We start from the raw sequence: 72,089 nt of genomic DNA, 5'->3' as shown, positions 1-72,089 counted from the left end.
AGATTAGGTATCGGATAGAGAAACCTTTTGATCGTCAAGCTAATGACTTTAAACGAGCGCTTCGTGGGAGGCAACCCACGCATTTAGCTGCTTTTGTTTTGTTTGTTTTTCTTTGTTTTAAGTTGTTTTGTAGGTAATTGTCAAAGTATGATTCAAGAAAAACTGAAAATTTTGAAGCCCCCTGACCAGAAGGTTAGCACGGCCGTGCCAGTGTTTTTGAAGCAAAATTGGCCAAAACCCACAGAAAGTTGGCACGGCCCGTGCCAAGGGTGGCACGGCCGTGCCCGACCTCTAGCCTTCTATAAACCCAATTTTTCTCTTCTTCTCCATTCATCCTCTAACACAAACCTCTTTCATCTCCTAAATCTCTCTCTAAACCTCCATAACCTTCAAACCTCAAACCTTCATATCTCCATCAAATCTTCACCAATCCACTCAATTATTTCACCAAACAATTCTAAACTTCATCCTAAACCAAACCCTCCCATCAAGAACAACTTTCATCCACCCAAACCTATAATTCACCAAAACCTTATTCTCCATTAAACCTAATTTCCATAACCAAACCCATCAACCTTACTAAAACATAAACTCCAACCCTAAACCAATCCTTTCCACCAAATATCTTCCCAAACCCTAAACCTTCAAAACCAATCCACACCAAAGGTCATATGGCTTCTAGAAGAAGTGGTAAGAAACCAGCAAGCTCTTTCGGAGGTCCTCCCTCAAAGAAGCAAGCACAAGCAAAGAATCATGGAATCCAATTTCGAGATAACAAGCAACGGGACAGGTATCAAATTCTAATCTCTAAACCCTTGCATCCTTCTCGATATCTCGATTCTCATACTTTGAATATGCTAGAGCTTAGTGCTGATGTTTATAGGCTTATAGGAAGGCTAGGTTGGACTGATTTTGTTGAAACCTATGCGGGTTTATGAAAATTTCACTTATGAATTTCTCAACTCAATTATTTTTACTAAAAATAAGTTGAATTTTGATAACCCTAAGCATAGAGTTTCTTTCTGGTTAATAAATGTTAATTATGATATGTCTCTACAGCACTTTTGTGATACCTTAGGTTTTGCAAACGAGGGGTATATTCATGATTCTTGGGACCCTAGCCTAAAACCGGATAACTACCAACCAGCTGCCTTTTGGGAACACTAGAACCGATGAGCAGTTCATGTAATGGGCAATGCTCTACAACCACCCGGTCAACACTTGCTTTTATCTGATTAATTACCTAGACTTTGTCGGTACTAGACAGACCGGTAAAGGAGATATAGTAGTGGGTGGCATCATTCCATACATAGCTAGGCATTTTTGCATTGTTGAGGATGAGGGGATCAAAACAAATTGAGGGAAACAATAGACTTCACATGGACACCCTCATTGCTATAAATTTCATCAAACCTCATCCACCACTCCATCACCAACTCAAAGCTTAATGTGCCTATTATGTTTTTACTTCCTAACCCATCTCGGACTACCACCGAGGTGGAAGCAAATTTGTTGTATGTTGATGATGTGCAGGTTCTTAGTGAGCAAGATGATGATGAAGGAGACGATGCTAACTTGCACTATGATGTGGGAGAAGGTGCTAACTTGCACCAAGAGGAAGAATATCATGGCCATGAAGCCGGTGAGTTTAATGAAAACAAAAGATGGGCATGGATGCATAATAAAGAGGTAGGAATGATGAGGATTAATGAGCTGTTGTGGGCTATGCTTTATAACCATCATATAACATTTGCTATTATTTGCTTGATTAACTTGTTTCAATTGTTAAAAAGAAACTGGATGATAAGAGTGATATAATGGTAGGTGGAATCATCACTTTTCTTGCTAGGAAGTTTGGGGTGAGTGTGAATCAAGGGATCAAGAGGATAGAGGGAAACTTTGGTCTAGACTTATATACTATCAATACTTTGTCCTCAGAACCCATGAACCTACTCACAATTACCAATATGAATGGAGAATTATTAGAGCTTATTGTTTGATTATTCTACCTAATCCGGACATAACTAATCCGGAGGTGGAGGAAAATTTGCTTTATGTTGGTACTAACCCACAGGTACATAATGATCGTGATGATGATGGTAATGAAGAAGAGGTAGGTGCTAACTTGCACCATGAACAAGAAGCCGGTGGAAGCTATAATGATGAACGGCGGGCATGGATGCAAACCAAAGTTCAAAGAATAAAGCACCGAGCAACAAAGACAAGGTGTTGAAAGAACCAATGTCCAAAGGAGCAATCGAATAAATGAAGAAAACAATCAAATGCTCTGAAACATGATACAACACCTTCACCTCCAAAGGTCTACTTTATGAACTTCAATAAAATTGTGAGCTTTCCTCTTCCTTTACTCTTTCTTCTTCCTCCTCTTCTTCTACTTCTACTCCTTCTTCTTCTTCTTTTTCTTCTCCTTCCTCTTCTTCTTATTCTTTTATTTTTTCTTTTGAATCATTGAGGACAATGCTTCTCCTAACTGTGGGGGGGGCCTAATAAAGTGTCTAGAGTCGTAGTGTTCCTAAACTCCCTTGAACTTTATTCTTTTGTTTTGTTTTTATAGCAAGAGGCATGACTAGTAGCTTGTTTTTAATGAAAAAATGGCATGAAATTTTTTTTTTTTTGTCTCTTTCTTAAAGGTTGCCTCTTGTACATGAAAGTAGTTTCTTGTGTTTCTTATGTTCTTGCTATACCCATGTCATGTTTTATTGTGAAAATCTCCAATGAGAAAAGCACCCGGTTGCAATCCTTGAGTAAATGTATGAATAGGTATTTTAAGGAACACGTTCTATCTTTAGTGTTAACTTAGACCCTTTAAAGTCTTAAGAGTAAAAGTAGTATAAGTTTGTGTGGGAAAATTAATCAAATTGTTCTTAATTGTTATATTCTTATTAATTTGTTAATGTTAAATGGGGCGGGAGAATGGCACCAACATATGGGGGAAAGGACAATTACATCCTAACTTCCTAATTGTGGTGGTGACTCCTTAATTTGAACTTAAAGTGAAACAAATTCATCAATGCTAGGGGGAAAGGACAATTACATCCAAAAAGGCTTCCTACGCGAAGATGAAACAAATAAATAATTTTGCAGCACTGCTTAGGGTGATTTTGAATCTAGGGGGAAAGGACAATTACATCCGAGAAGACTTCCTACGAGGATAGATAGCCCCTAAGCATCTGCAGCCCCTTGTGCTTAATTGTTAAATTAATTCAATCTTAACTTAAATTCCCATCACTCTTATATGAAATGAAGAAAGGACTTTTCTCGGTTACTTTAGCATTAAGGATAGAACCTACTCCTCATAATATCTGTCTTATACAGGAGCAAGAAAAGGGTTTGACTGCACACACACACTCACTTGAGACTTGATGTTGGGTAGAATAGGTTCATGAGAAGTGTTTGAAGTTGTAATTAGTGTACTTGAAGCAAAGCCTTTCTTTTGAGACATTTGTTCTTAATATTGCCATAATCAAATCTTTTGTTGCTGCTATGTCTGTTGCCTTTTGCTTGAGGACAAGCAAAGATTCAAGTGTGGGGGAGTTTGATGAGTCATAGATAGTCTATTTTATTGCTTTATTTAGTTTAGTTTTATTTAAGATTTGATTTGATTTTATTGCATTTTATTTCCTTTTAGAATATTTTACTTTAAATTGTCTTTTATTATATTTTAGGAACGAATATATGGTGGAAGGTGTCTTGGAGCAAAAGAAAGAGGACTGGAGCAAATACCGTACAAGAATACGAAGATACGAGACAAAAATATGTCTCTACCAAGTCAGAAGCTTGGCACGGACCGTGCCAACATGTGGCACGGCCGTGCCACCCTCCAGGACCACTTTTGCTGCTTTTCTTCAAGCCCAAGTTACTCCGTTGCAGCTTTACTGTTTTGCCCTTATAGTAGCTTAGTTTCTAAGTCAATTGTAAAGCTATAAATAGAGTAGCACTCCATCATAAACATTCATCTTTTGTTCTTGGAATAAAAGTTCACTTTTATATTATTGTTGTTTTACTTTATTGCTTTCTCTCTTCTTCCCCCATGTCTACAATGAACGTTAGTGAGTAGACACTTCTTTGTATTGGGATTGTTGGTAAGTCTAATGACATGATCCTAAACAAACCAAGCTTAAACCCTAATTTCTATGTAACCCTAATTTCTAATCTAGTTTCACCGTCTTAACGTGGATTAACAATTATCAAACTGTGGAAGCGAAAGCGGAGGGTTTGATAATCGTTAATCCATCATCCCAAACATCAATTCATAAAGCGAGAGCGGAGCTTTGATGTTGGAACAAGTGAATCTAGACAAGAATTGCAAAACAGTGAAATATTCTTTGCAATTATTGAGACAAAGAGTAGTTTCAATCCTCTATGCATCTTCTAGTAATCATGTCAGTGAAATAGGCTTGGTTACTAGAAGAAAACTCTCACCGGACTTTCATCGGAAAGGTGAGGGGCTAAGGGAAACCGGTCTTTAGAAATTAAGGTGTAAACCGTGAAATTAGATGTTTGAGTCTTGTCTAGTGAAGGGTTTGTTATTGTGATAAACCAATAATCCCAAGGCTCTTTTATTATTATTGTTATTTATCTTCAGCAATTAACCCCCTATTTCATAATCTTTCTTCTCTTCTAATCATTCTCTAAAAGCTAATTGAATTCACAACTCCCTAGCGGAACGATACTCTTCTTACTACTATTACTTCGATAGGCCGTGCACTTGCGGTTTGGTCCTATCAGTGATTCTGTGTGGGAGGCGAGTACCTGCTCGCAGTTGCGAGTAGGAGGCAAGTGGACACCCCCATTCGGCCTTCAAGCTTGCCTCGCAAGCTCTTTGCTCGCCGTGGCGAGCTATGACAGCCCAGAACTGTCAAAATTGGTATTTTTCACTCAAAATTCTCAATTCCAAGCATTCCAAGGCATATCATGGCACTAGAGATCATATACAACTTATAAAACAGTCATTGAGCAAGTATTCACATGTGCAATGTTGCATGACATGAAAGGGTAACTTTTCTATGTGTAAACCCTAGAAAATATATAGTTATCTTACAAGAGAAAAACACATAAACCAAGGGAGGTAATCTATCTAAGGAACTCACCTAATCAAGTCTCTCATGGCAGCTCCAAGTTCCATGCTCAAACAAACAAAACCCTAGCTTTCAATCCACGTGCTTTCTTCTCATTTTCTTGTATTCCAAGACATCTTACTCCTTGCTTAATCATGAAGAGACCACACTTGAATCAACAATGAAACCATAGCATAAACAAACCCTAGCCTCATGAAATTCTTTCTTTAAGGAGGAGTGGTAGAATCATCTCAAACCAAACTTCATATTACTTCCTTGTTCTTGTTTAACCCATATCATGTACAAACTCAAGCTTCCATCATAATCTTCACTCAACACCCAAAGACCCTAACTCTGAATCCATCTCTTGAGAGGAAGAAAAGAGAAATCAAACAAAACCCAAACTTCTTTAAGCTTAATAGATCATGGGGATTCAAGTTCAAAAAGCTTTCCATGAAAGGGAGAAGCTTTGGAAAGATTTGTAGAAGGAAAGAGAGAAGGATGGCGTGAGATGGAAGAGAGAAGGGAGAGAGAATTGCTTTCCAAACTTAGAGAGAGAAAAGGATAAGAATTGTGAGATATTTTGGTGCCTTTCCAAATAAATATCTCCTTTGTTGCGCAATTACCAAATTGCCCTTGCCTTAAGCGTATTAAATCCGACACTGATACTTTTCCCGTGTTATGCTGACATGCCATAAAATATTAACTACTAACCCACTTTCCATGAATTATTTCCTCTGGCACGATTAACGGGTAATATACCGATATCGACAGGCGGGATGTTACATTCTACCCCCCTTAAATAAATTTCGTCCTCGAAATTTAGAAACCCGCTACCAATCATCGCAATTAAAACCTGCCTTCTTTAATTTCAGCTACTTAAAGTCTGATTATACCCACTTCAAAAGTTCAAAGTATAATTTGCTCATCAAACATGTAACTCATTCTTCTTTCTAAATTCGCATAAAACGAATATGATCTCTTATATGGCTTCACGTGACTCAGTTGTCTTGGGTCCACATCTTAACTACTTAACTCAACCATCAAATAAGTAACTTATCATGCATACATCTTACTATGCATACATAATCTTTCTTACCGCATCTTACGATTTATTCTTCTTTCTTAAGCTACTTATTTTGATGGTTCCAAACATCTCTTCGCAATCTTCTCACACTCGAAGTCATGGTTAACTTGTTTATCTTGACATGAAGAAGCGTAATCCATTACATCGATTCTCTTGACAATCTAATAACCAAATCTATGGTTTGCTCACCTTAACACTTTCTACCAAGTCCCTTTGCACTTGAAAATAAATACTCTTAGCGAAAATCCGCGCATTCCATACGATTTTAAAATCACACAAACATTGCCATCTCCTCTTGAAACTTTATCCTCATAATACTTACATACTTCCAAATACCACTTCTTGTTAGTTAATAACGATACCCAGTCTAGTACTTTACTTCAAGAAATTTCTAAACCTTGGTACATAGGTTCTTGGAATGAACATTTAGTTGAATAAAGAAAAACTCATTTTGAAACCAAGTTCGTAATGGTACTTCAGAACCACATGACGAGTCTCTAAATTTTATTAAAAAGGTTTAATATCTCGCCCCTAACTTATCCATATCAAGTTGGTCCTGAAGTCTGTACGTCTTAAGTGAGCTTGCTCACTTACGGCGCACTCATCGGTTTCATCAACGTTTAATATCATACTTTTAAAACAGTTTCGTTCCCAAGTTCCTTAATACCAATCTTAACTTTATGAAAATTACAATCATAGCTTGTCTCTATTCTAGAAAGTATCGTTATCATTCAACAAGTTTGGTATAGGAGGGTATGTACTTTTCGTGTATAATTCATGAACTTTACTCCAATATAATAGCATATGCTCTTCTACATATTCGGCAACATCAATTAAACAACCCGACTACATCATCCGTGGTAACTCTAGTCTTCTTTGTCTTACTTAGGTGAGGATATTTTTCTTATTCTTTTACCTTAATCATCACTACTTGCTTGCTACATCGAGAATTCCTTGTCCGTCTCATAGTACTTCTTATTAAAACTTATATTACTTTCCCAGACATTCTTCACGAAGATCCTTACTACAACATTCCATGTTCCATGGTCACCGTCCACAACTTTACCGGTTAATTTCCGCGGCGCTACTCTGATTCCCACCGGATGGCTTTAACCAATACTCTAGTCCGTTGAAATGGGTGAACTTCACTCTCCTTCTATCTTTTCAGTAATATCTTCTTGAACTCTTCTCAAAACTTTCTATGTTGTAACCAACACTGCAACCTTGTTCTAGCCTTTGCTCATATGATTGAATCTCCAGATAAACTTTTCTCTTTACATATAAATGTCCTACTTACACTTGTTCTCGAGTAATCTCTACTCATAGTATACTTCTTTGCTACTACTACTTACTATTTCCATGATTCGTCCTTCCTGACTTCTCATGATAAACTCATCTTGAATTCGAACATGACTTCTTATGCATCTAATCTTGTACCTTCGTATTCTCGCATGCTATGTTTTGCTCGATCATACTATTACTTGCTCGTTAATTTTTCTTTTAAAGTAAACTTTGTAAATTAGCACATGGGTTATTGACGTTGATGGTTTTCCTCTATACACATTTATAAAATATACTGAACCTATGCCCGAGTTGTTACTCTAAATTCACAGGACGAGTTGACAACACATACGTGCCATCAAATCTTAGTCCTAGTGAGTTTAGTATACTCTACGCGAGTCGTAACAACCGGTACCTGCAAAAAATTTCTTTTGAATTCCAGAAATGTCAACTTCAATCACCCATACGCATATATCTTTCTAAAATCTCGTAAACTTTATGATTCAATATCCTAACGAGCTTTAGCAAGTTAATTAAGCAAAACATAGATTCGAGGGATACATCATATTTTCACAAAATCCAAGAACCTTCTAATTTCTTATAGCTCCGCACCACTTTAATTCTTACTCATGTCTTCACTTCCGCGACATCCATTATCAATACCAAAACCTCTAAACTCTTGGTATGAACTCTTTCTCACCCCTTGACACATTAACTCTCAAAGCTACCTTAACCGTATCAATTTTCGTTAATAGTTGCTCATGCCTTTTCCCTTGAAAACCTTAGGATGTGATATGCATTCATCACTTGATGTCATAAAAAGGTTTTTGTTACATAAAAGATTGTGAAGATAACTCCCCATTAGCTATTATAGATCCTAGGAACAAATTGACAATTTTCGAAAAACTGAAATTTTGTTCCAGATTCGCTATTGGCGAGTTCCTTCAGCTCAATTTCCTTAAAATATACTTTGCATGAAAATTCTTATTTCTCAAGTAATCCAATGCATATCATTCATTCCCATCATCGTAAAATATTCTACTATATATGCACGACAACCATCAACTTACTTCGATACAGTTCTCAGCACGTTGGAAATCAATGCCTTAGTCCTGACAACATAAACTTTCGCTTAAACCCTTAACTTCTTCTGCTACGAGTAACTTGCCTCGCTACCTTGCGACTTAATGCACTTTTAGAACACTAGAACTTTGTCCACTCTGAACTTACAAATCCATAACCTGATTCCCATAACGATATCCCTGAGAGCTTTCTAATTCAGTCGACACGTTGACTTCTTTCTAACTTGCAGTCTTGCGCTTACGTTCCGGAATACAATTCCTTCCTGCACAATAAATCTGTTCAAACCACAGCTCCTACTGAATCTTCTGATCATACTTAGTCATTTGCAAACATTAACTTACGGGTATACGAGTACCTTCCACATCTTTCCCAACATAGTCGGAACGTTCCTTCTTGACTTTACCTTCCCGGAGAATCTATACTTCCACTTCTTAGTTCACCGGCCACTTTCTGGCACGACAAACTCTTACTAATACTCATCCCGAGTTCTTACTTTTCGATGCCACTTCATCTCTTACTTCATTCCTCCTGGGTCCTATTCAGCTCTCAGGCATCCGTTCTAATCGTCGAATGTTAAATTGAGTTGATCAGGCTCAACTAACATCAACAACTAGAACATTTACCCGGAACCCAATTGTCCCACTACCTTTGTTGTAACTTAATGACTCAAGGCACGGTCTGAATCGACCTGCTCTGATACCAATTGTAACACCCATACTAGACGTATCTAGAAAGTCTAGCATGTGCATTAGTTTAGTACTGGATACATTAAAATTTTACAACAATAAAAACTTCGAATGAATGCCAAATACAACAAATGTGTTCGTACAATGAGTTTACAACTCAACTTTTCTAAAATGGTAAAAGTACATCCGTGTATATCCTCATCATCTTGCATTGGGTACGAACAAACATTTGTCGCAACGTCCATCCGGCTACTAGCTTGCTATCCATCCTGATATCTGAAACAAATAAGGATTGGGATGAGACATAATGTCTCAGTGAGTTCCACCTAACCCTAGGCTATAGGCAACCACGGGGGAAACCTACGGTCACCACGTGTCTACAATACAACCTGCCGGTTGATTATACGTGTGTGAGGACTTGCTTTCTTAGACGGTCGTGCATACTAGGGCCGTCATAATATTCTTAACTTGTTATAGGCTTCTCTTCTATACGTGTCATGGCGGTTAGGGGAAATCTAAAACCGCAATGCCAAGATACGCTTTGTGCATCATGGCTCTCATATATTATTATCTTGACACGAATCTAAACCGGACGATTAGGGGAAACCTAAGATCGTCATCGGCATATCTTTATATACTTGCGCTACTTGCTTAATATGTTGTATCAACAACATATCATCTCTTAACACAAAAGTTACTCTTGCTAACTTGCTACTTCTTGACGATCTACGCCAAGTCTCTACTTGTTCTTGACAATCTATGTCAAGGCTCTATGACCTAACATATACATGTATAATAAATATGCAAAGTCAGCTTCATTTATTATGTTAGCGTGTAACAAACAACTTATCTGAGTTCATTTTACGGATTAGTCCCGAGTGGAGTAACCCCGGAAGTTAATCCCTTACTACCGGTGAAAATGCTTTGCAATAGCGCACCGGACTCCCTTAGTGAACGTGCGGGTCCCTTACGGCTTGCCCCATTCCCCTAGAGGAATCTTTTATATCCAACCTTGGAAGGTATATAAAAGACACGACACTTTAACTTAGTGAAATGCGGCTCCCTTGCGGCTTAACCATTCCCCTTGGGGAACCCCTTGAATCCAATTTGGATAACAAGAGACATGACACTCTTTCTTACTTAAAAGTCTTAAACTTATGCATGTATGAAGATTAAATCTATACATACTATCTCTTATACCTCGGATCCTTAAACGATCCCACTAGAGGTAAACTTATATGCTTGCTTCACTTAACTTGTGAATGGATATATAATCGATTCACGTCTCGCCATACTCGTATGGCACATGCTTCTATGCGAAGATAATACTCACATTACCTCGCGTCTTATCAAGCATATTACTAATGCATAGCATTCTATTCTTTCTAACTATTTTAGTTCTCGATAACTATACCGAGGCTCTAGTTCTTCCCTTTCCTTAAAGTTTATCTTGCTACCCGCTCGTAAAGTCATTACTTCGCTCATATGCCATGCTACACTACACAAAGAAAATACTTGCTTTATCTTCAAGAAAACCTTTTTACAACCTATGCCTTGGAATCATGATTGAGGGATTATAGTTAAAAAAAAGATTGCTTGAAAAGAACCGTTCGCGAAACGCCAGAACCACCCGGAAGCGAACAAACAATGAGCTGTCCCACTGTTTGCTCGCCATGGCGAGTGATTCCGTGTGGGAGGCGAGTACCTGCTCGCAGTTGCGAGTAGGAGGCGAGTGGACACCCCCATTCGGCCTTCAAGCTCGCCTCGCAAGCTCTTTGCTCGCCGTGGCGAGCTATGACAGCCCATAACTGTCAAAATTGGTATTTTTCACTCAAAATTCTCAATTCCAAGCATTCCAAGGCATGGCACTAGAGATCATATACAACTTATAAAACAGTCATTGAGCAAGTATTCACATGTGCAATGTTGCATGACATGAAAGGGTAACTTTTCTATGTGTAAACCCTAGAAAATATATAGTTATCTTACAAGAGAAAAACACATAAACCAAGGGAGGTAATCTATCTAAGGAACTCACCAAATCAAGTCTCTCATGGCAGCTCCAAGTTCCATGCTCAAACAAACAAAACCCTAGCTTTCAATCCACGTGTTTTCTTCTCATTTTCTTGTATTCCAAGACATCTTACTCCTTGCTTAATCATGAAGAGACCACACTTGAATCAACAATGAAACCATAGCATAAACAAACCCTAGCCTCATGAAATTCTTTCTTTAAGGAGGAGTGGTAGAATCATCTCAAACCAAACTTCATATTACTTCCTTGTTCTTGTTTAACCCATATCATGTACAAACTCAAGCTTCCATCATAATCTTCACTCAACACCCAAAGACCCTAACTTTGAATCCATCTCTTGAGATGAAGAAAAGAAAAATCAAACAAAACCCAAACTTCTTTAAGCTTAATAGATCATGGGGATTCAAGTTCAAAAAGCTTTCCACGAAAGGGAGAAGCTTTGGAAAGATTTGTAGAAGGAAAGAGAGAAGGATGGCGTGAGATGGAAGAGAGAAGGGAGAGAGAATTGCTTTCCAAACTTAGAGAGAGAAAAGGATAAGAATTGTGAGATATTTTAGTGCCTTTCCAAATAAATATCTCCTTTGTTGCGCAATTACCAAATTGCCCTTGCCTTAAGCGTATTAAATCCGACACTGATACTTTTCCCGTGTTATGCTGACATGCCATAAAATATTAACTACTAACCCACTTTCCATGAATTATTTCCTCTGTCACGATTAACGGGTAATATACCGATATCGACAGGCAGGATGTTACAGTAGCTACATGACATTCATATTTTTTTTTTTTTGAACAAGACATGACATTCATATTAAATTACTTTTTGACACATTTTTGATGAATCTGATATCTCCAACTAAATATATTATATGGTATATATAAAATGTAGCAAGCAAAGCTGTCGGTCTTTTCTTCAATAACCTATTCTTCACTATATGCGGAATATCTTGATTACTTGCACCATCAAAGGTGATAGTGTTTTCTTGACAAATGCTTTCGAAGAGGCTTCCAACCAGAAAAAAAAAATTGTCTAAAAAGGAAGTGTTTGGGAGTGGATCGGATTCAGAGTGTGGGTGGTGGTGGCTAGGTGTGACGGTGATTCTTCCTGGAAGTCCTCAAACTTTGCTTCAATTTTTGATTTTTATTTTGTGTTTGGTAAGGAAGGGAAAAGGGTCTAAGTGTGTATTGTTGATATGACATTTTTTTTTGGTAGTCGGGGTTTGAACCTTGGACCTTGCATATATTATGCATTGTCCCTACCAACTGAACTAAGCTCACGAAGACTGTTGATATGATATATACGGTTTTGTGGTTAATTTGAAGGCAAAAAATGGTTGAATTTATCACTAAAAATCGGCTTCTATGGGAGAGGTTATTGACGCGATTAAAAGTCTATCTTCTTAGAGTTGATTTTTGGATAAAAAAAAAAAAAAAATTTCCCGTTACCTTTTTTATCGATGGTTTATACTACCATTAGATTGTATTCTTAGATAGATTGGGGGTTGAGTACCTCTTTTACTTCATTACATTTTGTGGGTTTAATACATGTAGTTATTTCCATCTTATATATTAATAAAATTTCTTCGTTGTTCAAAAATAAAATCTCTTGTTCAATTGTCTCTTCTGGTCTCTCCTGGAACATGGGCATACTCCATATGGTTAGCAATCAAAGAATACAACAATGTAATTAAGAACCATAATATATATTTTTTTTATATTTCTATTGGAATTTAAGAAAAGACTAGCGTGGACAAGAAAATTAAGCATTTGGTCTATACGTGACATATTTTATTAACCTTTAGATCAGACAAATCCTCACAAGTAACTAAATAATTTAAAAATCCTCACAATCATAACATATGAACCCTCTCCATTGTACATTATATTAAAATTTAAAATTAAAATTCAATGAGTATAATAGATATTCTACTTATGTTCTTTTAATCAACAAAATTTATTAAACATAGTCTACGCAAAAAGTACACGGTTAGAGATAAAGATAAACATACAATTATGGGCGCCGTATATAGGAGGAATACTTCGGGATCCCAACTCCACTCATAGAATAAGTTTGGGCAGGCCTTCAATTTACTCAAACTCCACTTCCAAGACAACACATTTATCTCATCAACCATCAATCTCCTTTATACAATTTTTAAAAATCCTCTCATTTTTATAATTCGAAATGATCCAAATTGTTGCATGTCAAATTTTTGCCAAAACCCTTTCTTCAATTCTAGTTAGACGCTTCCTAACGCCAACTTCCTAACTGAACAAATAAATCTTGAGGAGTAATAAAAATGACACCAATCCAACTCAAGACCTTCGTCCACACCTTAGAGGTCCTCGGCATTGGAGAAATAGATGAGTCGAAATTTTTTCCTTTACCGCTTCAATAAACATATTTTTTTTTTTGAGAGAAGAGAGAAAACATATTTAAATATTGATAAAAGACACAATATTATAATGATAAATATTCCCTAAAAAAATATGATAAATATTAGTAATAACTTATTATATTTTGCCACATATATTTTCCACATTTATTTTCTTAAAAAATTGATTTATAAGCAGACAATAAAAATAAAAATTATAAGAAAATTTGAAGATATTGCTTTACTTTGTGAGGGCTTGAGCTCTCAATACTCATATGCATCATCCGCAGCTACCTGCTACTCGTTCAATATTCTACTTGCAGTACCAGCATGATTTTACAATACCTTCCCCCTTGAGCAATCCAGTAGTTTTGTTCTATACTTTCTTGATAAGAGGAAAACCAGTTAATTGCTCAAGAATGGAGGCATTATAAATACATGTTGCTACTATTTGTGTGCCTATTTTGTATGAAATTAGTTTATTGGGGTTTTGTTTGGTACGTAGGAAAATAAATGTTGAAGCTCATGGATTGTATATGATGATGGAAACGAAAGCAAGGTTCTAAAGCAATGCTATAATCTCTATATTTTTTTTTCTCAACTCTTGTATCATTTTATAGAGAATGATTTTGTATTGATTGTTAGTATTATTTAATTTGTGCCCTTGTGAAAGATGCCAAAAGATGTGTCATGGTTGCAGTTTTGAAGCAGTGGAGTGGTTAAATCTTTGTTTCTTAACCTATAATAGGAAAAAACAAGATAGTAACAAGAGAATTGTTGGATATGATTGAGATTTAGTAAAAAGATAGTTGTGAAGGGATATAGTGTGTTGTTTCGTCGGGTGAAAAGGCCCGAAAGGAAACACTTCCGTCGCGTGGAGACGTCTTTCGACGGGAAGAAACTTAAAGAAAAATGCAAAAACTAAAAGCAGAAAGCACCTAAAAGAAAAGTAAATTGACATTATTATTATAGTGGTTAGTTATAATTTTTTGTTGCTATTGAGAGGTGGCTAGTTATAATTATGTGGTGAAGTTGTTGTTTTTGATACTATACTAGTTAAATAAATTCAAAGGTAAGAGAAACATTTTTTTTAAAGGAAAAATAAAGTGCAAAAGCATTGATTAAATGACAAACATGACATTCCTATTACTACCTCCGTCCCTAATTATAAGACCCTTTTGAGAATATTTTTTGTCCCTTTTTATAAGACCCCTTTGCTATTTCCAACTACATTAATTATTTCTTTACATACATGCCCCTATTTATTATACATCTTTTTCTTCAATCAACAAGAAATAACATGTTGAAAACATAAACCAACTCTCTCTCTTTAAGGATAAAATTGTAAAAACAATATTAATTACAAACATATTTAATACAAATATCCACTATCTTAATTCCCGTTATTTTTTCAAAAGGGCCCTATAATTAGGGACGGAGGTAGTATAACCAGATTTAATTGATTCTTTTAATTAAATATTTAAATAATAGTATACAAATATAATATTGGAAATAGAAAAGTTTAAATGAAGGATATAATTTCAAGACAAATATCCATCTCAAAATAATGTATCACTTGTGTGTAGATGATTATAAGTTTTTTATAATATACCATAATCGAATAAATATTAACTTATATTGTTTTTGTTGTAGTGAAATTCTTTTTATTATAATGAGATTTATTTGATTTTTTAATCAAATATTTAAGTAATAGTATACAATGTATAAAATTGTTATTAGAATAGTTTAACTGAAAGATATAATTTTAAAATAAATATCCAACGCATAATAATATATATCTTTATAGGTATAGGTAAACTATAAATGATAATTACAAAATTCGGGAGACTAGACCAGCATTCAAGAAAAAAGGACCAAAGACTTTCAACATCTGCCTCATTAAAAACCTTCTTATAAAATAGCCCAATGACATAAAATGCGAGTTTGGTAAAAAAATAAAAGTGTATAGCAACTAAACAACACAAAGACAAGATAAACAACATAAATCAAAGTCCAAGGAAAATTATTAATATACTGATTTTATGACATACATATAATTTATAATTTTATAAGTAAATTAAAATATAGCAATACATTATTTATCTCGCGAAAGAAATTTAATGCTTAAAGAAGCATAAACCAAAGTGCGAGGGAAATTATTAAAGTAAAGTGGTTATAGTTACACACATTTACATCTATTATTCTTGCACTTTGTTCTTTTAGGGCCACACATTTGTCTTGGACAATGGCCGGTATGTTTGCAACCATATTTCACTGTCAAGTCAAATAACAATAAAGGAATGTTGTTAAAGGAATATAAAATATTGTTGTCTAACATAAAGAAAATGAGAAAAGAATGTCAAGAATTACTTACTTCCACTGGTTACCATGAGAAATAGAGAAAGAAACATTATCAAAGCATAAACATAGTTGAAAATTTGAGCCATATTTTTCTTAATGTATATCTTTTTTTGGTTACACTCTGAATGTATATCTAAAATATGAAGTTTTGTTTAAACATTTTATAAGTAAAATTTTATTCTTTGGTAACATCAATTAAATAATCTTCCCTCAATAAAAATCAATTAAATAGTTTGTTTATCTTTAAGAATTGTAAGAAAGCATTTACTAAATTGAAGTTATTGTTAAATGTCTCTAATGTAGATCAATGTGACATATTTGTCCCTTAGCTCACTAAATTGATCAGTTAAACATAATAAAGATCTCAAATAAACCTTTTGATGCTCGTCAAAGATTCTTTGTTTTCTTAAGGGACAAAATCCCAAAATTAAAGAGAAATAATAGTGATGAACGATAATTGTTTTTTAGCTTTGATAATTATGCATTGAAGAGGTGAGAAAACATTTATTTATAGATTAAAATTACAATATGATAAGTTTTTTGGTTTAGAAAATGATACGATCGTAAATTAATACATAGGCTTATTTGATCCAATGGTCCCCTAATTAATTTCAAGTTTTCATTTTGGTCCCACAATTAATAAAACGTACGTTTTGGTCCCTCACTTTTTATTCCGTTTGCCAAATAAATCCTTTCCGTCAAAACAATTAAAATTATGTTAGTGACGGTCCTTCACTTTTATAATTTAGACCGTTTGATCTTTTTTATTAAAGAAGGATCGTTAGATTATGCATGTCTACTGTATCTTCCGTGAGTCAACAACACTCAATTTTTTCACATTTCTTTATCTTCTTCCCCCCAACTTCTTCTTCATCGTCATCAACATTCATAAAAAAAAATCCAGAAAATAAAGGAGAAAAAAAAACATAATCAATTATATCACAATCACCCTAACATTTAAACAACTTATGTACCTTTAATCTACACACACACACACACACACTATAGATGTAGTAATTATAAAAAATATATCTTTTATATTTTAAACATTTTATTTATTTATTATGTTAATTCATAATAAATTCAAAGTTTTGTACAATATTTTGCCAAACAACTTTTAACTTAAATATAGCTTTAAAACTAAAAAAAATTAATGTAACCAAACAAATTTAACTTTAAAACACTTTGAATGTATATCTAAAATATAAAGTTTTGTTTAAACATTTTATAAGTAAAATTTTATTCTCTGGTAACATCAATTAAATAATCTTCCCTCAATTAAAATCAATTAAATAGTTTGTTTATCATTTAAGAATTGTAAGAAAGCATTTACTAAATTGAAGTTATTGTTAAATGTCTCTAATGTAGAACAATGTGACATATTTGTCCTATAGCTCACTAAATTGATCAGTTAAACATAATAAAGATCTCAAATAAACCTTTTGATGTTTGTCAAAGATTCTTTGTTTTTTAAGGGACAAAATCCCAAAATTAAAGAGAAATAATAGTGATGAACGATAATTGTTTTTTAGCTTTGATAATTATGCATTGAAGAGGTGAGAAAACATTTATTTATTTATTTATAGATTAAAATTACAATATGATGATTTTTTTGGTTTAGAAAATGATACGATCGTAAATTAATACATATCTAATGTGAAAATTATATGATTTGTTTTGTTGTTGATGTCAACCCTCCGATTCCTCAGAGAAAAAGGCCCAAGTCATTGAGAGTTTGGTCGGGAGTTAAATAAAGTATGTTTAAGAATTGTTTCCATCAGGAATCGAACCTGATGGCCAAAATTACATCTTTTGTTGCTATGTCGGGTATGCACTTCAATGGTAATTGTCTTCCTTTTGATGTTCCTGTTTTATATAATTTCTTGATCCACCCTCTTTTCCGGCAATTTTTTCCATGGTTTGGAAGCCTCCCACCATTACCTGGGTGAAGGCAAATACAGATGGTTCGGTTGTTAATCTTAATGCTTCTTGCGGAGGAATTTTTCGTGATTTTCGAGGGACCTTTTTGGGTTGCTTTGCTAGTAATGTTGGTAGTTGGTCTGTTTTTGAAGCGGAGCTAATGGGTTTGATTTTAGCTATGGAATTTGCTGCCCGTAATCATTGGAACCGCTTGTGGCTTGAATGGGACTCTTCTAGTGATGTGCATGCATTTAAAAACTTTTCTATCATTCCTATCCGTCTAAGGACTCGTTGGCATAATTGTTTGAGCACGTTATGACGGTAATTTTCTCTCATGTATTCCGAGAAGGAAATTGTTGCGCAGATAAGCATGCTACTCTTGGTCATGAAGTGACGGATACTATTTGATACACCACCATGCCTTTTGTAATGCCCAAATTAAAAGTGTCTAGAATTTTCAACAAGAGCGTTTTAAACTGATATTGGATACATTAATTAAACAATACGAACGACATAAGTCGGAAATTCGATTACAAAAGCTAACTAGAGTCTTATGTTACATTATTTATACATAAACCGTCTAATGAAACTAGTACTACATAGGTTCATTACACACAAGCAAGCTTATAATATAACATAATATCAAGCTATGAGACACAAGAGCTAGATCCACGATAGCACGATCAATCCGTAGCTTTCTCCTTACCTTTGCCACGGGAAACCTGTGAACTTGAACAAAGAAGGAAAGGGATGAGACATAATGCCTCAGTGAGTTCTACCTAACCCTAGGCTATTGATGACCTTGGGGAAACCTACGATCACCACGTGTCTACAGTACAACCTGACGGTTGATTATACGTGTGTGGTCATGCTTACCTATACGGAGGTGCATGCTAAAGCCGTCATAGGTTCGTCTTAACTTATCATAAGCTTTACTTACATCTTACGTGTCATGGCGGATACATGGGATTCTAAGTCCGTTATGCCAAGATATGTTAAACACATCAAGGCCTAAGCTTAACATGTTCATGACACGTTCCTAAACCGGACGATTAAAGAAAACCTAAGATCATCACCGGTACAATTTCATATCTAACTACGTATCATATCATTTCTTACATAAATCATATACATTCTTTATGTTAGGAGTTAGCGTTGAACAACAACATTATCTAAGTTCATTTTACGGAAAGTCCCGGGTGGAGTAGTCCGAATCCCATACATAACCGATAAAAACCTATCTAAGGAAAATATCGGGCTCCCTCAGCAATGTGCAGGCCCCTCTTGTGAAGCTTGTCCCGTTTCCCTAACGGGAAACCCCTTGAGATCCCAACCTAGCGTGGATCGCAAGAGACACGACACCTACGTTTTACATATTCATTCTTAGTGAAAAGATTAAACTAATCGTCTCACGTCTTAACATACATATAATTCATGATTAACGTTCTAATTCTCGACAACTATATCGAGGCTCTAGTTTCATTCCCTTTCATAAAGTATTGTTTACTACCCGATCAAAAACCTATTATATCTCTCGCATGCCATGATTTACTAAATTTGTTAAATACTTGATTCACATTCAAGGTAAACTTTTAAAAGATTATTCATTAGGGTCTTGGCTTGAGGGGTTTATATTTGTAAAAAAGACCGCACCGAGAAAACCCGTCCCGCGAAAAGCCAAAACTGCCTGAAACGAGCAAACAGTGCATTTTTACACTGTTTACTCGCTTAGGCGAGTTGGAGGCAAGCATGACAGTGGTTCTGTGCTTTCTACTCGCCATGGCAAGTAATAGCTCGCCCCGGCGAGTTATGACAGTTCAGAATGTGTAAAAATGGTATTTTTAGCCCAAAAACCTCAAAACCAAGTATCTCCAAGTATAATATGACTCTAAGGATTGTTTTATCTTGGTTTTCGGGTGTCAAACATTGATTATGTTTGAACCTTTTTAACCGTTGATATCTCATTTTTTCTTGGGAAGGGAAAAAATAAGCAAAACCCTTGAGAATCGAGGTCCGGGAGTTGTTTTCGCTACGGGAAGGTGTTAGGCACCCATAACGACTATAGTATCCTATAGGAACCGTCTTTACTTTCTACGCGTGCGCTTTATTTTTAAATGCTATTTGAAAAGTGATATTTACACCTAAGAGTTTACTAAGTCAAGAATTGGAGGGAGGAGAAAGTGTTTGAATTTTTTTTTTTATTTGAATTGAAGGAATATTGTTTCCTTGCCTACGTACCCTTTTAAGGGATCAAATCCACCGTAGTTCTCTTCCAAAAATGTTTTTGCTTTTGTTGATTGATTTTAAGTTTAAAAAATGGGGATTTTGAAGAATGGAGATTGAGAGGCCTTAAAGGCATGAGACTTTAAGAAAAAGTGAGGTTTGATTAGTTATTTTGAAAAAAGGTCAAGTATGATTAATTTTCATTGAAATTTGATTAAGAAAATAAAGAGAAAATGCAAAGGAGTTTTGACTCCTATATTTTTTGGAAAAAAAGGTTTTCAAGTGATATTGTTCAAGTTTTCTGGAAAATTGACTTTTCCTAAGTGTAAATCCTAAGCATTCATCTAAACATTCAATCCTAAACATACATCTAAACATGCATATCCTAGCCATACATCTAAAGTAACCAAGTGAGGTGTGTGCTAGTGTCGGTGTGAGTGTCGGTGTACATCATTAGAGTCCATTGTCCTTTACATCATGCCCTAGTTTACATTCTATGGTCTTGCAAGAATTTAAAGTTTGCATGAAGAAAAGTACAAAAATTCCTAGGTGTTACATTCTAATTTTTGCATGAATTTTAAAGTGTGGGAAAGATAAAGACTAAGAATATAAGCTGGAGGATGGGATGCCTTATGGAATGCATGAAACATGAAGTAGAGTGGTTAGTAATAATAGGCATAGAATGAAAATTATAAGCAAGAGAATCACTAAAAAACTTGACAAAAGTCAACAAAATTATTAACATAAAAGTAACAAAATATATCTAAAATCTATCATAATATCCAAGGAAAGCATATGACCTATGACTCTCATATCATTGACAATTTTCAAAAGGGTTTACTTTAACCATATCATGAGAATCATAAAGAGACGTCTAGCCAAGAATCATGACATATTCATAGACATATCTTCCACTTCATTTTCACAAGCAAAATTCACATAACTTGTAACACAAGAAACTAACAAATTTTATTTACAAACAGTAAGAAAGAGACACAAATCAGAGGCAAACATATCACAAAGTCCATGCACCAAGATTCAACATCATATATTCAAGTCTTAACATCAAGAACATGATAAAATTTCACAAAAAAACTTAACAAAACAAGTGAAAATATTGACAAGACACATCACTTACATTTTTTAACCATTTTTATTATGTAAAAACACCACAAAACATCACAAAGTGGATAAGACACATGTATAACATTTTCTAGAACTTTTTAAAGGATTTTTTAGACTCAAAAATATACAAACTTCACAAATTTTAACAAGAATAGTAAACAAATTAGCAAGAAATGCTATATATATTTTCCTCGGGTTTTAACACATGAAAATATCACAAAAAGGTCAAGAAAAATATCAAGAACATATGAAAAATTTTATGGAATTTTTGTAAGAGTTTTAGGCAAGGCAGGGGGTGTAACTAGCAAGCAATTAACAAGAACACACAGGAAAGGGGGGTGTGAGTAGCAGGATACCTACAGATATGGAAATTGGGCCTAAAAAATGCAGGAAATGGATCGGGTGGGGACCTGGAGCGGGTTGAACCGGTTCACAGGCCTATATAAGGCCTTGAACCGGTTTCCTCTCACTTTCCACACTCCTTTCTCTCTCTAAGCTTCTCTCTCTCTCTAAGATCCTCTGAGCTCTGCAACTTGCAGGTCGGAGAAGACGACCGGAGTTTCTTCCGGTGCGGTGGCTGCCGTTAGCGCCGCCGCACCGGAGTTGAATTTTCGTTGTTTTTGAATTATGTTTACACTTTTGGACTGTCTTCTTCGTCCTGAGTTCAAATATGCTACTCGTTTTCCTCAAAACCTAATAGATCGGTGTAGATCTACATCTAAACTTATGTGGTTACGACGTTTTCTTGAATCTGTTCGAATCTAACCGCTTACTCTTTGATCTACACCGTTCTATTGTTCTAATCGTGATATGCAACTGGATACTGAAAACGAAGGAGGAATACGAGTTTACCTGTGTTTAATTGGAAATTTGAGGGAGATTCTTCGGAAAACTTCGTAATCTTCCTCGTTTCTTCTCGTAAGTGTTGCGATGTTGTTGGAAGATGAACCGGTGAAGTTCTTCTTCTTCTTCTCTAGCCTAATCCCTTTCCTTTAGTTCCTCTTCTTCTCTTTCTCACTGTGATCGTACGATCTGTGCTTGAATTGCAGTGGCTGGGATTCGATGATGATGATGATGATTCAGTTGAATCTCTGAGAACCACACTCAAATTTGTCGCAATTGATTGTTGCTTCTTGATTCTGGAAATTAGGGTTTTGGTTTATGGATTTTTACGGAAGATTGAATGGATTAGGGTTTGTTACAATTCGTAACTAACTCAGATTGTGTTTGTTTCTCTGGAATTTTTGGATTATGGCTCGGTGATGACGAATGTTGATGATGAATATTGGTGAATTCTGGAAATTTGTGTTGTTTTTTGGGAAGAATTTGAGTTTGTTAGGGTTTGAGATTCATATGTTCTTGATGAAATTCATCGAGTTCATATGAATCTTGATGATTTGATTTGTTTTTTGGTGGAGAGAGAATCTGTAAGGTGTTTCTGATGAGTTGTCACTGAATGAATGGTGATCTCTTCTGTTCTGGGCTTAGGTGGCCTTTTATAGGCTGCCAAGTGGCCTCTGGACCAATAGCTTGCTGACATGTGGCGCAGATTGCTGATTTGGACAAAAGGGACCTTTCTGCAATTCTTTGAAATTAAAGGACCAATCTGCAATTGAGACAAATGGACTAAAACAAAAACTTGACACTAATAGGGACCATTCTGCAATAAAAAAAAGACCAAAAAACAAATTTAAGACCAAAAGGACTTAAATGCAATTTCTGAAAATAAAAGGACCAAAAATGAAAAAAAAATAATAATAAAATTGGAATAAAATTGGTAAAATGAACAAAACGTAAAGTGAAACGATTAAAAATAACAAAACGGACCAAAACGAACCAACTACTTAAATGAGGTACTTCAAAGTAACCTCTCTCTGTCGAAATTTTGTGTGAAATGACCAAAATGCCCCCTAGGGACTAAAACGACTCAAAATGAGTCCGATGCAATTTTAAAATGGTTTGTTAACAGGGAAATAAAGCAAGAGTTTATACAAGCAAATTAAAAGACTTAGAGATAACTTTTCAGAGATTAAATAGAGTTTTGACACTAGAAATGACTAAAATGCCCTTAGGGGCTAAACTGACTCAAAATGACTTCAAATGTGATTTTTTTTTTGAAATGCATTTTAACATGAGATTGAAACAAGGACTTATACAAATCAAATGAAAAGACACAAACAATTTTCAAGGACTAAAATGAGTTTGAATGCAGGAAATGACTAAAATACCCTTTTTCATGAATTTTGCAAATAACATTGATATAAGATGCAGAGGAAGGTGCAATTGATCAAGGACAAATTCAAATGACTTGAAATGCAAGAAAAGAAGAATTGGGTTAGTATTTTTAGGTCCAAAATTAGGGTATAACAAGGATCATAGAAAACCTGTAAAACATTAACATAGCAAGTGTTCATAAGATAAGCAAGCATGGCAAGAAGAGGGGTAACATTTCTCTATGTATAAACCCTAAAAGTTCATGATTTCTTACAAGAGCAATCACGTAATCCCATGGGTGAAATCTATCTGAGAACTCACCTTGATTAAACTGAAGATAAGCTCAAAATCCCTAGTAAGAAAAATATTTCCAAATAACAGGATCCAAGTTGGAGAAGTTGCTTCAAGAATTTCGTAGCCAAACACCCTTAGTTCTTCTCGTCTCTTGGTTGATTCTAGCTAGAAGAAGGATTAAGTAAAGATTGAGTGAGGAGAGGGAGGGAGAGAACCGATTTCTAGAGAGAAGGAAGATCAAAAACTTATGCCAAACCCTAGAGAGAGAAAGAAGGGAAAATTATGAAGAATTTTGGACTTAAAGTCCTTATATACTCCCTCAGCGTGCAATTCCAAAAATACCCTTAGCCTTAACCACGCGCATTTTTAACGTTACCAGGTAAACATCGTATCTTTAATAAGCGGGATATTAGATCCTACCCACCTTAAAAAAAATTCGTCCTCGAAATTTAGAATATACCTGAGAACAAATGCGGGTACTGGTTCAACATCTTCGAGTCAAGTTCCCACGTAGCTTCACCATCTGGCGAACCTTTCCATACCACCTTCACTATGGGGATCTCTTTGCTCCTGAGGGATGTAACACCCATACTAAACGTACCTAAGAAGTTTAGCATGCGCGTTATTGATAGGCCAAACCGCAAGTGCACGGTCTATCGAAGTAATAGTAGGAAAAGAGAGTATCGTTCCGACAGGGAGTTATGAATTCAATTAACTTTAGATAACGATTAGATGAAGGTTTTGAGAATAAAGTTTGGATTTTTAATTATAAGAAAATAACAATAAGAAAGTAAAGGTGCCTTGGGATTATTGGTTCATCCTAATGACAAATCCTTCACTAGCCAAAACCTTAACTTCTAGTCTCATGTTTTACACCTTAATTTCTAAAGACCGGTTTCCCTTTAGCCCCTCACCTTTCCGGTAAAAGTCTGGTGAGAGTTTACCCCTAGTAACCAAGCCTATTTCGCTGACTTGATTACTAGAAGAAGCTTATAAGGATTGAAACTACACATGTCTCAATAATTGCAAAGACTATTTCGCTGCCTTTGCAATTATTGTCTAGGTTCACTTGTTCCAATATCAAAGCTCCGCTTTCGCTTTATGAATTGATATTTGGGATGATGGATTAACAATTATCAAACCCTCCACTTTCGCTTCTACAGTTTGATAATGGTAAATCCATGTTAAAACGGTGAATCTAAATTAGAAATTACAGCTACATGAAATTAGGGTTAAAGCTTGGTTCGATTAGGATTATGTCATTAGACTTTTCCAACAATCCCAAGACAAGAGAAGTCTACTCACTAACGTTCATCGTAGACATGGGGGAGAAGAGAGAAGGCATAAAATAAATAACAAGAAAATAAAGAAATAAAAGGTGAACTTTATTTAGAAAACAATTGTCACTATTGATTCCAAGAATAAAGAGATATTTGTGATGGAGAGCTACTCTATTTATAGCTTTACAATCGACTTAAAATCTAAGCTATTACAAGGGCTTTTCGGTAAAACCAAAACAGAGTAACTTAGGCTTGAAGAAAAGCAGTAAAAGTAGTCCTGGGAGGTGGCACGGTCGTGCCACATGTTGGCACGGGCCGTGCCAAGCTTCTGACTTGGGGGACTTATATTTTGTTCCCAAATCTTTCGTATGTTTGTTCTGTATCAGCTCCAGACTCCTTTCTTTTGCTCCAAGACACCTTCCATCGTATATTCGTTCCTGAAATATAAAATATGCAATTGTAGTAATCAAGCTCAAAAAGGAAACAATATTTAAATAAAATAAAACTAAATCTAATTAAAACGAAACTAAATAATGAATAAAAATAGACTAAATATTGACTCATATGTTATCTTTAGTACTGGATATATAAAATTTACAACATAAAATACATACGAATGAATATTTATACAACAAATTGCGTTCGTACATACAACAACATAAACATCTCATCCATACATATAAAATTGCATCCTTAATATCTATGGCATCCTGCAGCGGTACGAACGCGCACTTGTTGAAACATCCATTCGGCTTCAAGCTTGCATATCAACCTGCTTATCTGAAACAAATAAGGATTGGGATGAGACATAATGTCTCAGTGAGTTCCACCTAATCCTAGGCTATAGGCAACCACGGGGGAAACCTACGGTCACCACGTGTCTACAATACAACCTGGCGATTGATTATACGTGTGTGGGGACTTGCTTTCCTAGACGGTAGTGCATGCTAAACCCTCCATAGGTTCATCTTACTTGTCATAGGTCTTTCTATCATCATACGTGTCATGGCGGTTAAGGGATCCTAGAATCGCAATCTTAAGATACTATATACGCATCAAGACTTACATACATATTCATGACACGATCCTAATCCGGATGATTAGGGAAACCTAAGATTGTCATCTGTATAACATTCATACATACTCTAATGCACGACTTGTTCGTGGCTAACATCATATCATAACATATTCATATCATACATAATCATAAACATTCATACATTCATTATGATAACGTTGAACAAACATTCATTGTCTTGATTCAATTTACGGAGAACCCCGGGGTGGAGTAGCCCCAAGTACAATCCCATACCTCCCTCAGTGACGTGCGGGTCCCTTACGGCTTAACCATTCCCCTTGGAGAACCTCTTGCATCCATCCTTGGAGGGAATACAAAAGACACGATGTTTTATCTTGGTTTTTCGGGTGTCAAACATTGATTAAGTTTGAACCTTTTTAACCTTTGATATCTCATTTTTTCTTGGGAAGGGAAAAATAAGAAAAAAACCCTTGAGAATCGAGGTTCGGGAGTTGTTTTCGTTATGGGAAGGTGTTAGGCACCCATAATGACTATAGTATCCTATAGGAACCGTCTTTACTTTCTACACCTAACGCTTTACTTTTTAAATGCTATTTATTGAAAATGTTATTTACACCTAAGGGTTTGCTAGGTTAAGAATTGGAGGGAGAAGAATGTGTTTGAATTTTTGTTTTATTGGACTTGGAGAAGTTTTGACTTCTTGCCTACATACCCTTTTAAGGGATCAAACTCCATGTAGTTCTCTTCCAAAAAAGATGTTTTTGTTGGTTGATTTTAAGTTTGAAAATGGAATTTTGAAGAATTGAGATGAGAGGCCTCAAGGGCATGAGATTTAGAAAAACGTGAGGTTGAATTAGTGATTTTGAAAAAAAATGTCTAAGTATGATTAAAATTCATTAATGGTTTTTGTTTAAGAAAATAAAGGAAAAAGGAGGAGTTTTGACTCCTATTTTTTGGAAAAAAAAAGTTTTCAAGTGAGATTGTTCATGTTTATTTGGAAAATAGATTTTTTGCCTAAGTGTCAAAACCTAAACATACATCTAAACATACATTACCTAAACATACATCTAGAGCATACACACCCTAAACATACATCTAAAGTATCCATGTGAGGTGTGTGCTTGTGTCGGTGAGTGTCGGTCTACATGTTTATAGTCCATTGTCCTTTTACATCATTGGCCTAGATACACACTACTATCCTTGCGAGAACTTAATCTCGCACAACAAAATAAACCATAATAAAATGCAAGAAATAAAAGTAAAGAAGTGAGATGAAGTATGAGATGCTCATGAGGTATATGAAACAATGAAATAGAGGGTCAGTAGCACAAGATATAATGGCAAGAAATAAAGAAAGAAAGTATTAAACAAAAATAGTAAAATCAACAAGAATAAAGTGTCAAAATGCACTAAAAATTAACCATAATATCTCACTATGCATATGACCTATAATCCTCTCATCATAGCAATTTTCAAAAGGTTTTATTACAGCAATAATGTGAGAATTATAAGAACATATTCAAACCAAGAGTTATGATTTATTTCTAGACACATTTAGCACTTTATTTTCACAAACAAATATTTACATGACTTGTAAAACAAGTAACTAAACACAACACATTAACATTCAGTAAAAACACATCAAATACAGAGGTAAACTCATCACAAACTCACACATCACAAATCAAAAGCATGTGTCAAGAATTAGGATCAAGATCATGCAATTTTTCACAGAATTTTAACATAAAACTTCACAAATAAGAGAGGAAATCATCACATTATTTTTTACCAATTTTTAATATGTAAAATCATCACAAAACTATCACAAAATTAACAAGAAACATGTATGAATTTTTTTAGAATTTTCCAAAAGATTTTAAACCTATCAGAGGTGTAAAAACCAAAAGCAGTATAAAAAATAGCAAAAAAACAGTAAAAAACGAAATTAGCATCAAAGATAGGCCCAAGCCCAAGGTACAAATTGGATCTGGACTATCCATCAGCTAGACAGCCATTGGATTGATCCAGATCCAAGTATGACTTAGATCTAACGATCCAGAACACACAGGGCATGGTACGGCAAGACAGTTACATATGAAGGATAGATCTACACCGTACACGTCACTGGAAAGCAGATCAAACAGTCAGAAGGGAAGAAAAGACGGTTTGGGAGCGAACCAGACTGGTTCAGGTGAACCGGTCCGGTTCACTCCCTATAAAAGGTTGTGAGCCGGTCTTTTCTTCATTTCAAACTGGTTTTTCTCTTTCTTCCTCTCACATCTCTCTCGTCCTCTCTTCATCTCCGATTAACCTAAAGCGGCGCCGGTGACATGAAGAAACGGCGATGAACACGCCGTAAACCTCAAAGAAGGACGGAATCTTCGTCTTCTCCGGTGAGAAAGACGGATTCCGTCCGTTCATCTTCTATCTTTTGCTAAAACGGAGGTTTAGCGGTGTGTTTTCACTGTTCTTCGTTTTGTAACCTTAGATCTATGTGATACGAAGCAATAAACGCAAAACAACTGTTTGGAAACAAGATTCGAAGGTTTAGGGTTTACCGGAAGTTCAATCGGAGAAAAGAGAGGAGGAATACGCCGGAAAACTTCGTGTTATCCTCTTCGCACCTTCTGGTAAGAACTTTCACCGAAAATAAATCGGTTATCTCTTTCTTCTTCTTCACCGGTCCCGTTTTTGCTTCAATCCTTCTTCTTCCTTCTCTCGGAACTCTCCTTGTGATCTCGTTGAGCTCGTCGCAGTTGTTGACGGATTTACGCTTGATTTGCAAGGAAAAATGGTTCGGTGATGAAGATTCTCACAAAGAATCACTGAGAACCATTGCAAATTGAATGGATTTGGTGAAGAAATGTTGAATTTGGATCGGTTTGTGTTGTGAATTCAGGTGAATTTCTGGAAATTTGTGGCGGTTTGAGAGGTTGAAGATGAAGGTTGTTGAAGTTCTTTGATGAACTTCTTCAAGCTTCTGAGCTTCAATTCGGTTAGAAGAGAGAGAATGTGAAGTTTTTGTTTGTGGTGATGTGGCTCTCAATGATTGATCCTTCTGAAATTCTGCAGAAACTGCTCCTTTTATAGCTTGACACTTGGACTTGTGAACCAATGAAATGGTGACACCTGGATTGGACTAAGAAAGGCGGTTTTGTGAGTTCTTGGACTTGAGGGCCTTTGTGCAATTTTTGAAAAATAAAGGACTGACCTGCAATTTGATTAAGGGACTAAACTGCAATTTAAAAAAACTCAGAGGACTAAAATGCAAAAAGACTAAAAAGAAAAAATAAAATGAAAGGAAGGACTAAATTGAAAATAATAATAAAATTTGGTTTAAAATTGGTAAATTGAAAATAACGTAAAGTGAAACAATTAAAAAACACAAAAAGGACTAAAATGAACTAACTACAAAATGAGGTACTTTAAAGTAACCTCTCTGCCAAAATTTTAAGTGAAATGACCAAAATGCCCCTAGGGACTAAATTGACCCAAAATGACTCAGATGCAATTTTTGAAAAGTACCTTGATATCTAAAACAAGAATTTATACAGACTAATTGGAAAGACTCAGAGACAATTTACAGGGACTAAAATGAGTTTGAATGCAGGAAATGACTAGAATACCCTTTTTCATGAATTTTTGTAAATAACATTGAAATAAAGTGCAGTTAATCAAAGATATTTCCAAATGACTTGGAATGCAAGAAAAACCTTTTGGATGGCTTGAAATGCAAGAAAACCACAGACAAAATCACAATTAAACATTTTCAAGTAACAACAGTAAATTTCAGATAAAGTAGAGTAAAATATCAGAGTAAAACAACAGTCAATTACAATCTCTCAAGAGTCAAAGACCCATCTCAGAGAAGAGGAAAATTATTTTGAGCCAGTATTTTTAGGTCCAAAATTAGGGTATGACAGCTGCCCCTATTTAAGTTTCTTTGTCCGAAGGGTCAAGAGACGAAGTCTTTGATTTGACGGGACGAAGATACTTAAATATTAACATTTGCACTATTTTTGGACATAAAAATACGCTCTCACTTTTTCAAAAACATGAATGCCATGCAACATTTTGATTATGAATGCAAGATAAACAAAACTGGAGTCCACAAGATATGTCATATCATTGGGGATCTAGGTAGACATTAACAGGGTAGACAAACCAGGGGACAAAAGGTAGGTACAAGCTGTTCTTTGGAGCGAACTAGCCACTTGACCAAGTAATACAAACAAAAGATGGGTACAAGCTGTTCTTCGAATCGAACTTGCTACTTGACCGGAAACGAAAGACAGGTACAAGCTGTTCTTTGGATCGAACTCGTCACTTGACCGGAAACACGGATACATAGGCAGATACAAGTTGTTCTTTGGATCGAACTGGTCGCTTGATCAATAACACAACATGCAGGCAGGTGCAAACTGTTCTTTGGATCGAACTTGCTGTTTGACCAATAACAAAACATAAGCCGGGTACAAACTGTTCTTTGGATCGAACTTGTCGTTTGACCGGAAACACAGGCATATAAGCAGGTACAAGCTGTTCTTTGGATCGAACTTGCTACTTGATTGAAAACACAAACAGATAGGCAGGTACAAGCTGTTCTTTGGATCGAACTTGCTACTTGACCGAAAACACAGACACATAGGCAGATACAAGCTGTTCTTTGGATCGAACTTGCTACTTGATTGAAAACACAAACAGATAGGCAGGTACAAGCTGTTCTTTGGATCGAACTGGTCGCTTGACCGTTTGGAAGTTTGATTTAACGAGATGCGAGTTGAAAGTAGACTGAAGTAGACTGATATTGACTTGATATGACCATTATTGTTGGCCGAAAAGACTTTCACAGAGATTTTGACACAGACATCAACCTTGCAGGTAGTACCATGGCCAAATAACGTTGACTCACATAAACTTTCACAAGGAGTTTTACATAGATATAGACAGAGACTTTAACAGAAACATTAACAGAGGCATTGAATTGAAAATTGAGATTGAAAGAGACATAGGCATTGAATTGAATTGAAAGTTGAGATAGAAAATGAAATATGTATGTATGGTATAACAATTTTACAAATGCATGAGCACATAGAATGCATGATTATGCATGTATGAATGCTTGGAAATGCATGATTGGTTTAGAATTTGGCAGAGAAGTTTCACAGAGACAGACAGAACATTGGAAGATTGGGCACGTAGTGGCTCGTGCCATAACATATACACTTGGAAATCCTCTTTGGAGAGATGGACGTATCGAAACCATGGCTGAGGGCAATATGTCACATCATGTATGCAAAAGCTTGTAGAAGAGGGAACTTTCGAAGATACTTTGATACTAGTCGCCATTGCCAGGCGTGTCAGTGCTGGGTAAACATTGGATGTTCGCATCTGTGGTCAATGCTTTTAATATCATTTTTCATTCTTTCATTTTTCATTCTTTCATTTTTCAATCTCATTTTTGCCTGAACCGCCCTTTCGGGTTTTCGATCCACCAGGAATACATTCTTTTCATTGCCCCATTTTTGCCTGAATTGCCTTCATAGGTTGTCAATCAGCGGGATGCTCATTTTTGCCTAAGCCGCCCTTTCAGGTTTTCGACTTAGCGAGCTTTTCATTTGCATTTTTCCATTTTTCATTTTTCATTGTGTTTTTTCATTCTTGCCATTGACCACAGATCATCCTAGGGAACAACCTGCTTGTAACATGTATTGAAATAGACATTGACACACATTTATTCATGCATGTTTCACTTGAATGTACCCTGTTGCTCAGGTTTGCTTTCAAAATAGACAAAAAAAAGGTTTTTTAATTTTCAAAAATGTTTGTTTCAGACATTGGCATTATCAAATGGAAAGAAAATATTTTGTATATAGCATTGAAAATAGAAGGAAAGTAGAATTTCAAACAAAAGCACAGGCTCAAATTGATGTAGAGGAGTGAAAGTCAGCCCAAGGCATAACTCCACGGATTTACAAAGCTTGGAAAATGGTAATTTTATTGGTTGGTGATACATTGAGCACGATGACCACTACATTTCATAGAAATTTTGAATTTGCAAGTACAGAAGCTTCTGATGAAGACAGTCATTGACAGTTGCAGATGCCCCAAGGGGTGATGGTGATTTGCCGGATATAGTTACTTGTTTTTCATATCAATCTCATTTTTGCATGAACCGCCCTTTCGGGTTTTCGGCTCATCGAGACACTCATTTTTGCCTGAGTTGCGTACAATCTCAGCGAGCTTTTTCATTTTCATTGTTTTCAGCGAGCTTTTTCTCATTTTTGTCCCACCGGGAAGCGCATTTTTGCGTAGGCCGCCCTTTCGGGTTTTCGACCTACCACGCTGTTCTTTTCATTTTTCGACAAAGTATTTCTTGACTATATTGGCATTTACAGGGTTCGGAAGTTCGACACCATCCATGTGTGTAAGAATCAAAGCACCACCAGAGAAAGCCTTCTTGACAACATAAGGACCTTCATAGTTAGGTGTCCACTTGCCCCTTGGGTCGGGTTGCTGGCTCATCCTTCTTTTCAAAACAAGTTCGCCTTCCTTGAATTCACGAGGTCGGACTTTCTTGTCAAAAGCATTCTTCATTCGCACTTGATACAACTGTCCGTGAGCCATGTTTTATCTTGGTTTTCGGGTGTCAAACATTGATTACGTTTGAACCTTTTTAACCTTTGATATCTCATTTTTTCTTGGGAAGGGAAAAAATAAGCAAAACCCTTGAGAATCGAGGTCCGGGAGTTGTTTTCGCTACGAGAAGGTGTTAGGCACCCATAACGACTATAGTATCCTATAGGAACCGTCTTTACTTTCTACGCGCGCGCTTTATTTTTAAATGCTATTTGAAAAATGATATTTACACCTAATGTTTGCTAAGTGAAGAATTGGAGGGAGAAGAAAGTGTTTGGATTTTTATTTTATTTGAATTGAAGGAATTTTGATTCCTTGCCTATGTACCCGTTTAAGGGATCAAATCCACCGTAGTTCTCTTCCAAAAATGTTTTTTTGTTTTTGTTGGTTGATTTTAAGTTTGAAAAATTGGAATTTGAAGAATAGAAAGAGAGAGGCCTCAAGGGCATAAGATTGTGAAATTGTGAAGTTGAATTAGTTATTTTGCAAAAGAAAGTCAAAGTATGATTAAAATTCATTAAAATTTTGTTTAAGAAAATAAAAGGAAAATCAATGGGATTTTGATCCCAAAGTTTATTTAGAAAATGATTTGAGTGATATTGTTCATATTTTTTTGGAAAAAAGATTTTTGGCTAAGTTTTAAAGCTCCTAGACATACATCTAAACATACATTCCCTAAACATACATCTAAGGCATCCATGTGATGTGTGTGCATGTGTCGGTGCTTGTGTCGGTGTACATCATTAGAGTCCATTGTCCTTTACATCATGCCCTAGATACATGCTATGGTCTTGCAAGAATTTAAAATTGCATAAAAGTAAAATACAAAATTCCTAAGTCTTTACATTCTAAGTATTGCATGAATTTTAAAGTGCAAGAAATAAGAGATGAAAATATGATGTGAAATGCTATGGAAAGGAGACATGAAACAAGAAAGGTTAGTAGCATGAGTGAAATAGAAACAACATACTAAAGGCATAGCAAAGTAAATGTAACTTAAAAGTGAAGTAACAAGCAAAATTAACCAAAAGTGATAAAAGAAACTTGACATTTTAACACAATTCTAAAGCAAGGTTAAAGGCCTAAATCCTCATGATATTAGAGAAGTTTTGAGTGACTTAGTTCAAGGAAAAAAAGCATGAGAATTAAGGTCATTAACTATACCAAAGATCATAAAGGTTGCAAGTTCTTTATACACCTTATTTCACAAGATAGCTTCACATTATTTACTAACATAAAATTCACAAAAAACTATACCAAGACAGCAAGCACACACCACATTTAATAGGTAAACTCACTCCAAAGATTACATAGTCAAGGCCACATTTATGCACCAAATCTCAAGAATAAAATCACATCACAACTTTCACAAGAAACATGACAAAAAGTACACAAATTAACAAAACACGAACACATATATTTTGAAGCAAGTTTCCATATGTGAAAACAAGTATCCAATGCCAATAATTGATCTCAACAACTTCACAAGAAAGCTTTAGAAACTTTATCAAGATTTGAACAAGAATTGACACATGGAATTAACAAAGGATCAAAATATTTTTCACATGTTGTGATCAAGATTTGGCATGCAAGATACATCAAAAATCATCAAAAAAGCATAAAAAAACTACTAGAATCTTTGTGAAATTTTTAAAGAATTTTTTTGAGTGAACAGGGGTGTAAAAAGCATTAGGCAGGGGTTTAGACTGAAAAAAAAATGACAGCAAGTGAAACAATGGGCTTAAGGCTGGATCCACTAGACCCATGGGTTGGAGAAAGCTGGAGCGGGTCAGAATCATGGGTCATGGTATAAAAGGGTTTGAACTTGGTTTCTTCTTCATAAAACACAAACAATTCTCTCCCTCAAGTCATAAAACCAGCAGATCGGAAAAGAAGAATAAGAGGCGGTCAGAATTCTTCCGGTGCGGTGGTTGGCCGGCCAAAGTGGCGGCGCCACCGCGCCGGAAGTTTACACTTCCCTTTTTTGAAATTTTTTTATAGATTCCGAATCCTCCTCTTCTCCTCTACTCAAAGATCGACTCGTTTTTTAACACAAAATGTCCAAAACTTCTAGATCTAAGGTTTTCATTTCGAAAATTTTGAGCAAAAGAAATGAACAAACGAACACTCCAACATGCAATGGCGAGAAAGAAAGGACGAAATACCTCTGTTTCGCGAAGCTTCCCCTTCGTTTGCTCCGATTCCGATTTAGTTGCTGCCGTCCCTCTTCCTTGAGCTTTTCGCGATCCTCCTCTGTTTCAGTTGAGTGCTTCCTTCTTTTCTTCTTCTGGATTCGGAACTGTGCTTTGCTCCTACCGGCTTTACATTCCCGACGCCGTTGGTCTTGCTTCGCGAATCTGAACTCGGTTTCGTTCTTCACGGCTCGATATCGTTCCAGATTGCTCACGTTGGATACAGTCCTTGAAGCTTCGGACAGTTCAGTGTTTGTTCGGATTCATCCTTCCATGTTTTGAACGCGATTGTTTTGATCTGACCGAAAGAGTTGTTGTTGTTGCGACGTTGAAGCTTCTTCCTCTTCTTTGATTTCAATTCGACCTTGTTGTCTTGTTTGATCTGAAAACGTTTATTTATGATGCGATGAATTTCGAGAATGATCGGGGAAGTTGTGATTCGGCTTTGTATGAACTGAGTTGGGTTGGTTATGGATGTTGAATTGTTATTTTCCGTGAATGATTGTGGTGAAAGGTTGTTGGAGAGAGGTTGAAGATGAATATGGATTGGAGCTTTTGGTTATGGAGGTTTTTGGTGGTGAATGTGGCGGTTAGGGATGAAGATTGAAGGTGGTTATGGAGGTTTGTGATGAAATTTGATAGTGGTTGAAGATTGTTGTGGTGGTTGAAGGTGGAGGAAGTTAGTTAGGGTGGTGGAAAGTTAGTTAGAAGAGAGGGAAAATTGAGAGAAAATAATTATGAAGCTTGTGATTTTTTTGTGGAGTTTTTGTGAAAATGATTAGTTAATTGACCTTGACCATGACTCATCTATTTATCGGTGATGAATGGGATTGATGGACCAATGAAACAATGCCATGTGTACTTGAACCTAACAAACCTTGACTTTGACTCTAACAAACTTGAAAAAGGATTTAAAATGCAAATAACAAAAGTACAAGGACCAAAATGAAAATTAAAACTAAAATTGAATTGAAAAAGTAAATTGAAAATTAACGTAAAGCGAGACGATTAAAAACAACAAAGCAAATTAGAAATTTTATATGAAATGACCAAAATGCCCCTAGGGACTAAAATGACTCAAAACAACTCAGATTCAATTTTAAAATGGTTTCTAACATGGAATTAAGGCAAGAGTTTATTCAAACAAATTGAAAAGGCTTAGAGGCAATTTTTAGGGGTTAAACAGAGTTCTAACACTGGAAATGACTAAAATGCCCCTAGGGGCTAAACTGACTCAAAGTGGCCTCAAATGCAATTTTAAAATGGATTCTAACATGGAATTAAACAAGAATTTATTCAAACCAATTGAAGGGACTCAAGGACAATTTTCAAAGATTAAAAGGAATCTTAACATATGGAATGACTAAAATGCCCCTAGGGGCTAAACTGACTCAAAAATGACTCAAATGATATTTTTGGAATGGATTTTGACATGAGATTGAAACAAAGACTTATACAAACCAATTAAAAAAAACAATTTTCAAGAATTAGAATGAGTTTGAATGCAGGAAATGACTAAAATACCCTTTTTCATGGATTTTGCAGATAGTATTGGAATAAAATGCAGAGAAAGATGCAATTGATCAGAGACAAATTCAAATGACTTGGAATGCAAAAAAAACATGTACAAAGCCATAGTTGAAAAGGTTTTTTAAAGCTAAATTGAGAGATAAAGCAGAGTAAAATGTCACTGTGAATCAATAGCAAATTGACAATTCTTCAAAAGTAATAGACATATATCAAAGATGAAAGAGAGTTTTGAACAAGTATTTTTAGGTCCAAAATTAGGGTATAACAGCTGCCCCTATTTAAGTTTCTTTGTCCGGAGAGTCAAGAGACAAAGTCTTTGATTTGACGGGACGAAGATACTTAAATATTAACATTTGCACTGTTTTTGGACATAAAAATACGCTTCTCATATTTTCAAAAACATGAATGCCATGCAACATTTTGATTATGAATGCAAGACAAACAACTGGGGTCTACAGAGCATGCCATATCACTGGGGATTTAGGTAGACATTGACAAGGTAGACAAACCAGGGACAAAAGAGAGGTACAAGCTGCTCTTTGGATCGAACTTGCCACTTGACCAAGAGATACAAACAAGAGATGGATACAAGCTGTTCTTTGGATCGAACTTGCTACTTGACCAAGAGATACAAGCAAGAGATGGGTACAAGCTGTTCTTTGGATCGAACTTGCCACTTGACCAAGAGATACAAACAAGAAATGGGTACAAGCTGTTCTTTAGATCGAACTTGCCACTTGACCAAGAGATACAAACAAGAGATGGATACAAGCTGTTGTTTGGATCGAACTTGCCACTTGACCAAGAGATACAAACAAGAGATGGATACAAGCTGTTCTTTGGATCGAACCTGCTACTTGACCAAGAGATACAAACAAGAGATGGGTGCAAGCTGTTCTTTGGATCGAACTTGCCACTTGACCAAGAAATACAAACAAAAGATGGGTACAAGCTGTTCTTTGGATCGAACCTGCTACTTGACCAAGAGATACAAACAAGAGATGGGTACATGCTGTTCTTTGGATCGAACTTGCCACTTGATTGAAAACATAGCCATATAGGCAGATACAAGCTGTTCTTTGGATCGAACTTGCCACTTGATCGGAGATATAGACAAAGGGTAGATACAAGCTGTTCTTTGGATCGAACTTGCCGCTTGATCAATATCACAACATGTAGGTTGGTGCAAACTGTTCTTTGGATCGAACTTGCCGTTTGACCGATAACAAAACATAAGCAAGGGTACAAACTGTTCTTTGGATCGAACTTGCCGTTTGACCGGAAATATAGGCATATAAGCAGGTACAAGCTGTTCTTTGGATCGAACTAGCCACTTGACCAATAACAAGATACAAATTGGAAGTTGGATTTAGAAAGATTCAAATTGAGAGTAAGTTGACATTGACTTGATTTGAAGACAGACATGACCATTTTGTTGGCCCAAGAGTAAATTGAGAGTTGGTTAATATTGACTTGAATTGAATTGAAAGTTGACATTGGAAGAGATATTGGAAATTGAGAATAACCAGAGACATAGACATAGACATTGGAATTGAGAGTTTTAAATTGAGATTGAATTGAATTGGAAATTGAAATTGGATTGAATTAGAGATTGGAATTGGATTGAATTGGAAACTGAGACTGAGTTAAATTGATATTGAGATTGGATTGAAAGTTTGAGATTGAATTGAATTTGACAGTGAAGATTGGAAATGCAACATGTATGTATAGTATAACAAGATTATTAAATGTATGAGCACATAAAATGCATGATTATGCATGTATGAATGCTTGGAAATGCATGATTGGGGTTTGTAATTTGGCAGAGAAGTTTCGCAGAGACAGACAAAGCATTGGAAGATTGGGCACGTAGTGGCTCGTGCTACAACATGTACACATGGAAATCCTCTTTGGAGAGACCGTCATTGAGAGACGTATCGAAAACATGGCTGAGGGCAATAAAAACTTGTAGAGGAGGGACCCTTGGAAGATTCTTTGATACAGGTCGCCGTTGTTAGGCGTGTCAGTGCTGGGTAAACATTGGATGTTCGCATCTGTGGTCAATGCTTTTATATCATCTTTCATTTTTTCATTCTTCAATCCCATTTTTGTCTGAACCGCCCTTTCGGGTTTTCGATTCATCGGGAATAAATTCTTTTCATTGCCCCATTTTTTCCTGAATTGCCTTCATAGGTTGTCAATCAGCGGGGTGCTCATTTTTGCCTAAGCCGCCCTTCCGGGTTTTCGACTTAGCGAGCCTTTCATTTTCATTTTTCATTTCCATTCTGTTTTTTCATTCTTTCCATTGACCACAGATCGTCCTGGGGAGTAACCTGCTTATAACACGTATTGATATGGACATTGACACTCATTTATTCATGCATGTTTCATTGAAATGTACCCTATTGCTCAGGTTTGCTTTCAAAAATAGACAGGAAAAGTTTTTCAATTTTCAAAAATGTTTGTTTAAGACATTGACATTATCAAATAGAAAGGAAATATTTTGTATATAGCATTGAAAATAGAAAGAAAAATAGAGTTTCAAACAATAGCACAGGCTCAAATTGATGTAGAAGAGTGAGAGCTCGCCAAAGGCATGACTCCACGGATTTACAAAGCTTGGAAAATGGTAATTTTATTGGTTGGTGGTACATTGAACACGATGACCGCTACATTTCATAGAAATTTTGAATTCACAAGTACAAAAGCTTCTGATGAAGACGATCATTGACAGTTGCAGATGCCCCAAGGGGTGATGGTGATTTGCCAGATATAGTTACTTGTCCTTTATTATCAACCTCATTTTTGCATGAACCGCCCTTTCGGGTTTTCGGCTCATCGAGGCGCTCATTCTTGCCTGAGTTGCGTACAATCTCAGCGAGCTTTTTCATATTCTTCTTTTTTGTCCCTAACTTTTGCCTGGATCGCCCTTTCGGGTTTTCGATCCACCGGGAAGCACATTTTTGCCTAGGCCGCCCTTTCGGGTTTTCGACCTACCACGCTGTTCTTTTCTTTTTAGACAAAGTATTTCTTGACTATATCGGCATTAACAGGATTTGGGAGTTCAACACCATCCATGTGTGTAAGAATCAAAGCACCGCCAGAGAAAGCCTTCTTGACAACATAAGGACCTTCATAGTTAGGTGTCCACTTGTCCCTTGGGTCGGGTTGCTGGCTTATCCTTCTTTTCAATACAAGTTTGCCTTCCTTGAATTCTCGAGGTCGGACTTTCTTGTCAAAAGCATTCTTCATTCGTACTTGATACAACTGTCCATGAGCCATAACATCCATACGTTTCTCTTTAATCAAATTCAACTGGTCATACCGACTTTGACACCATTCAGCCTCAGTTAATTTTGCTTCCATGATTACTCGAAGAGATGGAATCTCCACTTCCAGAGGGAGAACTGCTTCCATGCCATATACCAAAGAGAATGGAGTTGCCCCGGTTGAACTGCGCACTGTAGTACGGTAGCCATGCAAGGCAAATGGTAGCATCTCATGCCAGTCTTTGTAAGTAGTGACCATCTTCTGAACAATCTTCTTGATGTTCTTGTTAGCGGCCTCAACTGTACCATTCATCTGAGGTCTATAAGGAGAAGAGTTATGATGTTCGATTTTGAATTCTTCACATAAAGCTTGCATCATGCTATTGTTCAGATTGGAACCATTGTCAGTGATGATCTTGTTGGGAACACCATATCGACAGATGATGTTATTCTTGATAAACTTGACAACCACTTGCTTGGTCACATTTGCATAGGAAGCAGCTTCAACCCACTTGGTGAAATAGTCAATTGCCACTAGAATGAAACGATGTCCATTGGAAGCTTTTGGTTCAATTCTTCCTATCATGTCAATGCCCCACATAGAGAAAGGCCATGGGGAAGAGATACCATTGAGGGCATGTGGAGGCACATGAATCTTATCAGCATAAATTTGACACTTGTGGCATCTCTTAGGATGTTTGTGGCAGTCACGTTCCATAGTTATCCAGTAATAGCCGGCTCTTAACAGTTTTCTTGACATAGTGTGGCCCGAAGCATGGGTCCCAAAAGTACCGTCATGTACGTCATGCATCAGTTTCTCAGCTTCTTGTTTGTCAACACATCTCAACAAGACCATGTCATAGTTCCTCTTGTATAGGATTTCTCCGTCCAGAAGGAATTTACTAGCCCATCGTCTCAAGGTCTTTTTATCCCGGTTGGAAGCACCGGGTGGATATTCATGATTCTGCAAGAATTGTTTGATGTTGTAATACCAAGGCTTTCTATCATTCACACCTTCATCGACTTGATCTGGCGTATTTTCAATAGTAAACACATGAGCGGGTCTATCAAGACGCTGCACTTTGATTACGGGCACGTCATTCCAATGGTTCACACGAAACATGGAAGACAAAGTAGCAAGAGCGTCAGCCATCTGGTTTTCATCCGGAGGGATGTGGTGCAGCTCAACCTTGGTAAAGTATGTCAACAGACATCTTGCATAGTCACGGTAAGGGATCAGCTTCTCATGATGAGTCTCCCATTCACCCTTTATCTGATTAATAACAAGTGCATAATCTCCATAGATGTCAAGGTGCTTAATTCTCAGGTCAATGGCTTCTTCAATGCCCAAGATGCATGCTTCATATTCAACTATGTTGTTCGTGCATTCAAAAGTTATTCGAGCAGTGAAAGGAATGTGGTGCCCCTGCGGAGTTACAATAATGGCCCCAATTCCTTTACCATAAGCATTAACAGCACCATCAAACACCAATCCCCATTTGCTATTGGGATCTGGTCCTTCATTGATCAGTGGCTCTTCACAGTCTTTTGCTTTTAGATACATAATCTCTTCATCAGGGAAATCAAACTTAATCTGCTGGTAATCATCAAGAGGTTGACAAGCAAGATGCTCAGCAAGGATGCTTCCTTTGATTGCTTTTTGAGCTTTGTACACAATATCATATTCAGACAACAACATTTGCCAACGTGCAATCTTTCCAGTAACAGCAGGCTTCTCAAAGATGTACTTGATTGGATCCATTCGGGATATCAACCAAGTTGTATGATTCACCATATAATGACGCAAGCGTTTGGCAGCCCAGGCTAGAGCACAGCAAGTCTTTTCAAGCATTGTATACCGAGTCTCACAGTCGGTGAATTTCTTGCTCAGATAGTAGATAACATGTTCTTTCTTTCCAGTCTCGTTTTGTTGACCGAGGACACAGCCCACAGAATCATCTAACATTGACAGATACATAATCAAAGGCCTTCCTTCCACTGGTGGGACGAGGATAGGTGGTTCCAACAGGTATTCTTTAATGCTATCAAAAGCTTCCTGACATTCATCATTCCATACAACAGGTTGATTCTTTCTGAGCAATTTGAAAATTGGTCCACAGGTAGTAGTCATGTGAGATATAAATCTTGAAATATAATTCAGACGTCCGAGGAAACCTCTGACTTGCTTTTCAGTTTGAGGGGCCGGCATTTCCCTGATGGCTCGGACTTTATCATGGTCAACTTCAATGCCTCTTTGACTGACAATGAAGCCTAGCAACTTTCCAAATCTTACACCAAATGTGCACTTGTTAGGATTCAACCGCAACTTGTACTTTCTCAATCTTTCAAACATCTTTTTCAAATACACGACATGCTGCTTTTCATCACTTGATTTCACAATCATGTCATCAACATATACTTCAATCTCTTTGTGAATCATATTATGAAACAGAGTTGTCATACCTCTTTGATAGGTAGCACCAGCATTTATCAAGCCCAACGGCATCACTTTATAACAGAATGTTCCCCATGGAGTAATGAAGGACGTTTTTTCTCTATCTTCAGGAGACATTCGTATCTGGTTATAACCAGAGAAACCATCCATAAAAGAGAACACTTTAGATTAAGCAGTACTGTCAACAAGCACATCAATATGAGGCAATGGGAAGTTATCTTTTGGACTGGCTTTGTTCAAATCTCTGTAATCAACACACATGCGAACTTTCCCATCTTTCTTTGGCACTGGTACAATGTTGGCAATCCACTCAGGATATTCAGCTGTCATGAGGAAACCCGCATCAATTTGCTTTTGCACTTCAGCCTTGATCTTAAGAACCTTGTCTGGACGAGACCTTCTCAATTTCTGTTTGACGGGAGGACATTCAGGTCTTGTCGGTATCCGATGTTCCACGATCTTGGGATCTAGACCCGGCATATCTTCGTAGGACCATGCAAAGACATCTGGATAATTATGGAGAAGCTGAATAATCTTCTTTTTCACCTCTGGCTCGAGTGCAGCACCAATCTTAATCTCTCGCTTGTTTTCTTCAGTACCCAGGTTGATGAGCTCAATCTCTTCCTGGTGAGGCTGAATGGCTCTCCTTTCTTGCTCAAGCAGTCGAGTGATCTCATATGGTATCTCTTCATCATCTTCCTCATCTTCGGCTTCATATACAGGAAATTCAAAATTTGGAGGAACCATAGGGTCACTGTGTTCAACGGGTTTATTATGGTTCAATCTGCATAATATGATTGGGATGATTTTAGAAAAAATGTTTTTATGCAGATTTTTGAAATTAATACTGTGTTCAACGGGTTTATTATGGTTCAATCTGCATAATATGATTGGGGTGATTTTAGAAAAAATGTTTTTATGCAGATTTTTGAAATTAATAAGAAAATACAGATGTTTTGGTTTTTTCTGGCATTACCATTATTTCCAAGAAAAGGCACTAAAAAGTAAAAACAAAGAGTCATGAGAAAGACGACAACTTTTATTGATAACGGCAATGCCGAAACAAACAGGCCCTTACAATGATATCACTTTCGCCTCGGGCAGAGCGAAAGGATTGTTATTTTGAAAACAAAGAAAAACATGAGCAACAAGACACATTACATGGAAGCATGCATGACTAAAGGAACATCAATGGCCTCCCAATTTCTCACAGTGCCTCCTGGTACAACAAATGTAGGCACATAACTACTTCCAGCAGCGTCTTCAGCAATGGCATTGATGAACCCAGCACTATAGAAAGTTCCTGTTGAAACGCCTGAGGTCGGGGAGAATCCAAGGCCCTCTTTACGCTTATTCTCCAAAATCTGAATCACTTTGCCCCAGCCGGCAGCTTGCCCTTCTTGAACAGCCTTCTGGGCGTCTTTCAATGAAGCCATACTAGCACCAGCTCTCTGGGGTTCTGCACCTTCAACAGTCAACCCTTGAAAGGACGTCCCTTCAGCGGACCCTGCTTCAACAGAAGAGAAAGATGACACTTGGCTAACCAGATATGCTTCTTCACCATGTACAGTGACAAGCTTACCATTCCTCACAAACTTGAGTTTCTGATGCAGAGTAGAGGTTACTGCTCCAGCGTCATGAATCCATGGTCTTCCGAGGAGACAACTGTAAGAAGCATTGATATCCATGACCTGAAAAGTGATCTGGAACGTCTCAGGACCAATGGTAATCGGCAAGTCTACTTCCCCAAGAACATCCTTGCGAGATCCATCGAAAGCCTTAACCAAATAGATACTTTCTCTCAGAGAAATTCCATGATGACTCAATTGTCTTAGTGTAGACTCAGGCATTACATTTAAAGATGATCCAGTGTCCACCAACACATTGGATATCATGTCAGACTTGCAGTGTACTGAGATATGCAGAGCCAAGTTGTGGTATTTCCCTGCTTCGGGGAGCTCATCGTCACCAAACCCTAACTTATTACAAGCAGTAATGTTACCCACTATTCCATTGAACTGATCCACAGAGACTTCATGATCAACATAGGCCTGTTCCAGTACTTTCATCAACACTTTCCTGTGGGCTTCTGAGCTCAAGAGCAGAGACAAGATGGATATCTTTAACGGAGTTTGCAGCAGCTGGTCTACAATCTTATAATCGCTCCTTTTGATAAGCCTCAGAATTTCGTCCAGATTAGACTCTTCAATAGATTGGCCTGATGGGTTGGCATTCTTGTCATTAGGAGGAGCAACTGGTGGAGTTATTGTGGCAACAGGTGTAACCACCTTCTTTTGGAACAAGGGTGGACGGACTTTTCCGCTTCTCAGAGCTGTAATTTCACTAGCAACGTTATCAATCGTAGCTGGGGATACCAGAGGCACTTCTACTCCATTCTCAATCATGGTTGCATTGTACTTGTAAGGGATTGCTTTTGTAGAGGCATAAGACACTGGACCAGGTAACCTGATCACCAAAGGTTCAACATTCCTGGCCTGAGATGTACTTTCAGCAGGAGAATCATGAAACACTGGCACAATCACACATACATCACTGGCAATCAAGTGCTTGTCATCAATCAGGCTCTGTATATCATCTTGCACCACACAACAACTCATAGGATTTTGAAGACATTCAGAACAAGAAGCATGATCGTGATTGAACAAAGAAGCTTGGCAAAGTTTGACATGTAGCGGTACCAAGGGAGTAACAACATTATGGACATCTAAAATGGGAGCCTCTCTAGGAACAGGAACTCTTTCAAAAGGCTCGATCATATTAACAGCAGCATGATTTGGAAGTGGATTGTCAAGAACATGAGGAACACTATTTTCGAAAGTCAACCGTCCTCTGTCCATCAGGTCTTTTACAATATACTTCAGAGCATAGCAACCTTCAACATCGTGGCCTTGAGCGCCCTGATGGAATTCACATGTGAGATCCTGTCGGAACCTGGGAGGCAATGGTGTAGGCGGAGGCTTGCCTGGTCTGGTGACACAGTGGCCCTTAGCAAGTAGAGTTGGGAGCAGATCAGCATACCACATCGGATCGAGCACGAGCCACTTTTCAGACTGCGGCAGAGGAACCAGGAGACAATGAGCACGGGAAGCCATTTGTGACTGATGAATGATGCATATGATGGATGATATGCAAATGCGAAAAGACTCTTTTTTTGTCAGAAGACTTGTCAAAGTGGTTGTGAACATTACGGAGAAACACAGTTTTATTTGAAGATCTTGAGCAAAACTAGAAGTTTAGTTGAGATGGTATCACTTGGTGTTCACATCCGTGATGTTCAAAAGATGACTTGTCTAAGTCCTCCGATAAATGCATGAAAAAAGTTTATGCATGTATGCATGTATGCATGATTATATTCAAGTACGGAGAAAACATGGTGGGTTGAAATTTAAAGTCAAGGAGTCATGGGTGGACACGGTGTCCGGTGAATCTAGGGCTTTAGGAGATAGTAACCGGGTTCTAAAAAGGTTCCTAAGTCACAACCTCTCTGACGTATATCACGGTGTCACGAGACGACACTCGCTCCATGATTATACGTAAGAAGGTCTAACTTGAGTGTAGTATCGCGTGACGACTAAAATTCGAGACAACACTCGGTTTAGCCTCCGCACTACATCCAAGAAAATGGCCATGGATGGGTTCGATTATCTACGGTTCATAGCGTCATAGAACAATTAGAAGTAAAGTGCCTAAACGCGACAACACGCGCCGACAACATCACCCCCAAAATGCCTCAGCTATGTGGGATTGATCGCATAATCCAAAACACGAGGCAACCCCCAGAATGAATTGTCGATTATATCCCTCCTAAATCCTAAGTTCACTCAGCCCGGGTGTAGGACTTTTGATATTCTCACCCCACACGTGTGCAAGAATTTAAACATTTATTCACATAGGAAAGCAAGTAAAGGAAGCAAGTAAAAATACAAGCGCAAGCGTAAAAATAAAGACTAGGCGTAACTCTCGAATATCCCCAGTGAAGTCGCCAGCTGTTTTATCTTGGTTTTCGGGTGTCAAACATTGATTACGTTTGAACCTTTTTAACCTTTGATATCTCATTTTTTCTTGGGAAGGGAAAAAATAAGCAAAACCCTTGAGAATCGAGGTCTGGGAGTTGTTTTCGCTACGGGAAGGTGTTAGGCACCCATAACGACTATAGTATCCTATAGGAACCGTCTTTACTTTCTACGCGCGCGCTTTATTTTTAAATGCTATTTGAAAAATGATATTTACACCTAAAGTTTGCTAAGTGAAGAATTGGAGGGAGAAGAAAGTGTTTGGATTTTTATTTTATTTGAATTGAAGGAATTTTGATTCCTTGCCTACGTATCCGTTTAAGGGATCAAATCAACCGTAGTTCTCTTCCAAAAATGTTTTTTTGTTTTTGTTGGTTGATTTTAAGTTTGAAAAATTGGAATTTGAAGAATAGAAAAAGAGAGGCCTCAAGGGCATAAGATTGTGAAAATGTGAAGTTGAATTAGTTATTTTGCAAAAGAAAGTCAAAGTATGATTAAAATTCATTAAAATTTTGTTTAAGAAAATAAAAGGAAAATCAATGGGATTTTGATCCCAAAGTTTATTTAGAAAATGATTTGAGTGATATTGTTCATATTTTTTTGGAAAAAAGATTTTTGGCTAAGTTTTAAAGCTCCTAGACATACATCTAAACATACATTCCCTAAACATACATCTAAGGCATCCATGTGATGTGTGTGCATGTGTCGGTGCTTGTGTCGGTGTACATCATTAGAGTCCATTGTCCTTTACATCATGCCCTAGATACATGCTATGGTCTTGCAAGAATTTAAAATTGCATAAAAGTAAAGTACAAAATTCCTAAGTCTTTACATTCTAAGTATTGCATGAATTTTAAAGTGCAAGAAATAAGAGATGAAAATATGATGTGAAATGCTATGGAAAGGAGACATGAAACAAGAAAGGTTAGTAGCATGAGTGAAATAGAAACAACATACTAAAGGCATAGCAAATTAAATGTAACTTAAAAGTGAAGTAACAAGCAAAATTAACCAAAAGTGATAAAAGAAACTTGACATTTTAACACAATTCTAAAGCAAGGTTAAAGGCCTAAATCCTCATGATATTAGAGAAGTTTTGAGATGAATTTCGAGAATGATCGGGGAAGATGCGATTCGGCTTTGTATGAACTGAGTTGGGTTGGTTATGGATGTTGAATTGTTATTTTCCGTGAATGATTGTGGTGAAAGGTTGTTGGAGAGAGGTTGAAGATGAATATGGATTGGAGCTTTTGGTTATGGAGGTTTTTGGTGGTGAATGTGGTGGTTAGGGATGAAGATTGAAGGTGGTTATGGAGGTTTGAGATGAAATTTGATAGTGGTTGAAGATTGTTGTGGTGGTTGAAGGTGGAGGAAGTTAGTTAGGGTGGTGGAAAGTTAGTTAGAAGAGAGGGAAAATTGAGAGAAAATAATTATGAAGCTTGTGATTTTTTTGTGGAGTTTTTGTGAAAATGATTAGTTAATTGACCTTGACCATGACTCATCTATTTATAGGTGATGAATGGGATTGATGGACCAATGAAACAATGCCATGTGTACTTGAACCTAACAAACCTTGACTTTGACTCTAACAAACTTGAAAAAGGATTTAAAATGCAAATAACAAAAGTACAAGGACCAAAATGAAAATTAAAACTAAAATTGAGTTGAAAAAAGTAAATTGAAAATTAACGTAAAGCGAGACGATTAAAAACAACAAAGAAAATTAGAAATTTTATATGAAATGACCAAAATGCCCCTAGGGACTAAAATGACTCAAAACAACTCAGATGCAATTTTAAAATGGTTTCTAACATGGAATTAAGGCAAGAGTTTATTCAAACAAATTGAAAAGGCTCAGAGACAATTTTTAGGGGTTAAACAGAGTTCTAACACTGGAAATGACTAAAATGCCCCTAGGGGCTAAACTGACTCAAAGTGGCCTCAAATGCAATTTTAAAATGGATTCTAACATGGAATTAAACAAGAATTTATTCAAACCAATTGAAGGGACTCAGGGACAATTTTCAAAGATTAAAAGGAATCTTAACATATGAAATGACTAAAATGCCCCTAGGGGCTAAACTGACTCAAAAATGACTCAAATGATATTTTTGGAATGGATTTTGACATGAGATTGAAACAAAGACTTATACAAACCAATTAAAAAAAACAATTTTCAAGAATTAGAATGAGTTTGAATGCAGAAAATGACTAAAATACCCTTTTTCATGGATTTTGCAGATAATATTGGAATAAAATGCAGAGAAAGATGCAATTGATCAGAGACAAATTCAAATGACTTGGAATGCAAGAAAACATGTACAAAGCCATAGTTGAAAAGGTTTTTTAAAGCTAAATTGAGAGATAAATGAGAGTAAAATGTCAGTGTGAATCAATATCAAATTGACAATTCTTCAAAAGTAATAGACATATATCAAAGATGAAAGAGAGTTTTGAACAAGTATTTTTAGGTCCAAAATTAGGGTATAACAAGCCATAGCACCCATGCGTTTTTCTTCAATCAAATTCAACTCATCATATCGACTTTGACACCATTCAGCCTCAGTCAACTTTGCTTCCATGATCACTCGAAGAGATGGAATCTCCACTTCCAGAGGGAGAACTGCTTCCATGCCATATACAAGAGAGAAAGGGGTTGCCCCGGTTCAACTACGCACTGTAGTACGGTAACCATGCAGGGCAAAAGGTAGCATCTCATGCCAGTCTTTGTAAGTAGTGACCATCTTCTGAACAATCTTCTTAATGTTCTTGTTAGCGGCCTCAACTGCACCATTCATCTGAGGTCTATAAGGAGAAGAGTTGTGATGTTCAATCTTGAATTCTTCACATAAAGCTTGCATCATGTTATTGTCCAGATTGGAACCATTGTTAGTGATGATCTTGCTGGGAACACCGTATCGGCAGATGATGTTATTCTTGATAAACTTCACTACCACTTGCTTGGTCACATTCGCATAGGAAGCGGCTTCAACCCACTTGGTGAAGTAGTCAATTGCCACTAGAATGAAACGATGTCCATTAAAAGCTTTTGGCTCGATTCTTCCGATCATGTCAATGCCCCACATAGAGAAAGGCCATGGGGAAGAGATAACATTGAGAGCATGTGGAGGCACATGAATTTTGTCGGCATAGATTTGACACTTGTGGCATCTCGTGGCATGTTTGTAGCAGTCGTGCTCCATTGTCATCCAGTAATAGCCGACTCTTAACAGTTTTCTTGACATAGTGTGATCTGTAGCATGGGTTCCGAAGGTACCGTCATGTACATCATGCATCAATTTCTCAGCTTCTTGTGTATCAACGCATCTCAACAGGACCATGTCATAATTCCTCTTGTATAGGGTTTCTCCGTCCAGAAGGAATCTATTAGCCAATCTCCTCAGGGTCTTTTTATCCCTGTTGGAAGCACCAGGTGGATATTCATGATTCTGCAAGAACTGTTTGAAGTCATAATACCAAGGCTTTCCATCATTCACATCTTCATCAGTCTGACTAGGTACTTTTTCGATAGTAAACACATGAGCGGGTCTATCAAGTCGCTGCACTTTGATTATGGGTACGTCATTCCAGTGGTTCACACGAAACATGGAAGACAAAGTAGCAAGGGCATCAACCATCTGATTTTCATCCCGAGGGATATGGTGTAGCTCAACCTTCGTAAAATATGTCAACAACCGTCTTGCATAGTCACGGTAAGGAATCAGCTTCTCATGATGAGTTTCCCATTCACCTTTTATCTGATTAATGACAAGCGCGGAATCACCGTAGATGTCAAGACGCTTGATCCTCAGGTCAATTGCTTCTTCAATTCCCAAGATACATGCTACATATTCAGCCATGTTGTTCGTGCATTCAAAAGTTATTCGAGCAGTAAAAGGAATGTGGTGCCCCTGCGGAGTTACAATAACGGCCCCAATCCCTTTACCATAAGCATTGACAGCAAGACTGATGAAGGTGGTGCCCCAATCCCTTTACTCATCCAGAGGTTGACAAGCAAGGTGTTCAGCGAGGATGCTTCCTTTGATCGCCTTTTGATCTTTATACACAATATCATATTCAGACAACAACATCTGCCAGCGCGTAATCTTTCCCGTAACAGCAGGCTTTTCAAAGATGTACTTAATTGGATCCATTCGGGATATCAACCAAGTTGTATGATTCACCATATAATGATGCAGGTGTTTGGCAGCCCAAACTAGAGCGCATCATGTCTTTTCGAGCATTGTATATTGAGTCTCACAGTCGTTGAATTTCTTGCTCAGATAGTAAATAGCATGTTCTTTCTTTCCAGTCTCGTCTTGTTGACCGAGAACACATCCCATGGATTCATCTAATACTGACAAGTACATAATCAAAGGCCTTCCTTCCACTGGCGGGACAAGGATAAAAGGTTCTAACAGGTACTCTTTAATGTTATCAAAAGCTTCCTGGCATTCATCATTCCATACAACAGGCTGGTTCTTTCTGAGCAATTTGAAAATTGGTCCACAAGTAGCAGTCATGTGAGATATGAATCTAGATATATAATTCAGGCGCCCGAGGAAGCCTCTGACCTGCTTTTCAGTTTGAGGAGCCGGCATCTCTCTGATGGCCCGGACTTTGTCGGGATCCACTTCGATGTCTCTTGGGCTGACAATGAAGCCTAGCAGCTTTCCAGATCTTACACCGAATGTACATTTGTTGGGATTCAACCGCAGTTTGTACTTTCTCAATCTTTCAAACATCTTTTTCAAGTGTACAACATACTGCTCTTCGTCACTTGATTTTACAATCATATCATCTACATATACTTCAATCTCTTTGTGAATCATATCATGAAACAGAGTAGTCATACCCCTTTGATAGGTGGCACCAGCATTTATCAAGCCGAAAGGCATTACCTTATAACAGAATGTTCCCCATGGAGTGATGAAGGACGTCTTTTCCCTATCTTCAGGCGACATCCGTATCTAATTATAGCCAGAGAAACCATCCATAAAGGAGATCATTTTGGATTGAGCAGTACTGTCAACGAGTACATCAATATGAGGGAATGGGAAGTTATCTTTTGGACTGGCTTTATTCAAATCTCTGTAATCAACACACATCCGAACTTTCCCGTCTTTCTTTGGCACGTGTACAATGTTGGCGATCCACTCAGGATATTCAGCTGTCATGAGGAAACCCGCATCAATTTGCTTTTGCACCTCAGCCTTAATCTTAAGAGCCATGTCTGGACGAGACCTTCTCAATTTCTGCTTGACGGGAAGGCATTCAGGTCTTGTTGGTATCCGATGCTCCACAATCTTGGGATCTAGACCCGGCATATCTTTATAGGACCATGCAAAGACATCTGGATAATCACGGATAAGCTGAATAATTTTCTTTTTTACTTATGGCTCAAGTGCAGCACCAATTTTGATCTCCCGCTTGTTTTCTTCGGTGCCCAGATTGATGAGTTCGATTGCTTCCTGTTGAGGCTGAATGGTTCTTCTTTCTTGATCGAGCAATCGAGTGATCTCATACGGTATTTCTTCATTATCTTTCTCATCTTCGGCTTCACATACAGGGAATTCAAAATTTGGAGGAAACGTAGGGTCACTGTGCTCAACGGGTTTATTATGGTTCAATCTGCATAATATGATTGGGATGATTTTAGAAAAAGGTCTTTTTATGCAGATTTTTGAAATTAATAAGAAAATAAAGATGTTTTGGTTTTTTCTGGCATTACCATTATTTCGAAGGAAAAGGCACTAAAAAGTAAAAAAAAACAAAGAGTCGCGGAAAAGACGACAACTTTTATTGATAACGGCAATGCCGAAACAAACATGCCCTTACAAAGACATCACTTTCACCTTGGGCAGAGCGAAAGAATTGTTATTTTTGAAAACAAAGAAAAACATGAGCAACAAGACACATTACATGGAAGCATGCATGACTAAAGGAATATCAATGGCCTCCCAATTCCTCACGGTGCCTCCTGGTACAACGAACGCAGGCACATAACCACTTTCAGCAGCATCTTCGGTAATAGCATTGATAAACCCAACACTATAGAAAGTTCCTGTTGAAGCGCCTGAGGTCGGGGAGAACCCAAGGCCCTCTTTGCGCTTATTCTCCAGAATCTGTATCACTTTGCCCCAGCCAGCAGCTTGCCCTTCTTGAACAGCTTTCTGGGCGTCTTTCAATGAGGCCATAGTAGCGCTAGCTCTCCGAGGCTCCGCACCTTCAACATTCAAGCCCTGAAATGACGTCCCTTCAGCGGACCCTGCTTCAACACAAGAGAAAGATGACACTTGGCTAACCAGATACGCTTCTTCACCATGTACAGTGACAAGCTTACCATTCCTCACAAACTTGAGCTTTTGATGCAGAGTGGAAGTTACTGCCCTAGCATCGTGAATCCACGGTCTTCCGAGGAGGCAACTGTAAGAGGCGTTGATGTCCATGATCTGGAAAGTGACCTAGAACGTCTCCGGAGCAATGGTAATTGGCAGATCTACCTCTCCAAGAACATCCTTACGAGATCCGTCAAAAGCCTTAACCAAATAACTGCTTCCCCTTAGAGAAATTCCATGATGACTCAACTGTCTCAGTGTAGACTCAGGCATTACATTTAAGGACGATCCAGTGTCCACCAACATATTGGATATCATGTCAAACTTACAGTGCACTGAGATATGCAAAGCTAAGTTGTGGTATTTCCCTGCTTCGGGGAGTTCATCATCACCAAACCACAAGTTATTATAAGCAGTAATGTTACCCACTATTCCGTCGAACTGATCCACGGAGACTTCATGATCAACATAGGCCTGTTCCAGCACTTTCATCAACACTTTCCTGTGAGCTTCTGAGCTTAGGAGCAAAGACAAAATGAATATTTTCGACGAAGTTTGCGGCAGCTGGTCTACAATCTTATATTCGCTCTTTTTAATGAGCCTCAAAATCTCGTCCAAATTGGACTCTTCAATAGACTGGCCCGATGGGCTGGCATTCTTGTCAGCAGGAGGAGCAACTGGTGGAGTTGCTGTGGCAATAGGTGTAACAACCTTCTTTTGGAACAAGGGTGGACGGACCCTTCCACTTCTCAGAGTTGTAGTTTCTTCAGCAATGTTACTATCTGCAGTTGGGGATACCAGAGGCACTTCTACCTCATTCTCAATCATAGTCGCATCATACTTGTAAGGGATTGCTTTAGTAGAGGCATAAGATACTGGGCCAGGTAGCCTGATCACCAAGGGTTCGACTTTCCTTGTTTAAGGTACACTTTTGGCAGAGAAATCATGAAACACTGGCACAATCACACAAACGTCACTGACAACCAAGTGCTTGTTGTCCATTAGACTCTGTATATCACCCTGCACGGTACAACAGCCCATAGGATTCTGAAGACACTCTGAACAGGAAGCATGAGCGTGATTAAACAAGGAGGCTTGGCAAAGCTTAACATGTAGCGGCACCAAAAGAGTAGCAACATTACAGACATCTAAAGCGGGGACTTCTCGAAGAACCCGAGATGTTTCAATCTTATCAAGAGCCCAGACACCTTCGAAGGCCTCAATCATGTTGACAGCCGCATGGTTTGGGAGTGGATTGTCAAGAACGTGTGGGACACTATTTTCAAAAGTCAACTGTCCTCTGTCTATTAGATCCTTTACAACATACTTCAGAGCATAGCAACCTTCAACATCATGGCCTTGAGCGCCTTGATGGAATTCACATTTGAGATCATGTCAGAACTTGGGAGGCAATGGCGTAGGCGGAGGCTTGCCTGGTCTGGTGACGCAATGTCCTTTAGCAAGTAGAGTTGGGAGCAGATCAGCATACCGCATTGGTATTGGTGGAAAATAAGGCCTGGGCCAAGGGCCCTGTTGTGGCGGCTGTTGTTGTTGAGCAGGAGGCTGTTGTTGTACCTGCTGGGCAATGGCATTTACAGGCACTGGTGGTTGACCCGGTGGCAGAGGATATTGCTGGTAGAACGGTGGGAAGAAAGGATGTTGAGAGTACTACATATATTGGTAGGGTAGAGGTAACTGAGCAGCATTAATAGGAGCGACAGCAACTGTAGACTAGTTACCAGATACCATCCCTACTTCGGATTCCTTCTTCTTATGGTGGCCGTTACCATACTTCTTTGGCGCACTAGCTGAGGACTCACTTTTTTCAAGAATAATGATGTCTTCTCTGACAGCATCCTCTAGACGAGTTCCCATAGTAACCATGTCGGAGAAGTTATTTGGTGCAGAGACTATCATCCTTTCAACATATTCCTTCTTCAAAGTTTTCAGGAATGTCTGTGTCAGTTCTTCCTCATCAAGCCGAGGAGAAATACGGGCGGCTGCCCCTCTCCATCTCTGAGCATATTCACGGAAAGTTTCGCCCGTCTTCTGAGACAAAGACTTAAGAGAATCCCTATTCGGCTTCAAACGGGTGTTAAACTCATAATGATTTTCAAAAGAAGCGAGTTCCTCAAAAGTATGGATTTTGTCTTTACTCAAACCAGTGTACCAGTCTGCCGCATCTTCTGTCAGGTTGTCCTGGAAGCAGTGGATCATCAGTGCATCATTATCTGCGTAGTTGGCCATCTTCCGGACTTACCGAATGACGTGGCTATGTGGACAAGAATATCCATTGTATTTATCGAAATCTGGCACTTTGAACTTCTTAGGAACCTCAAATCGGGATACCAGGCATAGATCACGAGCCTTAACAGAAACACCGTTCCCACGGCTAGCTTTGACCTCACAGAGCTCTCCAGCTAGCTCTCTCAACTGTTCTCTCATAGCCTCCACTACAGGGTTCTGTCCGCGTGGAGTGTCAACATCGATTACCTGAGGCACAGTGTGTACAACAGGATTGGTAACAACGGTAGTTACTTGAGGCATAGAGGTAGTTGTAGAAGCAAAAGTTGTTGCAGGAATCTGTCCCTGATTGGCAATACCAGGAATACCAGCCGCAGTGTTGGGAGCATAGAAAGCTGAGAGTCCATAAGGGCGCCCATTGGGCATAACAAACCGAACATCAGAAGCCACAGTGGACAATGGGATGGATGGGATCATTTTAGTAGTAGCTGGAACAGACGTGGCTGGTTGTTCTTGCGCAGCCATCAGAGTAGACATAGTGTCATGAGCCCTGGCCAAGTCTTCTTTCATAGCAGCCAACTCGGCACGGAGCTGAGCATTCTCTTCCTCAAAGTTAGCCATGTTTCTTCTCTTGTACAATCTTGTCTGATGAACTCTAGCTGGTTGGTGAACCTTGCGTGCACGAGCCACCTTTCAGACTGCGGCGGAAAAAACCAGGAGGCAATGAGCACCAGGGAAGTTTTTTGTGACCGAATGAATGCAGATGATGCATGATATGTACAGATGCATATGCAAAAGACTCTTTTTGTATTATCGAAGGGTTTTAGACAAATTAGAGCTTTTGTAAACATTATTAGGAATAGAAAAAGAGCTCCGGATTGTACTTGATTCCACCCCGGGTACCAAGAAGGGGTACATTAAGAAACTTTCCACCACCGATGATAATCTCCTTAGCCTTGGCAGCGGGAGTAAGCCAAACCACCTCATTAGGAGTAAGAGCCATAATCCGCTGAGGGATAGTCCAATTATCCGGGTTATCATGGAAGGACTTCGGAAGGTGCGAAATAAACCACCTATATGGAAGAGGCACACAGCAAAAAATGTAACCACGACGCTTGACTGCTCGGTCATGAATAGCATGGTATGTGTCAGCTAGCAAAGTAGGAACCGGATTCTTGGAACGGTAGATCACAATAGCATTCATGTCCACAAAGTTGTCAAGATTCGGAAAGAGAATAAGCCCATAGATGAGTAATGCAAGAATAGCCTCAAGAGTGTCTTGACAAGTAGTTCTGCGATTGGCTTGCTCAAGGAGATACTTCGAAGTGAAACCTCAGATGTGAGACTTAGTGACGAGATTCTTGGAGACATCGGAAGTCTTGAGATAAAGATCCTTAGCAATGACCAAGGGATTAGGGGGATGCTCAAGACCCGTGAAAGGTGTCCCTTCGGCTATGGGTAAACCTGTCAAGGAACAATAAGCCTCAAGAGTAGGTACCAACTGAAAATCAGGAAAAGTGAAACACCGATACTCCCAATCATAGAATTGCACTAGAGTATGCACAAGCTTCTCCTCCACATTAGTCCGAAGAAGAGTAAGTAAGTCCCCGTAACGATATCGGAAAACGGTCGGATCCTCGATCTTGAGCGCCAAGTCTCTCAAGCTAGCCAAATCAACCTTCATGAACTTGTAGGACTTAGTCTTCCCCATTCCTACAATGTTTACAAATTCAATTCGTCTAAGCCCTTCGATAAATGCATGGAAAAAAGATTTATGCATGTATGCATGTATGCATTATCACATTCAAGTACAGAGAGAACATGGTGGGTTAAGGTTTAAAGTCAAGGAGCCATATGGGTGGACACGGTGTCCGGTGATACTAGGGTTTTGGGTAATAGTAACCGGGTTCTACAAAAGGTTCCCAAGTCGCAACCACTCCCACGTATACCATGGTGCCACGAGACAAACACTCACTCCATGATTATTCGCAAGAAGGTCTAACTTGAGTGTAGTATCGCGTGACGACTAAAACTCGAGGCAACACTCGGTTTAGCCACCGCACTACATCTTAGAAAAGGCCATGGATGGGTTTGGTTATCTACGGTCCACAACGTCATAGAACAATTGGAAGCAAAGTGCCTAAACGCGACAAACACGTGCCGACAACATCACCCCCAAAATGTCTCAGCTATGTGGGATTGATCGCATAACCCAATACATGAGGCAACCCTCAGATTGAATTGTCGATTATATCCCCCCTAATCCTAAGTTCACTCAGCCCGTGTGTAGGACTTTAATATTCTCACCCCCACACGTTTGCAAAAAATTAAACAAGTAAGCAAGTATAGCAAGAAATAAGTAAAGCGTAAGCGTAAGAAATAAAGACTAGGCGTAACTCTCAAATCTCCCCAGTGAAGTCGCCAGCTGTTTTATCTTGGTTTTTCGGGTGTCAAACATTGATTAAGTTTGAACCTTTTTAACCTTTGATATCTCATTTTTTCTTGGGAAGGGAAAAATAAGAAAAAAACCCTTGAGAATCGAGGTTCGGGAGTTGTTTTCGTTATGGGAAGGTGTTAGGCACCCATAACGACTATAGTATCCTATAGGAATCGTCTTAACTTTCTACACCTAACGCTTTACTTTTTAAATGCTATTTATTGAAAATGTTATTTACACCTAAGGGTTTGCTAGGTTAAGAATTGGAGGGAGAAGAATGTGTTTGAATTTTTGTTTTATTGGACTTGGAGAAGTTTTGACTTCTTGCCTACATACCCTTTTAAGGGATCAAACTCCATGTAGTTCTCTTCCAAAAAAGATGTTTTTGTTTTTGTTGGTTGATTTTAAGTTTGAAAATGGAATTTTGAAGAATTGAGATGAGAGGCCTCAAGGGCATGAGATTTAGAAAAACTTGAGGTTGAATTAGTGATTTTGAAAAAAATGTCTAAGTATGATTAAAATTCATTAATGGTTTTTGTTTAAGAAAATAAAGGAAAAAGGAGGAGTTTTGACTCCTATTTTTTGGAAAAAAAAGTTTTCAAGTGAGATTGTTCATGTTTATTTGGAAAATAGATTTTAGGCCTAAGTGTCAAAATCTAAACATACATCTAAACATACATTACCTAAACATAAATCTAGAGCATACACACCCTAAACATACATCTAAAGTATCCATGTGAGGTGTGTGCTTGTGTCGGTGAGTGTCGGTGTACATGTTTATAGTCCATTGTCCTTTTACATCATTGGCCTAGATACACACTACTATCCTTGTGAGAACTTAATCTCGCACAACAAAATAAACCATAATAAAATGCAAGAAATAAAAGTAAAGAAGTGAGATGAAGTATGAGATGCTCATGAGGTATATGAAACAATGAAATAGAGGGTTAGTAGCACAAGATATAATGGCAAGAAATAAAGAAAGAAAGTATTAAACAAAAATAGTAAAATCAACAAGAATAAAGTGTCAAAATGCACCAAAAATTAACCATAATATCTCACTATGCATATGACCTATAATCCTCTCATCATAGCAATTTTCAAAAGGTTTTATTACAGCAATAATGTGAGAATTATAAGAACATATTCAAACCAAGAGTTATGATTTATTTCTAGACACATTTAGCACTTTATTTTCACAAACAAATATTTACATGACTTGTAAAACAAGTAACTAAACACAACACATTAACATTCAGTAAAAACACATCAACTACAGAGGTAAACTCATCACAAACTCACACATCACAAATCAAAAGCATGTGTCAAGAATTAGGATCAAGATCATGCAATTTTTCACAGAATTTTAACATAAAACTTCACAAATAAGCGAGGAAATCATCACATTATTTTTTACCAATTTTTAATATGTAAAATCATCACAAAACTATCACAAAATTAACAAGAAACATGTATGAATTTTTTTAGAATTTTCCAAAAGATTTTAAACCTATCAGAGGTGTAAAAAGCAAAAGCAGTATAAAACGGAAAGCACTTTATAACGATCCTGGAAAGCAGATCAAACGGTCAGAAGGGAAGAAAAGACGGTTTGGGAGCGAACCAGACTGGTTCAGGTGAACCGTGTCATACCCTAATTTTGGACCTAAAAATACTTGTTCAAAATGTTTTTTTTTCATCTCTGGTATGGTCTTTGACCTTTAAAAGATTGCCAATTTGCTATTGTTTTACACTGATATTTTACCCTGCTTTATCTCCCAATTTTAAAGATCTTTTCAATTGTGATTTTGTCTATGTTTTCTTGCATTTCAAGTCATCCAAAGGGTTTTTCTTGCATGCCAAGTCATTTGAAATTGTCTCTGATCAATTGCATATTTCTCTGCATTTTATTTCAATGTTAATTGCAAAAATTCATGAAAAAGGGCATTTTAGTCATTTCCTGCATTCAAACTCATTTTAATCCCTGTATATGGTCTCTGAGGCTTTTCAATTTGTTTGTATAGATACTTGTTTCAATTCCATCTTAAAATCCATTTCAAAAATTGCATTTGAGTCATTTTGAGTCAGTTTAGTCCCTAGGGGCATTTTGGTCATTTCACATAAAATTTTGCCAGAGAGAGGTTACTTTAAAGTACCTTATTTGGTAGTTGGTTCATTTTAGTCCTTTTGTTGATTTTATTTTTAGTTTCACTTTACGTTATTTTCAATTTACCAATTTTAACCAATTTTATTTTAAATTTCATTTCAGTCCTTTGAGTTTCTAAAATTTGCATTTTAGTACTCTTTTCATTTCAGTCCTCTGAGTTTCTAAAATTTGCATTTTAGTCCTTTGGCAGTTTTGCATTTCAGTCCTTTAAGTTTCCAATTTTTGTTTTTTAGTCCTTTTTTCAAAATTGCAGTTTGGTCCTTTAAGTTTGTCAAATTGCAGAAAGGTCCTCAAGTCAATTTTAAGCCAAGGCCGAGTTTGTTAAGGTCCAATCCAGGTGTCAACATCCCATTGGAGCATCAGAACACATGGCAGCTTATAAATAGCTACAACAGTTCAATTCCAATCATTCAGTGCCAACTCACACAAACACTTTTCTCATTTCTCTCTCTTCTCCCAAGGATCAAAACCCTATCCGTTTTCAGAAATCACCAAGAACATTCATCCCCAAATCCAAACCCTAAATTTCCAGAACACAAAATTAAAGCAAAATCAAACGAATACATCACAGTTCTCAGAGATTCGAAGATGAATCTTCATCATTGAACTGCGTTCTCTGCAATTCCAGCACCAATTCATCTCAAGGACGAACCAGTGCGATCACAGAGACAAAGAGTGAGAAGAAGAGGAATCGAAGCAAAGTTTTGAACCGGTGAAGAAGAAAAAGAAGAGTTACCGATTTATTTTTGGTTCAAACCCTTACCAGAAGAATCTGAAGATTTCTTGAGGATCTTTTAGTTCGAATCTCCAATTAAAACCAGGTAATCACAAAGAACCTTCTCATCTTCATCGCAAAAGCTCAACGAAGGTTCGTAAGAACAAATAAACGGTGAATCGAAGTGGATAAACGAGTCTCAGAACTTATTCCTTCAAAAGACTTTGAAAAAGATTAAAAAATGTTAAAACCGAATCTTAAAACGTAGATCTACAACGTTTCACCGTTTATTTTCCAAATCAGAGTTCATATTCATAATCAGTGTGAAAAATAGAGTAGTTTAGGGTTTAGATCCATGTAGATCGGAGTTCAAGACTCGCCGGAATCTGGAATTCACGGCGGAGTTGATGAAGATTCCGGTGAATCTTCATCTTCTCCGGCCGTTTCATTCCAGAAACCGGCAGGGAAGGTGAACGGAGAAGAAGAGAGAAGGGAGAGTCTCTCTCTTTAGGTTTAAATTTAGAGAGAGAATGAGAAGTGAGAAATGTTTTGAACCGGTAGCTTTAGGTTTTTATAGAGGACTGAACCGGACCGGTTCAAAACCGGTCCATTCCCCTTACATCCTGGCCGTTGGATCTAGGGTTGATCCATCTGGATAAATCCTACGATCCCTGAAGCTCCTGAGTTGGTTTTGGATCTAGCTTTTGGGCCTGGGCTTGTTTTTGTACTGGATTGCATTCTTTCTTTTTTCCTTGCTATTTGCACGCTGTGTCTTGCTCTTTACACCCCTGCTATGCCTAAAAATCCTTTAAAAATTTACAAAAATTCATGTATGTTTCTTGTTCATTTTGTGATGTTTCAGTGGTGATTTTTCATATTAAAAATTAGTAAAAATAATGTGATGATTTTCTTGCTTATTTGTGACATTTAGTGTTAAAATTTGTGAAAAATTGCATGATCTTGATCCTAATTCTTGATACATGCTGTTGATTTGTGATACGTGAATTTGTGATGAGCTTATATCTGTATTTGATGTGTTTCTACTGAATGTTAATGTGTTGTAGTTAGTTACTTGTTTTACAAGTCATATAAATAATTGTTTGTGAAAATAAAGTGCCAAATGTATCTAAAAATGTATCATAACTCTTGACTTGAATATGTTCTTATAATCCTCACATTATTGCCATAACAAAACCTTTGAAAACTTGTCATGATATGAGGATTATAGGTCATATATTTGTTTTGATATTATGATCAATTTTAGGTATATTTTGCTACCTTTATGTTAAGAGTTTTGTTACCTTTTTGTCAAGTTTTTGCTACTTTGTTTAGTGTTCCTTTTGCTTATATAATTTCTATTCTATTATGCCTTATGCTACTAACCCTTTCATTTCTTGTTTCATTCATTCATAAGCATTCCTCATCTCACCTCATTTCTATAGTTTTATTTTTCTTGCCATTTATTTTTTCTTGCAAAGGACTTAGCATGTATAACCTAGGTTTTTTTGTACTTTATTTTATGCAATTTAAATTCATGCAAGACCATAGCATGTAAACTAGGGCCTATGTAAAGGACAATGGACTCTAATGATGTACACCGACACAAGCACCGACACATGCACACACATCACATGGATGCTTTAGATATATGTTTAGGGAATGTATGCTTTAGATGTATGCTTAGGAATCACGATACTTAGAAAATTTCTCTTTCCCAAAAAATGTGAACAACTTCACTCAAATAATTTTCCAAAGAAACCTTGGGATCAAAGTCCCATTGAATTTTCCCTTTTATTTTCTTAATAAATGATAAAACAATTGCTAAATACTTAGACCTTTTTGCAAAATAACTAATCACACCTCACATTTTCCAAAATCCTATGCCCTTGAGGCCTCTCTCTCTTATTCTTCAAAAATCCCATTTTCAAAATTAAAATCAACCAACAAAAACAAAAACATTTTTTTGGAAGAGAACTACTTGGATTTTGATCCCTTAAAAGGGTATGTAGGCAAGAAGTCAAAACTTCTCCAATTCCAATAAAACGAAAATTCAAACACATTCTTCTCCCTCCAATTCTTAACCTAGCAAACGTTTAGGTGTAAATAACATTTTCAAATAGCATTTAAAAAGAAAGCGCGTGCGTAGAAAGTAAAGACGGTTCCTATAGGATACTATAGTCGTTATGGGTGCCTAACACCTTCCCATAACGAAAACAACTCCCGAACCTTGATTCTCAAGGGTTTTTTTTCCTCATTTTGCCCTTCCCAAGAAAAGATGGAGATATCAAAGGTTAAAAAGGTTCAAACTTAATCAATGTTTGACACCCGAAAAACCAAGATAAAACAGCTGGCGACTTCACTGGGGAGATTTGAGAGTTACGCCTAGTCTTTATTTTCACGCTTGCGCTTTTGTTTTTACTTGCTTCTTTTATTCGCTTTCTTATGTGAATAAATGTTTAAATTCCTGCAAACGTGTGGAGGTGAGAATATTAAAAGCCCTACACCCAGGCTGAGTGAACTTAGGATTTAGGGGGGATATAATCGACAATTCATTCCGAGGGTTGCCTCGTGTATTGGATTATGCAATCAATCCCACATAGCTGAGGCATTTTGGGGGTGATGTTGTCGGCACGTGTTGTCGCGTTTAGGCACTCTTCTTCCAATTGTTCTATGACGCTATGGACCGTAGATAACTGAACCTATCCATGGCCATTTTTTAGGATGTAGTGCGGAGGCTAAACCGAGTGTTTGTCTCGAGTTTTAGTCGTCACGCGATGCTACACTCAAGTTAAACCTTCTTACACATAATCATGGAACGAGTGTTTGTCTCGTGGCACCATGATATACGTAGGAGAGGTTGCGACTTGGGAACCTTTTGTAGAACCCGGTTACTATTACCCAAAGCCCTAGTATCACCGGACACCGTGTCCACTCATGGCTCCTTGACTTTTAAACTTTAACCCACCATGTTCTCTCCGTACTTGAATGTGATCATGCATACATGCATACATGCATAAATCTTTTTCCATACATTTATCGAAGGGCTTAGACAAATTGAATTTGTAAACATTGTAGGAATGGGGAAGACTAAGTCCTACAAATTCATGGAGGTTGATTTGGCTAGTTTGACAGATTTTGCACTCAAGGTCAAGGATCTGACCGATTTCCGACGTCGTTACGGGGACTTACTTACTCTTATCCGGACTAATGTGGATGAGAAGCTTGTGCACACTCTAGTGCAATTCTATGATCGGGATTATCGGTGCTTCACTTTTCCCGACTTTCAGTTGGTGCCCACACTCGAGGCTTATTCTTGCATGATGGATCTATCTATTGCCAAGGGGACACCTTTCACAGGTCTTGAGCATCCCCCTACTCCTTTGGTTATTGCCCGTGATCTCTATCTCAAGACCTCCGATGTTTCCAAGAATCTTGTCACTAAGGCTCACATCCGAGGATTCACTTCGAAGTATCTACTTGAGAAAGCCAATCTCAAAACCACTTGTCAGGAGACTCTTGAGGCTATTCTTGCACTACTCATCTATGGGCTGATCCTCTTTCCAAATCTTGATGACTTCGTGGATATGAATGCTATTATGATCTTCCGCTCCAAGAATCCAGTTCCTACTTTGCTAGCCGACACATACCATGATATTCACGATCGATCCGGCAAGGGTCGTGGATACATTCTGTGCTGTGTACCTCTCCTCTACAGGTGGTTTATTTCGCACCTTCCGAAGTCTTTCTATGATAATCCAGAGAATTGGACTATTTCACAGCGGATTATGGCTCTCACCACCTAACGAAGTAGTTTGGCTCACTCCCGCTGCTAGAGTCAAAGAAATTATCTTCGGTGGTGGAAAGTTTCTTAATGTACCTCTTCTTGGTACCCAGGGTGGAATCAACTATAACCCGGAGCTCGCCTAGCGACAATTTGGTTTCCCGATGAAAGAAAAGCCCATCTATCTTGCTACATCTCCTTATTTCTTCCATTACTCTAATGCTCCTACAGGAATAAGAGAAGATTTCATAGAGGCTTGGTCCAAGATTTGGAAGAAAGATGTGAAGCATATGGGTGTGAGATCCGGTATTGCTCATGAGGCCTATACTCAATGGGTAATAAACCAGGCTGAGAAGATTGGCATGCCTTACCCCGCCATGAGATATGTGTCCGCATCTATTCCAACCATGCCTTTACCTCTACCTCCGCCTACTCAGGAGATGTATCAGGAGCATCTAGCTATGGAGAGCCGAGAGAAGCATCAATGGAAGGCTAGATACTATGAGGGTGAGAATCTGATCATGACTTTGGATGGAAAAGATGAGCAAAAGACTCATGAGGTTTCAATGTTGAAGAGGGAGTTGGCTAAGGCTATAAAGGAAATTAAAGAAATGGATTAGTTGCTTATGAGGGATTCCAAGAGGGATAGGGGGCCCGTAACTTCTATGCCCGATATTGCAGCTACGAGTCTGAGTCTGAGTCTGAGGATGATCCTTCCACTTCCTATGATTGAGGATTTCTGTTGCCTGTTGTTGTTTCCAGTTGTTGTTCATGTTGTTTTACATTTCAAAGTTTATCCCTTGGCTTAGTATTTCAAAGGGAATTATCTTGTAAGACCTTGTGATGTTTACGTGTTTCGTCTGGTTATAACGTTTCGGTTGGTTAGTAATGTTTACGAATTTCTAATTTGTCTAAAACCCTTCGATAACACCAAAAGAGTCTTTTTTGCATATGCATTTACACATTTCATGCATCATATGCATTCATTGGTCACAAAAAATTTCCCTTGTGCTCATTACCTTCTGGTTCTTCTACCGCAGTCCGAAAGGTGGCTCGTGCTTGTAAGGTTTACGAACCAACCAGAGTTCATCAAACAAGATTATATAGAAGGAGACACATGGCTAATTTCAAAGAAGAGAATGCTCAGCTCCGTGCCGAATTGGCTGCTATGAAAGAAGACTTGGCCAAGGCTCATGACGATATGTCTACTCTGATGGCTGCACAAGAACAACCGGCCACGTCTGTCCCAGCTACTACTGAAATGATTCCATCTATCCCATTGTCCACAGTGGCTTCTGATTCTCGTTTTGTTATGCCCAATGGGCGGCCTTATGGGCTCTCAGCTTTCTATGCTCCCAACACTGCGGCCGGTATTTCTGGTATTGCTAATCAAGGACAGATTCCTGCAACAACTTTTGCTTCTACACCTACCTCTATGCCTCAAGTGACTACTGTTGTTACCGATCCTGTTGTGCATACTGTGAGAGAACAGTTAAGAGAGCTAGCTGGAGAGCTCTGTGAGGTCAAAGCTAGCCGTGGGAACGGTGTTTCTGCTAAGGCTCGTGATCTATGCTTGGTATCCCGATTTGAGGTTCCTAAGAAGTTCAAAGTGCCAGATTTTGACAAGTACAATTGATCTTCTTGTCCACATAGCCATGTCATTTGGTACGTCCGGAAGATGGCCAACTACGCAGATAATGATGCACTAATGATCCACTGCTTCCAGGACAGCCTGACAGAAGATGCGGCAGACTGGTACACTGGTTTGAGTAAAGACAATATCCATACTTTTGAGGAACTCGCTGCTGCTTTTGAAAATCATTATGAGTTTAACACCCGCTTGAAGTCGAATAGGGATTCTCTTAAATCTTTGTCTCAGAAGTCAGACGAAACTTTCCGTGAATATGCTCGGAGATGGAGAGGGGCAGCTGCCCGTATTTCTCATCGGCTTGATGAGGAAGAACTGACACAAACATTCCTGAAAACTTTGAAGAAGGAATATGTTGAAAGGATGATAGTCTCTGCACCAAATAATTTCTCCTACATGGTTACTATAGGAACTCGTCTAGAGGATGCTGTCAGAGAAGGCATCATTGTTCTTGAAAAAGGTAAGTCCTCAGCTAGTGCGCCAAAGAAGTATGGTAACGGTCACCATAAAAAGAAGGAATCCGAAGTAGGGATAGTATCCGGTAACCAGTCTACAGCCGCTGTCGCTCCTATTAATGCTACTCAGTTAACTCTACCCTACCAATATATGCAGTACTCTCAACATCCTTTCTTCCCACCATTCTACCAGCAATATCCTCTGCCACCGGGTGAACCATCAACGCCCGTTAATGTCATTGCTCAGCAGGTACAGCAGCAGCCTCCTGCTCAACAGCAACTGCCGCAACAACAGGGCCCTCGGCCCAGGCCTTATTTTCCACCAATACCAATGCGGTATGCTGATCTGCTCCCAACTCTACTTGCTAAAGGACATTGTGTCACTAGACCAGGCAAACCTCCGCCTACGCCATTGCCTCCCCGGTTTCGACTTGATCTCCAATGTGAATTCCATCAGGGCGCTCAAGGCCATGATGTTGAAGGTTGCTATGCTCTGAAGTACGTTGTAAAAGATCTAATAGACAGGGGACAGTTGACTTTCGAAAATAGTGTCCCGCACGTTCTTGACAATCCACTTCCAAACCATGCAACTGTTAACATGATTGAGGCTTTCGAAGGGGTCTGTGCTCTTGATAAGATTGAAACATCTCGGGTCCTTCGAGAAGCTCCCGCTTTAGATGTCCGTAATGTTGCTACTCCTTTGGTGCCGCTACATGTCAAGCTCTGCCAAGCTTCCTTGTTTAATCACGATCATGCTTCCTGTTCAGAGTGTCTTCGGAATCCTATGGGATGTGGTATCGTGCAGGGTGATATACGAAGCCTAATGGATAGCAAACACTTGATTGCCAGCGATGTTTGTGTGATTGTGCCAGTGATTCATGATTCTCCTGCCAGGAGTGTGCTCAGACGAGGAATGTTGAACCCTTGGTGATCAGGTTACCTGGCCCGGTATCTTATGCCTCTACTAAGGCAATCCCTTACAAGTATGATGCGACTATGATTGAGAATGGGGTAGAAGTGCCTCTGGTATCCCCAGCTGCGGTTAGTAACATTGCTGAAGAAACTACAACTCTGAGAAGTGGAACGGTCCGTCCACGCTTGTTCCAAAAGAAGGTTGTTACAAACCGGTCCGGTTCACTCCCTATAAAAGGTTCTGAGCCGGTCTTTTCTTCATTTCAAACTGGTTTTTCTCTTTCTTCCTCTCACATCTCTCTCGTCCTCTCTTCATCTCCGATTAACCTAAAGCGGTGCCGGTGACATGAAGAAACGGCGATGAACACGCCGTAAACCTCAAAGAAGGACGGAATCTTCGTCTTCTCCGGTGAGAAAGACGGATTCCGTCCGTTCATCTTCTATATTTTGCTAAAACGGAGGTTTAGCGGTGTGTTTTCACTGTTCTTTGTTTTGTAACCTTAGATCTATGTGATACGAAGCAATAAACGCAAAACAACTGTTTGGAAACAAGATTCGAAGGTTTAGGGTTTACTGGAAGTTCAATCGGAGAAAAGAGAGGAGGAATACGCCGGAAAACTTCGTGTTATCCTCTTCGCACCTTCTGGTAAGAACTTTCACCGAAAATAAATCGGTTATCTCTTTCTTCTTCTTCACCGGTCCCGTTTTTGCTTCAATCCTTCTTCTTCCTTCTCTCGGAACTCTCCTTGTGATCTCATTGAGCTCGTCGCAGTTGTTGACGGATTTAAGCTTGAATTGCAAGGAAAAATGGTTCGGTGATGAAGATTCTCACAAAGAATCACTGAGAACCATTGCAAATTGACTGGATTTGGTGAAGAACTGTTAAATTTGGATCGGTTTGTGTTGTGAATTCTGGTGAATTTCTGGAAATTTGTGGCGATTTGAGAGGTTGAAGATGAAGGTTGTTGAAGTTCTTTGATGAACTTCTTCAAGCTTCTGAGCTTCAATTCGGTTAGAAGAGAGAGAATGTGAAGTTTTTGTTTGTGGTGATGTGGCTCTCAATGATTGATCCTTCTGAAATTCTGCAGAAACTGCTCCTTTTATAGCTTGACACTTGGACTTGTGAACCAATGAAATGGTGACACCTGGATTGGACTAAGAAAGGCTCGGTTTTGCTGAGTTCTTGGACTTGAGGGCCTTTGTGCAATTTCTAAAAAATAAAGGACTGACCTGCAATTTGATTAAGGGACTAAACTGCAATTTAAAAAAACTCAGAGGACTAAAATGCAAAAAGACTAAAAAGAAAAAATAAAATGAAAGGAAGGACTAAATTGAAAATAATAATAAAATTTGGTTTAAAATTGGTAAATTGAAAATAACGTAAAGTGAAACAATTAAAAAACACAAAAAGGACTAAAATGAACTAACTACAAAATGAGGTACTTTAAAGTAACCTCTCTGCCAAAATTTTAAGTGAAACAACCAAAATGCCCCTAGGGACTAAATTGACCCAAAATGACTCAGATGCAATTTTTGAAAAGTACCTTGATATCTGAAACAAGAATTTATACAGACTAATTGGAAAGACTCAGAGACAATTTACAGGGACTAAAATGAGTTTGAATGCAGGAAATGACTAAAATACCCTTTTTCATGAATTTTTGCAAATAACATTGAAATAAAGTGCAATTAATCAAAGATATATCCAAATGACTTGGAATGCAAGAAAAACCTTTTGGATGGCTTGAAATGCAAGAAAACCACAGACAAAATCACAATTAAACATTTTCAAGTAACATCAGTAAATTTCAGATAAAGTAGAGTAAAATATCAGAGTAAAACAACAGTCAATTACAATCTCTCAAGAGTCAAAGACCCATCTCAGAGAAGAGGAAAATTATTTTGAGCAAGTATTTTTAGGTCCAAAATTAAGGTATGACACACGACACCTACACTCAGTGACATGCGGGCCCCCCTTGCGGAGCTTATCCCGTTTCACATGCCACCTACTTCATTCATTAAGTCTTAGTCTTAACATTCATGAAAGGTTTCAAACCTATACATGCATACTCGTTTACCTCAGATCCGGGGTCGATCCGATTAATGATAAACTACCTTCATATTCATTCATGTTCATACTTAATCATTGTGGAGAGATTAACTTATCAATCCACGACTTATTATGCGTGCATACTCTTACTTAATCATATGCGAAGGAAATACACTTCGCATTTTACTTACATATGCATTCACATTCCTATACTAGTCATACTTAGGGATTCATGCTATCTTTCTAGTTCTCAACAACTAAGTCGAGGCTTTACATTCATTCCCTTTCTTAATTCATCATCTACCCGATTAACTCAGCTTAAGCTCTCCTATGCCATCCTTGCCATATGATGAGTCATAGATAGTCTTATTTATTGCCTTATTTAGTTTAGTTTTATTTTAGATTTGATTTGATTTTATTGCATTTTATTTTAGTTTAGAATATTTTACTTCAAATTGTGTTTTATTTTATTTTAGGAATAAATATATGGTGGAAGGTGCCTTGGAGCAAAAGAAAGAGGACTGGAACAAATACAGCGCAAGAATACGAAGATACAGGACAAAAATATGTTCCCCCAAAGTCAGAATCTTGGCACGGCCCGTGCCAACATGTGGCACGGTCGTGCCCGTCTCCAGGACTGTTTTGCTGCTTTTCTTCAAGCCCAAGTTACCCTGTTGCAGCTTTACCGTTTTATCCTTTTAGTTGCTTAGTTTCTAAGTTAGATGTAAAGCTATAAATAGAGTAGCTCTCCACCATAAACAAGGATCCTTTACTTTGTTTATTTCAATTGCTATTTTAATAAAAGTCTTTATTTTCCCTTTTACTTTCTTTGCAATTTACTTTACTGTTATTTTCTCTCTTCTTCCCCCATGTCTACGATGAACATGAGTGAGTAGACTTCTTCGTCTTGGGATTGTTGGGGAGTCTAATGACTCAATCCTAAACAAAACATGTCTAAACCCTAATTTCTATGTAACCCTAATTTCTAATCTAGATTCACCGTCTTAACGTGGATTAACAATTATCAAACTGTGGAAGCGAAAGCGGAGGGTTTGATAATCGTTAATTGATAGAGCCAAACCGCAAGCGCACGGCCTATCGAAGTAATAGTAGTAAGTAGAGTATCGTTCCGCTAGGGAGTTGTGAATTCAATTAACTTTTAGATAATGATTAGAAGAGAAGAAAGATTATGAAATAGGGGGTTAATTGCTAAAGATAAATAACAATAATAATAAAAGAGCCTTGGGATTATTAGTTTATCATAATAACAAACCCTTCACTAGACAAGACTTAAACATCTAATTTCATGGTTTATACCTTAATTTCTAAAGACCGGTTTCCCTTAGCCCCTCACCTTTCCGATGAAAGTCCGGTGAGAGTTTACTTCTAGTAACCAAGCCTATTTCGCTGACTTGATTACTAGAAGATGCATAGAGGATTGAAACTACTCTTTGTCTCAATAATTGCAAAGACTATTTCACTGTTTTGCAATTATTGTCTAGATTCACTTGTTCCAACATCAAAGCTCCGCTCTCGCTTTATGAATTGATGTTTGGGATGATGGATTAACGATTATCAAACCCTCCGCTTTCGCTTCCACAGTTTGATAATTGTTAATCCACGTTAAGACGGTGAATCTAGATTAGAAATTAGGGTTACATAGAAATTAGAGTTTAAGCTTGGTTTGTTTAGGATTATGTCATTAGACTTACCAACAATCCCAAGACAAAGAAGTGTCTACTCACTAACGTTCATTGTAGACATAGGGGAAGAAGAGAGAAAGCAATAAAGTAAAAGAATGATAATATAAAAGTGAACTTTTATTCCAAGAACAAAAGATGAATGTTTATGATGGAGTGCTACTCTATTTATAGCTTTACAATTGACTTAGAAACTAAGCTACTATAAGGGCAAAACAGTAAAGCTGCAACGGAGTAACTTGGGCTTGAAGAAAAGCAGCAAAAGTGGTCCTGGAGGGTGGCACGGCCGTGCCACATGTTGGCACGGGCCGTGCCAAGCTTCTGACTTGGTAGAGACATATTTTTGTCTCGTATCTTCGTATTCTTGTACTGTATTTGCTCCAGTCCTCTTTCTTTTGCTCCAAGACACCTTCCACCATATATTCGTTCCTAAAATATAATAAAAGACAATTTAAAGTAAAATATTCTAAAAGGAAATAAAATGCAATAAAATCAAATCAAATCTTAAATAAAACTAAACTAAATAAAGCAATAAAATAGACTATCTATGACTCATCAAACTCCCCCACACTTGAATCTTTGCTTGTCCTCAAGCAAAAGGCAACAGACATAGCAGCAACAAAAGATTTGATTATGGCAATATTAAGAACAAATGTCTCAAAAGAAAGGCTTTGCTTCAAGCACACTAATTACAACTTCAAACACTTCTCATGAACCTATTCTACCCAACATCAAGTCTCAAGTGAGTGTGTGTGTGCAGTCCAACCCTTTTCTTGCTCCTGTATAAGACAGATATTATGAGGAATAGGTTCTATCCTTAATGCTAAAGTAACCGAGAAAAGTCCTTTCTTCATTTCATATAAGAGTGATGGGAATTTGAGTTAAAAATTAAATTAGATATAACAATTAAGCACAAGGGGCTGCAGATGCTTAGGGGCTATCTATCCTCATAGGAAGTCTTCTCGGATGTAATTGTCCTTTCCCCCTAGATTCAAAATCACCCTAAGCAGTGCTGCAAAATTATTGTTTCATCTCCGCGTAGGAAGTCTTTTTGGATGTAATTGTCCTTTCCCCCTAGCATTGATGGATTTGTTTCACTTTAGGTTCAAATTAGGGAGTCACCACCACAATTAGGAAGTTAGGGATTGTCCTTTCCCCCACATGTTGGTGCCATTCTCCCGCCCCATTTAACATTAACAAATTAATAAGAATATAACAATTAAGAACAATTTGATTAATTTTCCCACACAAACTTATACTACTTTTACTCTTAAGACTTTAAAGGGTCTAAGTTAACACTAAAGATAGAACGTGTTCCTTAAAATACCTATTCATACATTTACTCAAGGATTGCAACCGGGTGCTTTTCTCATTGGAGATTTTCACAATAAAACATGACATGGGTATAGCAAGAACATAAGAAACACAAGAAACTACTTTCATGT

General features: G+C 37.7%; 1 pseudogene; it reads right to left on the bottom strand.

The window, feature by feature from the left end:
• Positions 1–23,627: 23,627 nt before the first annotated feature.
• LOC146913457 (uncharacterized) lies at positions 23,628–56,466 on the bottom strand (annotated as a pseudogene).
• Between the last annotated feature and the right edge of the window lie 15,623 nt (positions 56,467–72,089).

This window comes from Medicago sativa, chromosome 6 (genome assembly GCF_051527215.1).
Source record: "Medicago sativa cultivar Bolivia chromosome 6, Bolivia_mono, whole genome shotgun sequence".
Taxonomy (NCBI): Eukaryota; Viridiplantae; Streptophyta; class Magnoliopsida; order Fabales; family Fabaceae; genus Medicago; species Medicago sativa.
Note: the sequence above shows the minus strand (reverse complement) of the source record. Positions and strands in the feature narration are given on the sequence as shown.